This window comes from Carya illinoinensis, chromosome 11 (assembly GCF_018687715.1).
Source record: "Carya illinoinensis cultivar Pawnee chromosome 11, C.illinoinensisPawnee_v1, whole genome shotgun sequence".
Lineage (NCBI taxonomy): Eukaryota > Viridiplantae > Streptophyta > Magnoliopsida > Fagales > Juglandaceae > Carya > Carya illinoinensis.
In genome coordinates this window covers 37666037-37735353 of record NC_056762.1, presented here as the reverse complement: position 1 = coordinate 37735353, position 69317 = coordinate 37666037, and the positions used below count along the sequence as shown (strand labels likewise).

The following is a 69317-nucleotide window of genomic DNA, read 5'->3' as shown; positions in this document are numbered from 1 at the left end:
AAATAAACCGATGCATGAAAAAAGAAAACGGATCCTAATTTCTTGCTCATTTTAATCACATTTATTGTTTTATAAGTAATTAATTACATCTCTAAAACAGAACTTTAGAGATGAAAGACTCTCGGGACATGGAATATTAATAGAGGATGCATGAAATCAAAAGTTAGAGCACTACTCCGTAATTTGGAAGATCGAGACAGGCAAACATACAGATGCAATGGACAAAACTGTAGGCAGTGGTACTCTCCGACTGATCCGGAAAAAGAAAAAGGAAAATTAGTACAAAGAGATCAGATATTTTTTAAGTATAGAGCATCATGTGTTTATATAGTACTAAACCTCATGGTATAATAGACGTATATGTGGGTACGTACGAACAGGTATTTATTTGTATTATTCCTGTCATAATTGTACTTTTATCCATCCGATCTATTTATTACTAAAATTGAACATAAAAACAGAAGACTTTTCAAACAGCCTTGTTAGTTTTGAAGAACGGTTTGAGAGGATTCAATCGCTCGAGATGAACATGATCCAGATCCATGGATTTATATGCTTAATGTTGAAGATGAACAGAAATAAGCTATGGTTTTTCTTGCAAGCAAGAATCAAAATTAAACATACCTAGCGCTAGAAAATTCATAGAGCTTTCCTCGAGGAGAGAAAACGATCAGTGCAACTTCAGCATCACATAAAACTGATAGCTCAAAGGCCTTCTTAAGCAGCCCATTTCTTCGCTTTGAGAAGGTTACTTGTCTGCTCGCTGCATTTTCTATACGCTTCATCTGGGTTTTCCCCCTCACCATTTTCTGCACCCCCAGACAGAAAGGCCAATTCCCAGGAGGAAAAAAAAAAACAAAAACAAAAACCCAGAAATTATATGGTAGGATGTTATGGAAATCTGAACTGGGACTGAATCGACAGAGGATCTAAAATCAAAGATTACAAGCTGCTATGCAAAACCCGGATACGGTTTCCAAAAATAGATAGAGGTTGAGGAAATCTAGGCCAAAAAAGAACAAAAAAGACTATAAATCAATGGAAGATCTCAAGGAGCCAAGAAAGAGCGAGAAAATCTCAGAACCCTAGGAAAATTTTCAGAGGAAAACAAACCATGAGATCGATTGATTGATTTGATGATCAGCATGGTTCATACTTGCCTTTTATTCAGAACTACACAAGAACCTGCAACAACCCTAGAATATATAAATAGAAGATATAGAAAGACTCGTAAGTCAAGAACCTAATCTATTTCTTTTTTGGGTAAAACCCAAGTAAAGAAAATATAGATACCACCCAAAAAAAGGAAACAGGAATATATGCGAAAACATGTGAACCCCCTCCTCATCCAAAGAAGGAACTTCTTTTGGGGCATGGAAATCTTGCTGCCATCCCATGCCTGGACGCAACGTGGACAGACTTGAACGACGACTTCTCGTTCCGGTGACCGATCCAGAGGTAAAACGTTGTGGAAAGGGAACGACAGCGAACATTCCTGTCGGTTGCCAGTTAAACCGGACAGGTTGGAACTAAAAGTTGCAGGTAAATTTGGAGCACTTGACTTTGGTGGGGGATCGTGAATCGGTTCTGTTGGAGTAAAGAAAGGGTATGTGGTTTGTCCGTACGAAGTGTGGGGAAATTTTCCGTACAATGGGACAGGAATTGAACCAATAATGAGCTGCCAACTCATCCGTGTGGATAAATGGCGTGATGCTATTAAACTTTGTCACGTGGCTAGGTCCTGCAATACTGGTCGAGCACCGCCACTACACAACCTCCACACACCCACCTGGTTTTTGTTTTTTATCTTTTTGTTTTTAATTTTGTTTTTAATTTTTGTTTTTTTACTTTCTTTTCCATTTTCAAATACCTTTTCCGAAAAAACCTCTCATTAGAGCACTCGCATCCGGCTCCCCATCCCTTCTACATCCTCATATTTTGGAGAAAAATTTAGGATTTGAGGTAAAATCTTCCTCCATCCGGTTCCCCAAAATGGAGATAAACTTTCCGGTCGCTACAGTAGGTCCCCATATATGGGGACTCACTGTACATCCCCAAATGTGATTTCGATTCCCTCTCTCCTTCGACATCCCGCGTCTTCTACCTTGCGACGGTTGGCTGCCCTTCATGTCTCTGACTTTCCTGAATCTCGCATCACGCCGGTATGCCCATTCCAGATTTTTTTGACTTTGAATGATATTTGATTCGACAATCCCCATCTGTTGGCCGAAAATGAAGTTGTGAAATTTTGGTTTCATTTTCATAAATCTCAAGACTCTGTTTTCAGCAGTGGTAGGTTCTTTTTTGAGGCTGTTTTTGGATAAATTAGGACAAAATTTCAAAGGGTTTTGGGTTGGAAAAAAAACTCTAGATATGCAGGGGACCTCCGGTTTCGAATTTGGGGATTTTTTAGGAACTGATTTTGTTGAGTTTATTTGGGGCATTTTGATATCTTTAACTGCGATTTTATCCATTACCTGGGATTGTGATTATGCTTGGCTATCTTCGGGTGGGGTTGTGATTATGCTTGGTTATCTTGTTGGTTAGTTGTGAGCCACATTTGGTATTTTTCTTCTCTATGATTATATCGGCATGGCTCTATTTGATAGTTGGAATCACTGTTTGTTTGTGGTTCTGTGATGTTCTGTGATTATGCTCAATGGAAGGGGGACGTGAAGTTTGGTGCTTTCTGTTGGCTTTTTTCCAGTAATCTCTTCACTTTGTAAATGCTTGGATGTGTGCCATACCTTTCTTGAATCTGTGATGATCGAACATATTATGCATCTGTTGGCCAATTGTCAGCAGTTGATTGTGTAAACTAAACCTCGGCTGAACCTCTTATTTTTTTACTATTCTGGACCTTTGGTTGAAGATTGGTTTAATTACACCAAATTTGATTGCTTTTCATTGTAGATCTTGTTTCTGTTTTTTTTTTTGGTAACATTGGTTTCTTTTGTAGGTCTTGGTTTCATGGAATTGTTCTTGGTTTCATTAAATTGTTCTTAGTTTCAGAAACAATTGTTCTTGGTTTCTTTGTAGTTCTTGGTTTCATGAATTTGATGGAGGAATCTTTTATAGTTCTTGGTTTCTTGGTTAGTTCTTGGTTTCATGAAATATTTTAGATTATTATTTGTAAATCTTGGTTTCATTTGTACTTCTTGGGTTGAGTTAATTTGATGATAGTGTTTCATTACTAGTTCTTGGTTTCTTTTGTACAAATGGTTACCAAGTTAGTTCTTGGTAATATGAAATTTTCCAGAATTGGTTTTGTAGTTCTTGGTTTCATTTGTACTTCTTGGGTTCATGAATTTGATTTGGTTTCATTACTAGTTCTTGGTTTCTTTTGGTCTTATTGGTTTCATGCATCAGATTTGGTTTCAAATCTAGTTCTTGGTTTCTTTTGTACTTCTTGGTTGCATGAAAATTTGCCAAAACATATTGTAGTTCACTTGGGTTTCTTTTGTTTTATATATATAATCTGCAGAGGGAAATCATGTATATCCAATTCGGTTATTCTTCTGTTTGCTGCTTCATCTTTTGGAGTCTATGATATTCAATTCCATATTCAAATGCATTATTGATTATTCAATAGAGATTGTGAGCTATAATAAAAAATACATGTAATTTTCTGGGGAAAAAACATGCATACTTTGTTTGAATATCTATCTAATTTGATGATAGTGTTTGGTCATTTGCAGTGTTTCGTGTCATTCGGGGGAGGGGGGAATATAATTAGGCTGTGATGATGGGGTTATTTTTATATGTAATTGGGGCCCCATCGATATGGCGGGGTAATTGTTACTCGAATACACCAAGTTGCAGTTTGTGGTACTCTCCATAAACTACAATCGAGGTTCGGGTGAGGTTTTGCAGCCATTCGATGTTGGACTCCTTGATTACGCATGTTGTCAATATTTACACCATTCTGAGCCACATCTATTGTCTTATTCAATATGGGGAACCGGATGTGAATGCTCTTATTTTGTGTTTTGTGATTTGCATGCTGTTTGTTGTTGTTTGTATTCTGTTGCATAGATGTGTAATGTGTAAATTAAACCCCCTCGGCTGTGATGATGACAACCGCATGTTAAGATTAGGGAGATTTATGGCCATCTGCTCAAAGGGTAAGTAACCCGGACAGCCAACAAGTCCTGGCAACCGGTTGTTGCAGCCATGAGTGGGTGGCAATCTTATCTTTTGTATCCTCATTCGGTTCCTGAGCCCTAATCAAAAACCATACATTAAATGTATATCTTTTCTAATCTCTAAATGTTTTTTTAGAGATGGATTCACAAGACTTAACTAGTATGTACTTCACCAACCTCTTTAGTCAAGATCCTCAACTCGACCCCACTTACGGTGGGCAAAGTGGAACTTCTCCATTGACCCTTGATGACTCTCCAACCCTACCCCCTAATGAGCCCATCGGCGTTAGGAAATCAGTTAGGGGTGCAAATTTCACCCTCGAAGAAGACAAGTTACTTGTCTCCGCTTGGCTAAATTGTAGCCTTGATGCTGTTCAGGGAACAGATCAAAAACACTCCCAACTTTGGGAAAAAATTTTTGAGTACTTCCAGCAATTTAAAGAAACCACAAATGAGCGGACAATAAAATCTTTAATTCATCGGTGGTCGGTTATCCAAAAGGCCACAAACAAATTTTGTGTGAAACTAGCCCAAGTTGAAGGATTAAATCAAAGTGGCATGACCGACCAAGATAAGGTAAAAATTCTCCTTGTCTTCTTGTTTGAAAATTTAAATTTCTTATCTTCTACATTGGTTTAACATTGGTTTTTTTTTTTTTCCATGCAAGTTCGACAAGGCCAAGGTTATGTACCAAGCGCTAGAAAAATGCTCCTTCCAATTTGAGAATTGTTGGCACCTGTTGAAGGACCAACCTAAGTGAATTTGGCGCGCCACAAAGGAGGATCCAAAACGAAGGAAGACGATGTCCCCATCCCCGACCCCAACTCGATGTTCTGGCGCTACAATTGATTCAGCTTTTGATATGGAGGCGGATGAAGTCATGGAGAATGAAGTTATCGAGTTGGACTGACCAATTGGAAGGAAAGCTGAGAAAGGAAAACGAAAGGCCCAAGGCAAGCAAGCAGAAGAAAATTTCCAACTCAGGAAGATGAAGTATACTCTTTTGAAGGAGTCACGCGCTCAGGAGAAAGAGTTTTATCGAATAAAGGCCGAGAAGATGGAGTATGACAAGGAAAAAGAGGAAAAAAAATACGCATTGAGAATGAACGACTGAGGTTGGAGGCCGAGAACATGGTAATTGAGAGGGAAAAGGAGCTCGCTAAAATTCGTCAAGAGGACGAAAGGTTGAGGTTGGAGGAGCAGAAAGTGGAGCTCGCCACGAAAGATCAAGATCAGCGCATTATAATGATGGACGTGAGTGGCATGCCGGAAATGCAGCGGTTATATTTCCAGCAACTCCAGAGGGAAATCATGGCGAGACGCAATACTTCCCAAGATTGAACTTCTTGTTTTTTAATATTACCATTTTCAGTTGTATATTATATTTTTTGTTGTGAACAATGATAAATGTATAAAATGCATGTGATATCTTTTGTTTTTAGCATTTGTTGTATTGTCCCTCAATATGCTTGTACAAGTAATATGTTATTATAAATTTAATTTTTATTAAAAATTAAATTTTCATCATCATATAGATTGCAAAGCTTATACTCAAGAAAAGGCATGTGTAAAAGGGTTTTACCATTAACATAATCACTAATGACACGAAGGAAATACAAATGCAAAGAAAATCAATTCAAATATAAAAGTAAATAACACGAAGGAAATACAAACTCAAAGCAAATTAAGTTAAACATAAATGGCTAAATAACTTAAAGGAAATACAAATGCATGACATATCAACTCAAACATAAAAGTAAATAACACGAAGGAAAAGAGGTCATAGTTTGAATGCGACAGGGCTAATGTTGGGAATATAATAACCATTGATGTTCAATTAGATCTTCTTGGAGCTAATGATGTGCCGAGCTATCTCTAATATGATGATGACGCTGGATGAAGTCCGTAAGCTCAATTGTATGATTGCGCACAATTCTGGGAGATCATCATCAAGTTGATCATACTCAATGTTCAGACTCTCACTATCATCACGTTCGTCTTCAATGATCATATTATGCAAAATAACACATGCTTTCATAATATTTGTTAGGTCCTTCACTTTGAACATTCGGGAAGGTCCACGAATGATAGCAAATCGTTGTTGAAGTACCCCGAATGCACGCTCGACATCTTTTCTTGCGGATTCTTGTGCTTTCACAAAATGCTTCTTCTTGTTCCCTCGTGGTGATGGAATCGTCTTCACAAAAGTTCGACACTTCGGATAAATACCGTTCGCAAGGTAATACCCCATAGTGTAGTCGTTGCCATTGATAGTGTAATTGACTGCAGGAACACGCCCTTGAGCAAGTTCCGTAAAAATAAAAGATCTTTCTAGCACATTACTGTCGTTATGCGAACCGGGCATACCGAAAAATGCATGCCATATCCAAAGATCATATGAAGCAACTGCTTCTAAAATAATAGTCGGTTCATGGATGTGGCCAGAGTACATACCTTTTCAGGCTGCGGGATAATTTTTCCACTTCCAATGCATGCAATCAATGCTTCCGAGCATTCCTGGGAATCCTCGTTGTTCACCAACTAACAGCAATCGGGCTATATCATTAGCATTTGGAGACCGCAAATATTCATCTGAAAAAACACTTACTATTGTCTCAGAGAATCTTTTTAGGCTCTCCATTGCGGTGCTTTCACCAATACGTATGTATTCATCCATAAAATCTCCAATAACCCCATACGCCAGTATTCTAAGTGCTGCTGTTATTTTTTGCATAGAAGATAAACCCAGTCTTCCGGCATTATCTCTTCTCTGGACGAAATACGGCTCTTAAGACTCTACCTCATTTAGAATACGAAGAAATAGGGGACGGCTCATCCGAAATCTCCTTCGAAATAGATTCGAGGGATATACTGGATTCTCTGCGAAATAATCACGAAATAGGCGCTCGTGCCCCTGGGCATGATCACGCCGAATAAACTTACGCGGGTGCCTATTGTCACGCTGCCTCGATGACTGTCCATCGACCTCTTCAGTATGAACATCGCTATCATTTTCAGAGGATACGTATGTCAATAATTTGCGAAAGAAGATACGAGCCATTTGATGAAGGGAGTGAGAGATTAAAGGATAGAATAGAATCTCTGTTCTATAAATGAAATGAGACTTGAGTTTGTGAGAATGTGAATGTTAGCAATATGCTAATTTATAGAGAAAAAAGTTACCGTTACACTACAAACAAAAAATGTTACCGTTTGAGAGAAGACGAAAAAAGTTACCGTTGGAGAAAAGACAAAAAAATTACCGTTGGAAAAAAAGACAAAAAATATTACCGTTGTAAAAAGGATAAAAAATATGACCGTTGGAGAAAGGACAGGTAATATTACCGTTACAACCAATTTAAAAAATTATATCATCAATACGTGACTACGGATCCTAATTAATCTTTAATTGGTAAAGAGTACTCTTCTAAATAAATTTTTCATCACGTTAGAAAATACATTAATTTATTAATAAAATTTACTATTTTTATAATACGATTTAAGATTTGAAAAAATACTGTATTGGGTAGTCTTCATCATATAAATATTTAGTAGAAAGTGATATTTGAAAAAAAGATAATAAGACAAAAGAGTTAGTAGTTAGGATTGTAAATGGAAGAGAGAGAATAAAATAATAAAAAAAGAATAGAGAAATATTATTTAATAGAATAGAGATAGGGATGGGGAATGGGATGTAGGAAGTTTTTAGAAGATGAATAAAATTTAGGGATAAATTTGAGGAAATGTGATTTTGAGTTAAATTATAGGGATGGAGATGAGAAACCGGATGAGGATGCTCTTACATCACGTCGTCCTGCATCTTTCAAACCTCCCCACCCCCCAACACACTGTCTCGCGTTCCCCCCTCCCAAAAACACTGTCCTGCATCCTTCTCAGCCGGCGTATGTTGTTCTCCTTCTCCCACCACTCAACTCATTGTCGCAGGCTAGCAATATTGTTTTGCTCTTACACGGGAGTTAAAAATTAAAGAAAGCATTTTTATTTTTCTCTTTTAGTTTTGTCTATCCATTTCTATCATTTTGTATGTTTTTGTGTTTAATGAATATGTGAGTTTGTATTTTTTTTACCTGTATTTTTGTAGAGTTTTGTGGGGAATTGTGTTCTATTTTGGGGGCTTTGTAGGGAGTTTTTTGTGGGGCTCTTTGTTCTGTTTTGTGGGAAGTTTTTGTTCATCATGGTATTGAGAGTGGTCCCATGACTCCCATTACTGCCACTCATGTAGTAGTGAAAGTGTAGGAAGAGAATAAAATCATAGAGGCCGTGTAATGAAAAGATTCCTCTATTTTGGCTTAGATTTTTTGTTCAATACAAAACGTATAGCAAATAATTGCTGGTGAAAAATTTTAGTTAGGCTTCTATGTTGATAGTGCAAATTCTTTCCTTTTTTCACAGAAAAATAAATAAGGCTAGCTAGCTAGCTGATGTTTTTAATTGGTGAAAGCTTGGGAAGTCATGCAAATCTAAAAAAGTTATCTTAAAAGCCATCGTGTTGGGAACAAAAAAAGAGTTTATTTTTTATATGTCACTGCAAGAAACAAGTATTATGTTTTGTTCAAGTACTTATGTAAATATTGGATTGCATGCATGTTACTTTCTAACACAAATTTTTGGTCTTTAGACGTGTAGGAAAATCTTTGATGACAAAGCACAATATAATGACCTTCCCAAATCACAAATTGGTGGTAGTCTTGACCAGAATGTTATCCCAACCCAATGTAGCAATCTAACACGACCAACGCCACCAGAAATGCTATGCTATACCCCATGGGAGGTAGTGGAAAAAACTGGTCGAGTTTTTTGAGCAACAATTGGTTTAGATGAGTTACTAAAAAGGATATTTGTAAATAGTTGATGGGGTAAGGAAAATATTTAGGTGTGGTTTCCATACTAGAGAGGGTGTGAAAATGATTGTAATATGATTGAATGGGGTATGTAAATTATTTTTGGTGTGACTTATTAGAGCCATTATGGAAATAATTGTAAACAAAATGGTTGTAAATTTTGTTGCGAATCGGTATGGGAGACATTGTAAATATGTTTTAGTTGATCATTTATACACGTTGATTAAACGTACAAGTTTTGGTTATGAAGGAGCAGTGAATGGTGTAAGAACTTTTTTCCCACTAAAATTATGGTTTTTGTTGTAGTTAATTGATGCTTTGTTTTAGTTGAGGAATTGATGCTTGTTATGATGGTAGTGATTTACAAATGGTTCATATATTTTTATATGCACTAAAAACCCATTCCATTAAAAATCACAAAAATGACAAAAAAGAAAAAATAGACAGATGCCAACCTCGACAACTTTTGCACCACAAGCTGCAGCAAATATTGAAGCCCATGTGGAAATGTTCACTTTATTTGCTCCATCACCACCTGTTCCACCAATATTGACTGCATCAACCAACCCTTCTACCTTCACACTATGCTTGAGCATGGCCCTTGCCAATCCCACAACATGTTTAATCATTAAGAACCACGAATTACTTGCTTTTACTAAGTCTCCACCAGTCTCAACATTAAGGATACGCGTTGTAACTTTCAGAGAAAAATTTCAGAGATGTAAGTTCTTAATAAAGCATTTAGGCGATTCAACATTAGAAAACCTGGGTGGACTCGGAATGTATCAAGTATAATACATCAGAAGAATGTGTCAAGTATTATATATCAAAAGAACTTTTACTTCTTCATGTCTCTTCTTTCGCTCTCAGCAGCACAAGAAAAGCACTGATCAATGCCTCATTGGCATCATTTAATAAAAAATCCAGCGAAGCTTCGGCTTCAGACTCCGATAAGTCCACCCGATTTATCAAGGATTCAATCATTTGCATAACCAACAACAACAAAAATTCAATAAACAAACACAACCCAAAAAACAAAATTTACAAACAAGTAAAACCGTCCAAAATCCATACCTTATGGAAAAACGTTATTGGTGAGGTTGACCTCTTAGAAACAGCAAGAGATAGGGCACTGACCTGAGTGCTAGCAGTCAAGTTTTACTGCAACTTTGCCTTAAAAATTAGGGGCGTGAAAGTGCAATCTCAAAAATCAAGTTTGGGATGGAAAGTCGAAGTAGAGAAAGAGATGAACGATATGCACGATGGGATAGCCATTTACAGTTTCCAGAGCCGAAGAGTAAACAAACTACAAAACTGAACATCGTCTCCAATGTTTTCTTCTTAAGCTCTCACGAAAGCCATGCATTGAAAAGGTTGAGGAGGGATATGCAGGAGTGCTAGAGTGAGGATCGAGTGAGATAAGAAGACTATAGAGAAGAGAGGCCTGGGCGAGGGAGAGGATCGAGTTAGAGAAGAAGAAAGGGAGAAGAGAGGCCTGGGTGAGTATGAGAAGAAGAAGAGTTGAGGGAGAAAGGGGTCTAGGCGAGTGGAATTACCAGTGAAAGGTTACAAACCAGGTTTAGGTGTGTGGTGTGTGCTAGTGAACCGAGGATTGAGTAGAATTTTTCTAATGGTATTAGTGATATTTGTGGCATATTCGTGGTATTATACTATTAGTTTTTGGAAAACATTAGTTTGCTCATGTTGTTATTCCGCAGCATTTTAATTTTTTTAAATGATTAAAAAAGTAATTATTAATATATTTATATATATTTTAAAATATTTAAAAGTATTTAAAAAAATATATAAAAGAGAAAGAAAAAAAAAACAAATGTACTAGAGACACGGCAAGCTGCAACATAGTTTTTATTTTTTATTTTTATGGTTTCAAACCGTGTTTTAATTTCATCATTTCCAAGAATTTAAATATAATGAAAACTTTGAGTTATCAAATACTAAATAATCATTTATTTACCTTAACCATTGAAATAGGTAAAAATAGATGAAAAAATTTAATCCTAAATAATAATTAGATCTTACTAGACAGTAGTGTTGTGGATTAGTAATTTTTCTTTTTATTTTTTTTGGAATTGTGTGCACTAGTAATTAAGAAATGGAAACTGTCACTTTTTTAATTTTTAGTTGAAAATAATCTATTCATTTTTCCAATATTAGTTTTCTTTAAAAAAAAAAAGAATGATATCTCGATTTTATTAAATGTTTAATATAAAAATAAAACATTAAATATAAAAAAATATTTTAGTCGTAAAGGTAAAAAAATCTCATAAAAATAAATATACAAACTGATGTAACTTAATTTGGTATGTGAGATTATAAAGTTCTTTTTATTATAAAGTAGATATAATATATCATATGAAACATATCAGTTTATAGATTTATTTTTGTAAAATCTCTTTATTGAGTTGCATGTGTAGCTTGGTTTGTAAGCAGAAAAAGCACAGACAGGGAATTCGCTCAACCTTGGCTCAAGTGAAACTCAACCTATGACTTTGCTCGATGTGCGCTCGACAATGAGCTTGAGCCAAGGTCAGACAGATTGTTCATTCAAGATTCACACGACTAGTGAGCTAGAGCAAAGCACTAACCCTAGTGTTTGCTGGAGCCAATGATCTATTGGTTATTCGCTCAAGACGTGCTCGACACCCGCTCGAGCGAAAAACTCAGTCTTGCGTTTAGGGCTTCCATCACCATTTTCAATATATATATGTCATGTTTGTTCTTTGGTGAGTATGTTCAGCAAATTAGAGTGAACAAAAAAAAAATGGCAAAAGCGTGAAAGCATATTGAGAGAGTGAGAAAGCCCTAGAGAGTGAGAGTTGAGATCATATAAGTATAGTGATATTGTTGTGATTCACGGTGTGTGATTGTAATCTCATCTGGAATAAAAACCCATGTAGCTCTGTTGTAGGCACGTTGCCGAACCACATTAATTTTGTGTCTTGTAATTGTTTGCTTTAAATTTTTTTATCATCTTGTTCCACAACAACTGGTATCAAGAGTCAATGTTTTGGTCTGATGGAGAACATTGGCTAGAGACGAAGTGAGAGCACCTGATATTGAAAAGCTTGATGACACTGACTTTGGGTATTGGAGGATGTAGATAGAAGACTACCTCTATGGGAAGAGACTCGTTCTTTATTGGGGAAGAATATGGAGAATATAGACGATATTGATTGGAACATGTCAGATCGACAGGTTCTGGGGGTTATTCGGTTGACACTATCAAGATTGGTTTCACACAACGTTATTAAGGAGAGGGCCATAACGAATCTCATGATGGCTGTGTCTAGTATGTATGAAAGTCGTCGGCAAATAATAATGTGCATCTAATGAAGAAGTTGTTCATTCTAAAGATGTCAGAATGTATGTTTGTGACATAATACTTGAATGATTTTAATACGATCACAAATCAGTTGTCTTATGTAGATATTGAGTTTGATAATGAGATTAGAGCGTTGATTTTGTTGAATCATTACCAAAATAGTTGGGAAGTTATAAGGATGGTAGTGAGTAATTCAGCCAGCAAGATGAAACTGAATTATGATGACATATGTGACATGATTCTTACCGAGAATGTAGGCAAAAGAGATTCTTGTGAGTTCTCAGGTTTGAGATTGGCCTTGAATGTTGACTATCTGAGTAGAAGACATGATAAGTCAAGCTCCAAGAACAGGGGCAGGAGCAAGACAAGATTTAGACAGCAAATCACTTGCTGGAGTTGTGGCAAGCCGGGTCACATCAAGAGAGACTATCCAAATCAGGAAAGTATTAATGATGACGATGTGAACGTGATGGTAGAAGAAATACAGGACACTCTAATTCTTGTTGTGCACAATTCGGTTGATAATCGGGTGTTGAAGTCAGGGGCTTCATTCCATAGCACCTTATATCGAGAGATCATGCAAAACTATGCTGCTGGTGATTTTGGAAAGATATACACATCTAATAGAAAGGCAATGGATGTAGTGGGAGTGGGCGATGTGCACATCACACTTCCAACAAGAGCCTATGGATTTTGCAGCAAGTCAGACACATTCTAGATATGAATAAAAGCCTGATCTCTGTGGGACAACTTGATAACAATTGCACGTAGTATTGTTTTCTAGAAGAGCTTGGAAGGTTACTAAGGGTGCACTGGTCTTGGTGTGTGGTAAGAGATCTAACATTTTGTATTTGACATTAAGGTCCAGTAATGTGCAAGAAAATACAGAAGTGCAAAAGAGTAGGCTTGCTCACTCGAATCGAATGGTAAGCAAAAGGTAGTCGGTTTCGATGTTCCTCATGTAAACTTGGAGAAGTTGGCTAAGGTTGTCAAGATTGGTTCAAGACCAGATACTCACAGTGCAGTAAGAGTTGTGAGTCGCCCAATGGATGTACTGAGGGCGATGCATGTGAGAGACTGAAGTCGGGCTTGACTTTAGTACATATTCTAGCTTGAAGACAGGTGATAGGATTTATGCTGGAAATAGTGGTTGGCAAGTGGAAAATTAGTCTCTGAGTGAGAGATTGTTAGGTTGCATGTGGAGCTTAGTTTGTGAGCAGAAAATAGGCAAATAAAGAGTTTACTCGACTGTCGTTCAACCTTGGCTCGAGCGAACTCATAGGGGCCCAACTCGTGGGTTCGCTCAAAGTGCGTTTGATAGTTGGCTTGAGCAGAGGCCAAGCAGATTGTTCGCTCAAGGTTCGTGAGATAGTGAGCTCAAGCGAAGAATTAACCCTAGTGTTCGCTCGGCCGCGCTCAACACCCACTCGAGTGAAGAACCCAATTTTGCCATTTAGGGTTTTTAGTGTCGTTTTCACCACACACACACACACACACACATATATATATATAATGATTGTTCTTTTGTGAGTATGTTCAGCAAATCAAAGTGAAAAAAAGGCAAATGAGTGAGTATATTGAGAGAGTGAAAAAAAATTAAAAAGTGGGAGTTCAGATCATGTGAGTAGAGCGGTACTCTTGTAATTCATGGCATGTGATTGTAATATCCTCTATAATAAAAATCTTGCAATTCTGTAAATATAAGCACGTTGCTGAATCACATTAATTTGTATCATGTTATTGTTTATTTTTAATTTATTTATCGTCGTACTTCACAACACTCTTTATAGTTATAGCACTTCTAAAATATAAAAATAAAAGAAACCTCATATTAAAAAAAAAAAAAAAAAAAAACTAGCTAAAGAGTAAACAACTAGCATGAGACTCATCCCGAGAAAACAATTTTCTTTTTTTCATTCAATTTTTTATATTTTTAAATATTTTTTTAAAATTCACAATATCAATTAAATTTAAAAAAACAATCAATCGGAATCCATTTATTTGTGAGTATAGCTTTTCTCTTATCCTACTCAAGGAAAGAAAAAAAGTTAAGATAAAAAGTAACTATGATATTTTAGAAAAATGCTATTCATCAACTCATACTATATATTTTATATATTTTAAAATTATTTTTTATTATATTTTATTATTATTAAATTAATTGAGTTATTCTAATTACGATGAGTAAATATACTGCATAGCGTAGGAGGATAAAAAGTAAGATTATTCTTGTTTATGTACGAGCTCTAAAAATCCATGCTCCGATCACCACAAGCTTTGTAGACGACGATGATATTTCATGAAAAGAGTTTTAGATAAGAAGTAGCCTGCAGTACGTACCTCTTTTTGTACGGCTTTCACATGCTTACGTTGAGATCACATATATCAAATAATTTTACCGAAAAGTTTTACCGATCACTACAAATCATTTTATTTTTATTTTTTCTTTCACTATTTTTAAAATTATTTAGATATTTTTTTAAAAAATTACATATTCATTTAAAAATATTTACTTAATTACTAAATAAAAATAAAAAATAAAAAAAATATTTTCGATAAAAATCATCTGTGAACTTAATATTTTTCGATCACATATATTCTAAATCATTAAAATAAAAGATCAAGATGTCCCATGAAAACAGTAAAGGAAAGCCTGAAGCAATACAAGATTATTAGCAGCCTTAATGCAGTGAAAAAAATATAAAAAGTCACAAGAAATTACACTGAAAAGAAAAAAAAATATTTATAATCATATGCAGACGTTTCTTATTTATTTTTTTAAAGAATAAAAAAATATATGACTTACATATAAAATTAATTTTTTAATAATAAATTTTATTATTTTTTTAAAAAATTACACAACATTTAGGTAACTAAAAAGAATTCTGTTATATACAAGCACAGTCACGTACTAATCTGTATATCAATATTGATTCATTCATACTTAAAATTTAAATTAACATTGTTTTTAATAAAATCTACTTTTTGACCAATCACATCATATTAATGCACAGATTAATATACAATTATACCTGTAACTATATTTTTCTAACTAAAAAATAAAAAAATAAAAAACTACAAAGATATTGGTGCTTGCATCATGTGTATTTGATTAGCGTGCAGTACCGATCTATTGGTTCGAGGCGTTTTTTCGACGATCAACACTCGTTAAATCAAACTCAAAGGGGTTAATGTTCAGCTTGTGCAGAGGCGGGTCCATAGAGAATTAGAGATGAGCACGGTTAAAAAAACTACAAATAGACACGATTGCTTGCTTTGCGTAAAGTTTGTGTCCAAAAGCTTTTGCGCTTATCTATTCTTTTGGGTTTGAATGTAAATCAGTATCTAGATTTATTTTATTTTATTTTAAAAATATCCTTCTGTTTTTTCTTTTAAAACGAAAATAGAAATTGCTTTCCAGTTCCATATTATTTCCTGATTGTTTTGAATTTGTTCCGTTCTTCAACGATACGACATTTACCGTTGAGCTAATTGCAAGTGTCAGTTATCTACAGACATGAAGGTCTGGTTCTTGCAAACAATGATGGCTGCCCTGCTCTTGAAACAGTGGACCACTTTGGATTATTGAACATCATTTGACAACACCCAAATTGCCCAATGTCGAAGATCAGGAACATACTTGTTTGGATAAATAAACACGACGTTTTATCCTTTCAAAGACTCTTTATTGGGAAATAAACATTAAAAACAAAAGCAAAAAATTGAAGATCTTATGAAGATTTGCTCTCGTTTGATGGAGAAGGACCACCGGCAAGCAATATGGCCAACACTTTCCGTACTGATTGTCAGTCCTTACCAAATTTCAGTCACCCAAAATAGTGGTCCCTCGTACCTTTTTCTTGTCCAGATCTAACCCAAAATGCTACTAGACTTCCTCCTTCCTCACCTGTGCTCTGGACTCGCCAAACCAAAAAGGCGAAAAGTATATAAAAGTAACACTCGAGATGGGTTAAGCTGAGCAAAGGGTAGGTGACCAGATATTGCGAAAGTTGGGGCTTGATTTAAAAGGCCTTTTAAGCTATGAATCGAACGCCTGCCCTACTTCTGTGCAAAAAGCTGAAAATTCCCAAAACCCCCTGAAGTTAATTTTTATGGCTTCAACTTCAAACTACTTTCTAGTTTCTACCCTAAGCCCAGCCCATGGTACAAAGTGCCACATTCAACATACATGGTACCGTGTCATCTAAGGAAGAAAACATGTTAGAACTTTCATGAGCCTGAATTAGTACGAGAGAATCGCACGATTTTCCAATGTGAAGGGTTTTCCAACTCCAAGTCTCGTGAAGAGGATGGAGGATAATTATTGAGGAGGACAACTATTAGCAAGTGGAGTAAAGAGATGGAAGAGATGAACTTTGACGCTCTCAATGGTGTATGGAATTTGAAGTGAGACGGAAGGGAGGGGGTCTAATGTTTTGAATATCGCACCGAATATGATATCGGTCAAGGTACCGGAACGAAATATTTTGGTATCGGTACCGTTTTATGCATAAATACATATATATAAATTATAAATAACTGGTCTGAATTTGTGATAAAAAAATAAACTTATAGTTTGAAGAAATGAAAAAAAGAAAAAGAAAAGTGAAGGCCAAAATATTGGACGATACGGGCTGGTACATAGTCCGGTATAGGCTAATATTTCGGTTGATATTTAGACCAATATAAAACATGTACAATTTTTTTACAAAACCAGTGGCCGGTACGGCATATTTCGACCAATACTATATGAAATTAAAAACACTAAATAAGAGGGCTATTTCTCTCATAAAAATGCCAGACCTCTCCAAAGTGGCTTTGCGATGAAAGTAGTAAATGGTTACTTGCATATCTGCTTTTGGGGTAATGCTAATTATTAATTAAACAAAGATTTCCATAGGCTTGGAGCAAGCACCATAGTTTGTATCATAATTTATAAAAGTGGAACCTTCCAAAACGTAGAGCCAATAGGGTAACGCTTCCAAATCAAACACGAGATAGATACAAAAGGCCACTGCCTATGAGTTTATTAAATACTAAAAAGAAGGAGAATATTACCAAGTGATAATCCAAAAAGCTTGAAGATTCATTCAACCCTTTGAGCTCTTTTTGGAGCCCACTTCGCATATAAACGACAGAAGGTTAAAAAGGAGAAGATTTTGAGTAAATAAAACAACCCAATGAAATTTAGTTGGAGTTATCGGTTGGGTTTGGTTTGGTAATGACTATATTATGTAACGCTATAAATACTGATGGAGATGTGCCATTAAAGTTCTTAATTCTAGGGTTTCTTTTTTCTTTTTTGGATGAACATGCAGTCATTGGAAACCTATCCATTATATGCAAAACAAATAATTTAAATTATTTTTTATTTTACCATTGGGTTTTACGTCAGAAATATTTGATCTACACATAAATCTTAGCGTATTATGTTAACCTATTATATTAAGTTACATCGGCGCGTAAACTTGTTACGTCAAATTTATGTATAGACCTAATCGTTACTGTACTATATTTGATTTTATAAGCATAAAAGAAATCGAGTTTTGTTATATACAAGCACAGGCGCGTACTAATTTATATATCAATATTGATTAATTTATACTTAAAATTTAAATTAACACTATTTTTAATAAAATTTACTTTTTGACCAATCACATCACATTAGTACACAATTATGCTTGCAACTATATTTTTTCAAAGAAATCTTACCGACGTTAAAGAACAAAGAAATTACATTAATATAAATATTTTATGGTATATTCGACATTGCTATATTCATATTCGATAACTCATAGTTATGTATTTACACTCTTATTTATTATGAGCAATGCTATATAACTTTTTAACTTCCACACACTATTTTTGTCTTTTCAAATTTTTAATTTTTTTAACATTTTTTGAGTTTATTCTTTTTAAATTGATTTAATTCTACTATTCATTATTTATATATTAAATATTTAATAAAAGAAAAAAATAATAAAAATTAAAAAAAATATGATGCGTAGAGGTTGTGTTAATAGTAAAAAATTATGTAGATTTTTTCATCCATTATTGATATTATTATTCTGAGGAAAAAAAGAATTAAAAAACGCTTGGGGGTGTTGTCGTCAGACAAATTCGTTGTCCTGGTACATAGCAGGAACCGAGAGCGTGAACTGGAAGTTCTTGAACGACTCTGTAGCTAAAAAAACACTCGCGGAAATGGCGTCGGCTTCTCCATCATCCGAAGAACAGCAGCGGCTGGAACAGCAAGTGAAGGACTGCGTTCACAAGACAAAGCTCATTCAATTCTTGGGACGCACCACCCCTATCGTTCTTCAAAACGACAATGGCCCCTGCCCGCTTCTTGCCATCTGTAATTCATCTCTCTCTCTCTCTCTCTAGACATATACATGTATAATATGTTTTCTTTTCTTTTCTTTTCTTTTCTGACTTCTCTAGGGTTCTTTCTTTTCGTCTTTTCTCGTTTTATTTCTTCGGTTGGTTTGGTTCCCGTGAAACGGGAGGAGGAGTTTCAGATTATATTTTTTGTTTCGGTTTCGAGTAAGCGGAGAATTTCGTGACAATCAATGGGAAATGGCCTGCTTCCGGTAGTTAGGCGGTGTCGGAAATGGAATTTTTGGATTTGGATTTTCCTTCTGTTTTCCTGCGATTTCAGAGCGATCAAACGTGAAAGGCAATGAATAATTGGATATTCAAATGCAATTAATTTATGATACTTTGTGGTTTCTTGCGGAATATTCTGTATTGAGAATCAAGATTTGATCAATTGAATTATCACACATTGATTTACCTTCTGATTAAAGATTGGGGTTGGGCAATTAGGCTTGCTTTTATTTTTAGGGGTTTTATTTATTTCTCACTCACGCAAACGCACATGCGCAGCCACGCTTCGGTACTTCTTTTCTTCTTTATTTTCCATTTCGTAGCCAAGAAAATTAACGTAAAGGAACCGGAGTGAAATTTCGAGTTCTATTAGATGTTCCTTTGCTTTTCGGGAAAGTGAGATGTTGGCCAAATAGTTTTACTAGAAATTGTTGGACGTGAAGTTTTTGCGCTGGGAATGGTATAGTTTGGTGTTTGTACTTCTTTTTTCCCCCACTTAACTATTGAGTTACCTTATGGAGGGCCAGGGAGGGGGTGCCTCTCCACCACACCCGCCCCGCATGGACAGGGTGCCCCCGTCTGGATGCCAGGGGGCAGATTGGCCCCCCAGTCCGGCAGCCACCCCATCTTACAAATACAAATACAAAATTCCAAAACTCAAACAAACTTACAAATCCTTACCGATCTTACAGAAATTCCAACAAAATCGCACAAAACAATGAAAACATTATAGATCTTAGAAATCCAAACAAAAACCAATAACTAAACTTACAACCAAACAAAATTAGTCTTACAGATCAGAAATAATCAAAAACTCGAACAAAAAACCTAATTGAACAAATCAAACAACAGACCCATGGGCCACGGCTGCAATCATGGGTCATACAGATCTGTGCACAGATCTTCAGAGATTTGTGGGCACATGGTCGTGGCGCCAGTCATAAAACTTGAAGACCCGCCATCGTGTCATGGACTCTTGTGTCACACACAGTTGCAGCCACCACAGAGTATGGTGGCCGTGGGCTGTGGCTAGGGGGAAGGGAGGTGGCTTGGACTGGGAGTCGAATGAGAGAAATGAGAGGAGACAGAAAATATCATATTTATATACGTAGAGGTAGGGTTTTGTAACCCTGTAATGAAACAACGCTCCAAAATGACGTTGCTTCATTATAAACAGATTTTTAATATATATATGTATATATGTATGTGTGTGTGGGTGGGATGGGGTAAACCCTGGGCGGGCGTGGCCCAGCCTGGGTGCCACCCCCACATGGTTTCACCATGTAGGCAGATGCCCTGCAGCCTGCATGGGACATGGGATGGGTGGGGACCCCAGTTCTAAAACTTCTTTCTGATTCTGTGTGTTCTGGAAATTTGGGAGTTATTAATTCTAAAATTTTCCATCATTTTTTTTTGGTTTGGTTAGAATTGGAAATAAGATTTATATTTTTGCTTTTCTCTCTATGTTTCATCAATAGTCTTTCTATAATCTGAATGTTGGATGGGAAACTTGTAAAAATAAATGAAAAAGAGTCTTCCAATGATTGTTTATTGTTATTTTGGTTTCAAAGTGAAAAATAGCTGCATATTGTTTGGGGGCTTCTTGTTAGTGTAATATTAAGTAGAAAAAAGGCTTATTACAATTTTTCTTGGCAACCAAATGATGGAATTATCATAACAAATAGTTTCATTTTAGGATTTTTTCGGGAATCTAATGCCCCATATTATAGTTAAGCCGCATCTTGGGTGGGACACTTATATTGTCAAGTCCCAAATTAGTAGAACTAGGCCCATGATGATTCTAAGGAGTTTCAATTCTAAACTTAATTAGTTCTTTTGGAGTATGAGTGCATATGCGACTTATGTTTTGCTTCTTTCATCAGCTGTCTAGCTCACTTCTCTTTTCCCAAAGAGAAAATGCTTTAGTCACAAGAGATTCCACAAAAGTAAACCCACAAACTGAAGTGACTTGATGTCGTATGTCATATTGTAAAACTTCTATGCATAACTCATTAAACTTGTATTTCCCTTTCTTTAATGGCCAGCACCCCGTAACCTCTGTGTGCAGGGTTGTGCACTGGTTCTAGTGCCTGTGGCCATAGGGAGAACCTCTTAACTTGTTATAAAATACTATGGTGGACCATCCTTAGGTCCGTGACTTGCACATCCACCTATAATTGCATTGGAACCATGCATCTCTTATGGTCATTCTTAAAGCTTCTTTCATAACTTGTCTTTTATCTTTCTTACCACGAGGCATGTAAAACACATAATAACATGACATTGAAAATCTATTTCATCATAAATTGGGACATAAAAAGGAGCTTTCACTAAAGAGCCATACACTCATAATACTTTAAAAACATCATTTACCATGCATGTGAGATTACGATCATGCTACTTACCCCTTTGCTTCTATTGATAACAAATGCATCAATAATCACCTTCTTGAAGTTGCTGAAAAAGGGTTGGACTTGATAAGGTGAGGCTAGTTTTTAAATCTCCTGGAATTGCAGCAACTTTCCTAGGATGTCTTTGCAGCAGTTATAACCAAAAACTAGGATGGACCTCAAGAAAACAAGGCTGATTGGTATTTGCAGCTTGTACTTCTAGCAGGCTGTAACTGACACCTATTGGTGCAAGAATTCTTCTGCAATAACCTAAGTGGAGATAGCCTTCATTTAGAGGGTTTCTTGGCACCTAATGCAGTTCTAACTTATCCAAAAAGGGCTGGTTTCCAATTATCACGAATTTAACAGCAAAAAATCAAATGGGCTTTGGCTAGAAAATACTTGGTCTTATCCATCCATATATAGACCTAATGGGCTGAATCCATTTTGAATCGAGGTCCATAAATTCATAACCAATCATATCTCCTCGACACTAGATCCTTATATATATATGAGCTAATGGGCCCAATAAAATAATCTTCCTTCTAGCCCTAATAAACTTGGGCCTATGGCCCAAACTTATAAAATCTAGGGGTGTACAAAAAACCGTGGAACCGGCCGTGACTGCCATAGATTGACCGCCGGAGAGTGGAATTGGCTGAAACCGGTAGGGAATCGGTTGGCGGGTGGCAGCGTTTTAACAAAATCGACTGTTGTCGATTCAGTCACAGTTTCAGGTCGGCTCAAACCGCTGAACTGGCTAATGCAATAATACATTATTATTTTTTAAAAGAATTATACCAATTTGAAATGACACCGTTCCACTTAAGTTTAAGTGGAACAACATCGTTTTACTCCTATATTTGTGTTTTAAACACAAATTAAACGACACTTTGGTTTAACCAAACGACATCATTTTATTTATAAGGTACGAAAAACAAATAAGTAGAACAGCGCCATTTGGTCGTTTGGATAATACGTTGTCTTCTACCTTCCCTTCTTCTTTGCCATTTTGCTGATCTCTCTCTCTCTCTCTCTCAAATGACCATCGCTGCTAGGGGGAACTGAGAACCGATCGTGAACCACCGGAGTCGATACAGCCGATTTTTCTCCTCCCCATCAACTGGTTATGGTTGGTTGCTCCACTGTTTTCCCTCTAGTCGGTCGGCGCCAGTTTTGCTAAAAAACTGCGCCGAATGGGTTGAGCAAAACTGGCGCCGAATGGGTCGGTTTTCACCCCTAATAAATCATGTTTGGAGCTTTAAAGATTGTGAATGCTCTATGGATGATCTTAGTTGTTTCTTCTTCCAGACCTTATTCTGGTGGGCTTCTGTTATTGTCCTCAACAGGGCTAGTTTTCATGATTTTCTTGAATTCATACCGAGCTCATAACTTCTTACTAGGGTGGTTCTCTTTGTATCTTCCTGTGTACTTGGGCTTCGCCTATTTACTTTTTTTTTACAAGAAATATTTTATTAATATAAAAATGGGATATAGCCCAAGTACACAAGTAGCATAGCTCAATGGGCTTCCCTTATTTACTTGATTTAATAAAATTTTATTGTCTATAAAAAAAACTACCATTTTTTTTTTTTCTTTAACTTGGGGGTAGGGGTTGCGTTGCCCTAGCTTTTATGCCAGTAAAGGTTCAATGGTTCGTGGGTCTTGTCAGTATTTACTGGGAAATGGATGGTTTACCTTTGGGGTTGCTGCAGGTAATGTTCTTCTGCTTAGGAATAACTTGAATTTGAGTCCGGATACAGTTGAAGTCTCACAGGAGAAATTGCTTGCACTGGTTGCTGATAGACTAATTGATTCCAACAGTAATTTCAATGTAAGTTCTTTATTTGTTTGTCACTTATAAGCCTGCTATTTACTGGGTAAATTCAATTAACTGTTTTTTCTTATTGTGTTGCAGAATAAGGATGCAGGCTATGTTGAAAATCAACAACAGAACATTTCTGATGCAATTGATCTGCTTCCTCAACTTGCAACTGGCATTGATGTAAATATAAAATTCAGGAGGTTCGAAATTTTTTATTCTTCTAGGGATCATTATTCTTCTAGGGATCATTTATTGGTGTTTTCTTTACATTGTTCTGATCAAAAGTTTCGTGATACCTGCAGGATAGATGATTTTGAGTTTACTCCAGAGTGTGCCATTTTTGATCTACTGGACATTCCATTATATCATGGTTGGATAGTTGATCCACAGGTTTGCACTTCTCTGGCATCAGACATACTATTTAGTATAATTTACTTGGAGACATTTCAAGTTTTTTCTTTAAATGGCATAATATTGTTGGTTTCTCGTGTTCAATGAGATATGATCTGGGATTTCTACAATCTTGTTCATGCCATACATTTGCAGTTTGTCCTTATCCATTATATTCAACTTTAAGCCTCTCATGCGTTGTTTTTGAACTTCCATATCGCCAATGACTTGTCTACGGCATATTTTTTCCTTCAGTAGATTCTCTCTCGAGCTCTTAAAATTTAGCAAGGAATTTACATATATATATATATATAAATTAGCCAGGAATTCTTGGGGGTTAAATAGGTAATTTCTCGTGCTTCCCTCTTTTCTGTTTTATTGCTTTTGTTCTCTGGCTGTCATAAAAACTACAGTTTTGGGCCAATGGTCTTTGGACCAAATGGCATCCCCACCCATGTAAACAAAGAGTAGAGGATATAGGGTTGCTGGATGTCTTAATTTGCATTCAACTATTAAAAAAGTTATTACTGCTGTTGGGCACCTTGCAATTGGTAGACTTGGTATAATAATTTATTGTTTTTGGAAGTTGGAATATGTAGTTATTAAAGGCTACATATTTGCTATCAGTTGGCTACAATAAGCAACTAATCTGCTCAGGTGTTGAATGGTCTGATAGTGTTGGATCAAGCCTTTTGGTTTGATAATAGAACTTGTGTTTTCCAGGACACTGGTACCGCTATTGCCATTGGGTCAAAGTCGTACAATGCTTTAATGGGAGAGCTTGTGGCCCTTGAAGAAGATTGTGTTGATTTTGTTGCTGCAACGACTGCAACCCTAGGAGTTCCTTCTCCATGCCTTTCGAAAACTACATCATTTGATGATTCTCCACACTCACTCCCTGATCACCAGAAAGCAAGAAAAGGAGACCTTGAAGAAGAAGCAGAGCTTTTGAGAGCCCTGGAGCTGTCTCAGGCTGCAAGGCCAACTTCAGTGGGTGATACTCTTGTAGACAATATTAATGGGGGAACTCACTCTGTTAGTTCATATGGAAGTGGGGACGTTATGCCTGTAGATTCTGTAGATAGATTAGAGAGGCACATTGGTGTTGAAGACAACAATTTGCCTAAACTGGAACCATCTATTTTAGATGATTGCAATGCCACAAGCAATGGCAGTGATCTTATATCTGCAAAAAATAATACAGGGAAAGAAGCAGCTACTTCTTTCTTGAAGACTAATGTGGGTAATTACCTTGATCAGTCAACTTATGTGGAGTCTGAAGAACGTAGCCTTCACATTGATGTGGCTGAGATTAGTGGTGTTGACACGTTACTCCAGAGTGGAAGTGCCCCTTCCCTTTCTCCTGGAAGAGAAACTGCATCTTTGGAAAAGAGCGATATTTGTATCTCTAGAGGGGGCAAAGAAGTTAAGCAATCCACTTTCACAACCCATGTTCATGAACCTGCAGATAAGCTAGGTGATTGTAGCACAAAAGAATTATCATACTTATCTTCACCAAATGCCAATTCAGATTTATCTAGTGGCAGGATTCAGCACATCGATGCTGCCCAATCTTTGACTTCCAGTGTTGATGGCAGTGAGCCCATATATGAAGGAGAGGAATGTATATTGGATTCAAGAAACACAGTTCTTGAGGAACGGGAGCCTATGTATGAGGGTGAGGTGGTTCTTGAGAAACAAGCTGACGAAAGCACTGTAGATACCCATAGTGCAAGATCTAAAGATGAAATTACTCCACAAGAAGGTTAGTGGTACATCAAAGAAGTTGATATGTGCTGTGTGTGACATGTTTGTTTCTATTAATTAACCAATTAATATGAGCTCAAATTTATATAAAAGAACGTCTTCTTTTGCTTTCTGATTGGCTATAGGGGAGCTTATCCAGAATTTTTTGAAAAACAATGCTAGCCAGTTGACCATTAATGGGTATGTTATTTATTGTTCATCTCATAGCTCCTAATCCTATTTTAATCCACATGTTTTGCCACGGTGGAAGCTGTGAAGTTCACAATATGATTGCCTTTCAATACTTTTGCAGCCTTTTCTGCTTACGAGATGGTCTTAAAGAACGTGAACTTTGTGTATTTTTCCGTAATAATCACTTCAGCACCATGTTTAAGGTCAGTAAGAGCTGGTATGTTCTTTTATGAGGGTTAATTACTGATTTTTCTGCTTATGAACTTCTGACTACATATTTTAATGGTGAACATTTGAGGAAAACGTATACAATTTTGTAAGCTTCAAGTTCCACTGTCCCTGAAAACATCAATTCCCAGATAATACCCAAATCTTCTATCATTGCAGTTTGATGGTGAACTTTATCTTCTAGCTACTGACCAAGGTTACATAAATCAGCCTGATTTGGTGTGGGAAAAATTAAATGAGGTAAATTGCTTACTCTGTTATCTTGTTTACTGGGTCACATTATCAATTATTATCAATTTTTCAACATTTAGTCGCTGCTTTAATCCTAGCAGAAATCTGATTGAAGTGTTTATTCTTGACGCTTACCTTTTGTGTGAAGTCAAAGGTGTTAAATTCTTTAGCGAAAATGCCAAAACTAAGTTTGTTTGTCTGTTTTGTTTTCTACTTCTGCTTATTTTCTCCGAAATGGTTTTAATGCATAGGCTATGGTCCTTTGTAGGGTTGAAAAAGTATTGGACGTATGTATGTTTGTATGCAAATCTTTTTTTGTATAAATGCATGACAATGGCTACCATTATCATGGATATTGTGCCTGTATTGGTAGAATAGAAGCAATCAATGTGATATTTTTCATAGTGGTATCCTAGAATGAATCCAAATGTGGGTTTGTTTTTCCCTTTTCCAATTTTTTCTTTGTTTTTAAATGTGATGTTTCCAACTGATAATCAACTGGTGTCTTTTAAGTCTTTTAAGTCTAATCATTCTAATATCAGTATCTAGTTGGGTGTTACATTGAAGTTTGGTATCCTAATTATAATTCCTCCCATGCTTTTCATTTCAGGTCAATGGGGATACTCTGTTCATGACGGGTAACTTTAAGGAATTCAGAGCAGAAAGTCGTGCAAATGACACATGGGATGAACATAATGCTATGGCCAGCACTGCTGTGTGTATTTTTGTGTTGTTTAGACCTAAGCTCATCAGCTGTTGCTTCCATGATACTAATTTGAATTTATGTACCTTAGGACTATCTTGCCAGCATCAATAGCTCAGCACAAGTGGGTTTGGATGGAAAGTAATTATCTCAACTTTGTTACTGGTGCATACTTGATTTCTTAATTTCTTGTTTGAGAACAGATACCATGCATGGTCTCTAGATCCAGTCAATTCTGTATCACAATCTGCTTTTATCTGTTTTGTGTAATAAATGTCCTTTTTTATTCTTTCAGAATGGGATATTTAATTGTTGTTGTTAAATTACTTTTCGGAAAAAATGCTGATGCTAAAGTCAATATAATCAGAAAAGTGTGAACTTTGAAGGCCAATGTTTAAAAATCAGCCTTGTTTTCCTTTTTATGCATTAGAATGATTGTTTTTAAGAATTTGTCCAGGTCTTTTTCATTCTTCCTTTTCCTAATTCTTGAGTATAGCATGCTTGTGGGCTTCCAATTTGTAATAAAATGTTTGTAATTTGTTGTGGCAGTTCTGATCTACAATTGGCGATTGCTCTGCAACAACAGGAGTTTGAACAACAACCTCAGCGTTCTAATTCACAGCAGTCATCCATCAGTGGAAGTTCGAGGATGATCATTGGTCCCCAGGTAGAATTTCTTGTTTCATTGTGTAAATTACATCTGGATTTATTTAAATTAGTTTTTTTTATCAGTACATAAATTCTTTATTAAAATAGACGAAGCCAAGTACATGGAACATATACAAGAACAACACCTATGCATGGCTTAAATTAGTTTTTTTTTTTTTTTTTTTTTTTATAAGTAAAAATTTATTAATACCAATAGGCATAGCCAAGTACGTTGGATGTATACAAGAGAAACACCTAGTTGAGGTGCAAAAAAAGATACGAGGAAAAAAAGAACATAAAGCCCATCTAGAAAAAAGATCCTAACAAAGCCCAAGCCCAAAGATGCGCCTACCCCGAGCTCTCACCAAACCACCACTATTGCACCAATGCCTATCCCACCAAACCAGGTTTTGCCCATACACCAAGTCACTGTAAAATCCCCAACACACTCCTCAATACTTGTAAACTCTGAAGGAGCCTACTAGAAATATACAATTGGTTATGTCTTCCCTTTGATCCTCCCTTGACTTGGACTACCTCCCTTAGTGTCATAGTTGATTGCCCAAGTAAGACGTTTTAACTTTCTGCTCTTCTTAGATCTTGATTTTGTTCCAAGTATGTGACCCGCCTCTATTGCAATGAGTAGTGCTGTGAATTAATCCTCAAATCCTCTACATGTAATCCCCACACATTGTTGTATATTGCTTACCTTTTTCAAAACCGAATCTGATGATGAATCGGGTATATTGTTAATCGGTGGAAGAGAGACCATGGGGACAACATCTTCCGTAGACTCAACTCCCAACTGTGGGTCAGGCCCTAAATATTCCTCCCGGTAAGGCACGAATGACTGCCCCGTCCTTTCCTCCACACCAGTTCCTAAATCTCGAACTATCTCCTCCACAATGCCATTGATGCTATCACCTCCTTGGCTAGAGCTATGTGTCGATCCACAAGGTGCTTGAAGAGGTACCGAGGAACTGGTTCCCTCCGTCATGGGTGGTGGAGCCATGGGCACCATTTGAAGTTTTGGGTTAGTGGAAAACCCAGAATCTTCTCCAAGACTTGACAATACCTTAGGTTTCGTCGTGGGTGCCGTCGTTTTGATGAAGAGAACATTGAGGGGGGGTGCTCCACTCGTTGGCGAACTCACCCTTGGTGGGGGCAGCCAGTTTCAGCTGTCTCTACGCCAACTCCCAACGTAGAACCCACTTTGAATATAGATGACCCACTTCTCCTTTTGACCCGCCTCACTCTCTTGGGTCTGGATATCGAAATTGGGCCAAACCCAACTTTCTTTTTTCCTTTATTTAATTTTATAGGATTCGGCCCATCTCTTAACATGCCAAGCCCGCTCTTTTGTGTAAATGAGTTGTGATTTGACTCCCCCTGATTGGACCTTACTGCCCCCTTTACCACCTCTTAACATGCTTAACTCATCCTGTTTTGCTATAACATAGCAACCACTGCCTTCAACTTCAAGCTGGTTTTGCATCTCTTTTAATGTGCAGTGCATGCCATTGGGAAGACCAAAACCATCCCTTCTTTCATAAGAAACGGTTCTTAAGCTTTTAAATTAGCTTTTAATCTGGGGAAACTGGATAACTATCTATCATCAGTTCTTTGCTAGTGGTCTGGGTTGTATCAGTTTGTCAGGCCTTAACAAGTGTAGTAATAGGCTAGTTCAAGTTGTTTTAAATTTGAATTAGGGTTTTGAGTCAAAAAAATGAGAAGAAGAGTACTGCATCTGCTAGAGAGTAAGCTTTGACCCAATTACGATGCCCATAATTTTTTTTGGAGGTTGGAAAAGTAAATTTTTAGTGGAAAGTTGCAATCCATGAATTTGATATGGGTTTCTTCTTAAATATGATTTCCAATTGATTTTTTTTCATGTGTCTGATGTCATTGGAGATGTAGGGCTGTTTCTCCTTATTTTATGCTAATTCTGGTTTAATAGAAAATCATGATATTCTTTCTATATGAATTGACTTCCTGTGATTTAGGGTTTTTTTTTTTTTATAAGTAAGACCTGTGATTTAGGGTTTTAGTGGTCAGAGTGTTCTGTTAAGATCAAATACTAGAGCAAGGTATAGTTGCAAGTGTTGGACTATGTCAGCACATGTATGTTTGTGCCTGTTGACTCATTTTGCATCTTCCTTCTCATACACGATTTTACTGGTTAGAAGTTATGGCTGCATATTGTGCTGGAGCAGTTTAGAAGGACTGGTATTATTTGACTTGTCCAGTTGAATGGTTTTGTGAGCATGATGGGTTAAACTGAGTTTGGACTTTGTTTCAATTATTGTGAGCGCAAATGGAAGGAATTCTATTGTTTTTGGCCAAGATGTATTTTTTTTAAGTTCTTTATATATTTTGTAGTATTTGTGGACAAAGGCACGAGTGTCGTGTCATGGATATGGGCCCCCCCAAAATCAAAACATTGGTTATCACTTTGTTTTGGGGGGTATGTAGCACACCCTAAGAGTAATTACATGTGAACTATGTTTCCTGACAAGATATCCTAAGTATCCTTTGTATTATGCAAAGTTAAAGGGAATGGAGGTGAATCATTCTTTAAATTTTCAGACGAGTGTCATATCCTGGTGGACATGTTGTGTCATTTCTTATGCATTTTTCATGCTAATCTTTCATCAGGGTAAAAAAATCATAGGCTATATATCTCTATGTTGATTAAAGATTACACATATACCAAAACTATTGCAGTTTCTTGTTAGTTTGCTGATTAACTATGAAATCAAATTATGCATCTAGGCTTTTTTTTCCTACAATTAAGAATATTAAACTTAGTGTGGCTAGGCGTTATCTGCAGCTTCAGTAGTCACGTTGTGTTAGCAACACAAAATATCTTGTCCTAAATCACTTTCTGATAAGCAATTCATTGTGCCTCTCTCTCTCTCTCTCTCCACCCCCCAAAAACAAAAAAAGACACAAATTGTTGTTTGAGATAGAGCAATCTAACAAACCATCTTTAGATATGAGAGATTGAGATCCATTGCTAGATATATTTTCCTATTATTTTTTTTTGGGAGGGTGGGCTAAGGGGGAATATAATTTGTACCCATTTCTGCTAAGTATAACATATTAAACTTAGCACCCCAAACTACCAAAATAACACATTGCACTCTCAAAATCAGATAGGATCCAACTGTCAAAATCGTGCCATGTCTCCCTTTTTCATCTATCTTAGCTGTCGGAATTGGATGAGGGTGTTATTGTTGGTTTTGGGTAATTGGAAAAAGTAATGTTGCAAAACGCCTGTTGTTGGAGGATTGCAAGTGTATTTATTCTTCCCCTTTTCCCTTTTGTTGCGGAGAGGGAAGGGGAAGCACCCGCTTGGGCAGGTGGTGTTTCGTTGTGGATGAGTAGGAGCACTTAACATATGACAGTAAAACTGCAATGGGAATTCCTGGGCTTCGTTTTTGGATATTCTATTGAAAATTGTGTTTTCAGTCTGGAAATCCCAGTGGGAGGAGTAATGAATGGAAATGACTTGCGTATTATGTGCTCTCAACTATCGTTTACAGGATTCTTGGCCACAATTTCCAGATTATGGGAAGTTCATGCACTCATTATTTCATGGCACAAATCCGTGATAGAACACTACTGAAGCTGTGATGACCTACATGATGTGAAATCTTTGTGTAGATTATTATAACTTTGTTGAACTTGTTCAACGGAACTTTTTCTTGCCTTGATCTCTCATACAAATACGGTGGGGCAATACCTTTTTAATTTTTTAAAAAGATGTTCAAGAACAATACATTTTGATATGAAGTCGTTGATGTTATAAAATCACGCACTTGATTATCATTAGTAGTCAAAATTCATGCATTTTCTTTCCGATTTTTATTTGTTATGAGATTATGTTTTATCCTATTCAGTTGAGTATATTTCTGCTTGTGGCTGAGATGGTGAAGTAGAGACAAAACATTTGAAATTTAGAGAATTTTTTTTGGCCATCACGTATTTGCATCTTGTTTCACGAATATCATCATTCCCTGCAATCAACCAGAGCATGATTGCTATGCTCTACATAGATTTCCCCTCATGACTGCAAGCTACAAATTATTGCCTTGACTAATGGCTTTTGGCAGGTGCCAAGAACGACTGGCAGGGACTCGGACTCGTCCTCGTCCTCCAGACCTGAAGCAAAATCAAAAGAGAATAAGTGTACCGTGATGTGAAACTTGAATGCAGGCAGTTTGGAAGTTTCTTGTAAATGGTGGGTGGGGTGTGTGTGTTGGCCCCTTTGTATTCCCATGGGTATTACTCAACTGTATTCATCCTACACGTGATTTGAGATAAAGTTTTGTACTGTAAATAATGCAAGCATATAGTAGTAGCACATGGCTAGGCCCTCCAATCTTAAAACCTTTTGCCCTTTTCTTTTTGTGCCTGCTCAAGCATTTTCTTTCTTTCTTTCTTTTGTTTTTTTCGAAATAATAAGCAGATTAAGACATCTCTCCCCTCGACTAACTCGAAAATATTCAAGATAATGCTATATTGCTATGTCCTTGTCCTTCGATAGCTCCGGTTTGTTCGAGATTTGTGTTGGGTGGGGGGGATCGCATTGGGTTAGTATATACCGTCAACGGGGGACCACTTAGGCCACATGTCCCATCCCAGAAGCTTGTCTATAAGCAAAACTCTTTATACCGTCATGTCATATTTGTATCAGTAATCCTAATAATGATCATAGGAAGCATCTATGTGATGCCCACGTGTGAAAGCTTACCATTCTGTGTATCATCAAATTAGATAGATGTTTGCGTGGCATGATGTGTAGACAAAAGCAGTTGGCTTCTTTTTTTTTAATATAATTTTGACAGGCTATTAGCCATTTGATTTATTGGCCTTTCCATCAATCCTTTCGAAAGTTCTGTATCAATCATGTCTTGCAATCTTCATGTCAACGAGGGCTAGGCCCGACCTTAAACTGCTTTTGTGTGTGTGTGTGTGTTAAATCGAGAAAATCTGATTGGGTGGTTCACTTTAAAGTATGCAAGATCACGCATCCACGACCTTTCATAGCTTGGGGCGTCCCTCTCGGATTGAACCTCGTGAGGAACAGTCGTTTTTACCTCGTGAGGAACACTCAATTTTTGAAGAAGCCGAATCACTGCGATGAAATAAGGCCACCTTATTCCTTTTTACTAGTGATGAAACGTCGCATCTGGAGCAAAGTCAGCCGGCTCTTACGTGTCAGAATCTGGTTTGTCCATGGGGGCAACAAGTCCGCGCCACGACATTGTCCTTCATGTTGTGTCGAAATTCTATGTTGGTATGTTGCGTTATGTTATGGCCGCCCTCCTAATAAAGTATTTGCAGGCCCTGATTACTGAAATACCTAATCAACCTAACGTTTGTTCCTTGTAGGACCTATAATCAAAAAACACGTCCCCCCTCACCCAAAAACCAAAGAACGGTACAGATCCTCACACGTCACATCGTACTCACCACCGACAACCAGCCCACCATTATTGTTCCATTCGTGTATATAGCAGCATTATTATCCATCTCAAATATTATAATAAAATTAGACAATTGGGGTTCTAAATATTCATTTCTATATTTAATGGTGATTAGCAAGTTGTTTTGAGTTTGGAATATATGGACTATTAACAGAGAAATCTTTTAGTTACAATAGAATTATATAAAAATAAATTTAGACTTAAATTGATATGATATGTTAAATTATGAAATTATTTTTATTATAAAATAAATATAATAAATCATATGAAATTATTCTAATTTGTGAATATGTTTTTATATAATCTATTTATGTTTATATTCAGATTGCCTGATGCGTATGTATGCATGTCAAACTATTAGACTATGCGCATTTAAAGGATTTAGAAAAAAATAAATAAATAAGAATAATTAATCATTTGATATAAAAATTAATATGGTTCGATAATATGACTACGTCTACAAAGTTGCATAAAATTTTATTATTAAGAAATGATAAAATACGCTTTTAAGATAAAATTTCATTGTTCAGAACAACTATATTATTCATTAAGTATATATTGATAATGTCAAATGATGAAATTTTAATTTTATAATTTTTAAATTATTCACTTGAATAAAATGTTGAGCATGTTTCAAGTAAACTCTTTATTTAAAATTTGCTTAAGTGACTTGTCCAGTAAATTCTCTTCCTATCAGCCAAGTATGCTCCACAAATCTAATATATTGGAGTTTTTATTTTAACATAATTCATTTCACAAAAAAAGAAAAAAAAAAAAAGAAAAAGGAAAAGATAAAAACATCATCATCAAAGAAGAGAGGAAAAAGGAAAACGAAAGGTCAGGATTGTGGGCCACATGAGAGGGACAAGGCGGGGATGATCTCTAAGTTTCTCGTAGTGGGGAGAGTGGGACCACTACTGCTCACTTGTTTTTATTTATATTTTATTGATATTTGTGTTTTGTTTTTGTTTTAGTTTAATCAGCGGGGACCATCCTACAATGCGAAGGTCGCAATCAGAGGGCCGATAATAGGACAAGGCTACAGCTGTGACGGTGACCCCACTGCGACTTCCCGGCCATCAACGACGTTGGAATGTCACTTTTCTCTGCAGATTCACGCCGTTGGCTTTTTCAGCACGCCATCGTCCGGCTCGCCTCCCCCCACACTACCTTCACGACCTAATAAAACAGTACACTAATTACATTCTAGGGAACCACTACACATGTTTTCATTTCTTTTCCTTTATTTATTTAATTATTTTTTTTAGCTAGGGACCAAACTACCAACAACAAAAAAAATACATCAATCAATGTTAATGTTAGCATAGGATTAGTAAAAATCTACAAACCGAAATACTTATTTCATGTTTCTAATATCTCGTTTGGTTATGCATCTTTGATGAGATGAGATGTTTAATTTATTAAAAATCGAATAAAATATTGTTATAATATAATTTTTTAATATTAGTTTTGTTTTAAGATTTGAAAAAATTAAATTATTTATTATATTTTATATGAGAATTTAAAAAAATTATAATGATTATATAATATGAAATAAGATAGTTTGATTTTATATAACCAGTCCTAAATCGTTCGTACTCAAATCGATCTTCAAAGTTTGATGGATAGTAACTCTAAAAGATGTTAATCCTTTCGAGCTATATATGAAAACAAAAACGTGCATGGTTTCTAATAATTCAAAGAAAACACAATCTTAATTAATATGATATATTAGTTATAACTATCCTTGTAAAGTTTTGTCAATTTCACTGGGGCTTGATCCGCGTGAAACTTGCCTCCTCCTCGAGGCTTTTTAATTAAACGACAGTTCTTGATCAATTTTTAATGACATATTATAGGGTGTGCAATACCGATCGCTATTAAATGTTTCCCAAACGACAAAATGTGGATGCATGCATGCGCGCACTACATGTTGAGCTCTGTATAGCCGAGACAAAACAGCCTTACATTTATAACTGATCGGCAGAAGGGTAAGAAAAAAGCTTTGACATTACTAACGGGCGGGTATGGATCTTGTCCCTCTCCTTTGGCTTTACTTAAAAGATCATGATCATGTCGTTTTACGTACCAAGAATGTTTTCTTTTTTACTCTACAAAACAAACGAAAAAGGAGCTCAGAATTAATGTACTATATATATATATATATATATATATATGAAACCTAAGAAGATGCATATAATATGATTACTCATGGGAAAAGCTCAAATTTCTAGCTAGCTAGCTTGATCTATATGTTAGGAGATCGAATTGGTCTGATATTCATTGTCCATGATGTAGGGAATCATAAAAAGAAAGCGGTCCCTTACTTTGTGACTTCTCTATTTCCTTTTGCTTTAGATCGATGCATGTCATTCTCTGCCCATCATGATCCATTTTGGTGTTAATTTCAGTCCTTATTGGGAGTGAACGTAAACTAGTTTTCTCATGACATGAAGAATAATGATATCATTCTTTATTTTTGATCATCATTTAAAATATGTCATATATCATATGTAATTGGAGATGGAAAAAAGATTAAAATCATCAGTAATTACTCATGTTAAACACGAGTTCATATAATTACGACCTAATGACATATATATATATATTAAATATAATTACTGTTAGCCTATTAATGAAGAAAGAAAAAGGAAAGAGAGATTAAGAGATTAAAGCAGATAACCTACTACCCAAATTTCTTTATGATTAATCACTTCATGATCATATGCATGAACGATCATATAATAATTACAAAAATTTACCAGAAACTGGACATTGCTTCGAAGCTCGTCCAATTAAGGACAATATTCAAGTTTAAACAATAAATAGATTATATAATGTTTCCTTGCTCCCAACGCAACGTTGATGAATTAATCCACGTTGACTCCAAAAACCCAAAAAAAAAAAAAAATCATTAAAAAAATAGGAAAAAGAAAGAAATAAATTAAAGGTAAGACTAGCTAGTTATGTACACACACACACACACACACATATATATATATATATATAAATTAATAATTTCCAATATTTCATGTTTTTTTGCTCATGATCTCAGCTGCTTCGAGTATATATGATGTTCTTTGTAAATATGTAGTACTTTCTTATAAACTTATGATCATGTTAATTCCATAATTAATTACTTAATCAAACTTGAATACTAAAAAAACAAATGATATTGGATGAACATGATGACATATATACATACCTGATACAGACGTACATCATGATGTACGTACATGTACACGATCAGTACGTACATGCATGTATGTAATCTTAAGAAACATATATAGAAGAACAATTGCTGATCAGACAGCTAGGGGTATCCCCAGCTGATCAGAAGGGAATGGTTCATGAATTTCTGGCTGGTAGTTGGCTAGCTAGCTAGAGATGAGCCCACAAGCAATGCCTGCCTACCACGTAATTAAACTCATCTGATCAATGATAGTTGTTGGGTTGTCATTTGTATTTTAACAAACTACTTCATGCGTAATATACACACAAATATTTATATTTTATTTATATATTTCTTGTTTTCAATAAAACCCAAGTGATCAGCATGAATAATGAAAGGCATAATACACCAGTCGAGGAGGTCGAACAGTGACACCTCAACTTCAGCCGACTTTCTTTATCGAAAAAAAAAAATAATAATAATAATGAAAAAAATTTAGGGTTTTGCTCATTATCTCTGATTAGTTGAGCAGCCCGGCCATTTGGTTGGAAATATAAACTAAGTTGAATTCTTTTCTGCCACTCTTGCAAAGAAAGATGACCTCTGAGGAAGAAAAAAGAGTCATATGCCTCATCTTCAGTCATTCTTTTTTGAGTTATAGAGTGATTATTTGGTTCCCTTGGGCTCTGATCTGCCATAGATAATGAACTTCTTACTCAATAATTTGTATAGGTGCACTCATAAAAGAAGTGATAATAGAAGTAAAAACATCTATAAAACCAAGTTATTTTGTATTGGAATGAAAAAGAGACCGATCACTCAATCTTTGTAGACATGTAATTATAATCTAAAATATGGTTATTAATTGGTGTATATAGTAATTGGTGTATATAACAATTTAATAGCCAATGGTTTGCAAAAAGTCAGCAAACTTCAAACAGTGACTGCTAGTGAAGGCTACCTATAGATAAGCTCTAATCATTGAGAGAGGTGCTCCAGTACATATGAGACTGTGGAGTGCCCACATCACATCCTTTAGAACCTTATTTATTTATGAGTGAACCATGGAGGAGCAAAAGAAAGAACATATTTTTCTGATGTTTGGCTTCCTTGTCTACCCAATCCAGTTGTTTGCTTGTAATACAAACCTAACAACCACTTGCCAGCCCAAGCTTATGTTAAATTAAAGCCAAAGAAAAATCCGACAAATTTAGAGGAAAAAAAAAAAAGAACAAAAAGCAATGAAATTGTCAGACCACAGGAGCAGCTTTATCTTGTTTATTTTTCTGACCTCGCTTCCAACCCGGCCTTCCATAGTAATGATTCTGTAGGCATCACCTCTCCTCTTTCTCTCCCTTTCAAAACCCTTTTCTCAAGGTCTTTAAAACGAAAACCCTCTCTCTCTCTCTCTCTACTGCTTCATGTCCTCGCTTCTCTCTCTTTCTCTGTGTATGTAAAATCTTTGTTTCTCTCAGACGCGGTGCAGAAAGTTTTGTGGTCTCGGATCCCGATATACGGCTTCTCTCTCGATCTCTCTTACACCATTAACGATAAAACTGTCTGCTTCTTGTTCTCTCTCCGAAACACAAACAATTACTAACACCGCAACAGTATCTTTCAAACACAAGGGTCTCTATTGTGGTCCTCAACCCTCGAGCACGGGACCTTTCCTCTATATAATCCTTTGCTCTCCCCTTTAATTTGTTTCTATCAAACATTTCGAACTTATTTTGCTCCATATTCATCCATCATTAACTCTCCCTTACCTTCGACTATCATACACGCACCTCGTTTAGTCTTATGGATATAGAACTCCAAGAACCGAGCCTGGGAATGATGGGTGGCGGCGGTGCCGGGGGTAGTAGCGGTGGTTTAAATGGTGAAGTTGGGGTTTCTGGCGAGCATCAACGCCAACTTAAGGCGGAGATAGCCACTCACCCACTTTACGAGCAGCTTCTGGCGGCCCATGTGTCGTGCCTTCGGGTTGCCACGCCAATTGATCAGTTGCCGTTGATCGACGCGCAGCTAGCGCAGTCTCACCATCTTTTGCGGTCTTATGCCTCGCAACGAAGCCATTCCCTCTCTCCCCATGAGCGTCAAGAGCTCGACAACTTCTTGGTAATATATATGGTTTCTCACTTATCGGTTTCTTTCTTTTCTCCCTTCTTTGTTTCTTGAATATCTGTATTATTTTGTTGATTCTTTTGAGGTTGAAGTTGAGGTTTCTCTCCTGGGTTTTGTTACAGGCACAATATTTGCTAGTTTTGTGCAGCTTCAAAGAACAGCTTCAACAACATGTCCGAGTCCACGCCGTTGAGGCTGTCGTGGCCTGCCGGGAAATCGAAAATACCTTACAGGCGCTCACCGGTATGCCCTCCTCTTATATATATCTAATATCCCAACACAATAATTTCTTATTTCTATTATTAAGTATTTTCTCAAATTTCGTATCCTATATAAAAAATTTCATGAGTTTTAGAGGACACAATCCTCTATCAAAGAAAATCACTTCTATTAGCTTGTCTATCTTTGGGTAAATATGACATGTTTGCTTAGAAAAATAAGAGACGGTATTTGGGGTTCTTGAAATTTTGGATGTCCAAGCAGGAGGTGGTGGGTGCTGTAGGACCTACCCAGAAAATATCTATGAACATACAGTTGGAAAAGGGTCAGTTAGTTCGGTGAGGGAAGGTACTACTTCCCGTCCCACCACCACCAACCGATAAGGTTCATTAGATAACATTTTGGGTTTCTAGAAACATTAATCCTTTCAGCTTTCTAAATATGATGCACGAGTTTTGTTGTTTTGATTCATGAGTTATACTTCGATGAGAGTGTCCATGGATAGTATGGAATACATAAGTACAATATTCGAGAGGATATTACCGTGACTGCAAAAGACCTATTGACCTAAGATTTTGAGCATCATTCGTACGTTTTCAGAGGTCGGACAGGCATAGGGACGCGCACAACTTAATATTGCCTTCGAATATGGGCTACGGAAAGAGAGTTAATTTGATCGTATAAATTTTCATGACCATCAGTGCACAATATATACTACGCATAAATTCGGTTTAGATCATATATATATATTTATATATATCCTTGATGACATCGTGAAAGTTAATATACAGAAAAAGTTGGAAAATTATATGCATTTTTAAGTTAAATATTATCATTATTTTCACACCTACTTATAAATTATATAGTTTTCGATTAAACTCTTGACACATTGATTTTAGTGTAAATCATTAACAAAGTCATTTCAAAATTTTGTTTGCTTTAGCCAAGTTGTGGTATGCTGTTTTGTTGACGACTTTGCATGCATCTAGAATGGTGACTGCCTGCAAAAGTTTAGATCTTGATCTTGGGACGACTTTTACTTGCTCTGCTTCCATTATATGTTAATGCACCTCAAGTACTTAAATCACATTAATTGGTCTTGGCTCACAATTCAAATTGGCTGTGGCAAATAAGCTAGCCTATTACTGATCAACCTTTTAAATTGATCAAAAACAAATGTTACCTCTCAGAACTGCGCGCAAGCATATTGTTCACAGCGAATAAACTGGTTAAGAAAACTCTAAAGGTCACCAACTAAAACTTGGTGTGAGAAACTGCTGTGATTTAAGACCATCAAAAGTAGGTGATCTCAACGACTTGATTAATATATATACAATCTTTTAAAAAAAATTAGAACTTTTTTTTTTTTGAAAAGTGAGAGATCATGGTTATCTAGTTTACCGAAACCTAAACCTTAAAAAGAAATCATGCATATCTTTCATAAATTTTAACAGGTAAAGTCTAGGTTCTCTTTCTAGTTTAGTTTCTTTCAAAATTTAGCATGCACATGAGCTGCTTGTCTCAAAGATGATCAATATTCTCTAGGGAAACTTATATAACCAGTTCTTCTAGTTGTTATCATAGCATGTATTGAAACTTTTTGTGTATATCAACCAAATATATAGAACTTGGGATATAAAAAAAGGCATTAATTGCATGATTCCAGGCCAGTTTAAAAATCACATTGACGGCTTAATTAGCGGTGTGTAATATAATTCCCAGGAATGAACCTGGGTGAAGGTACGGGTGCAACAATGTCAGATGATGAGGATGATCTGCAGATGGATTTTTCTTTAGATCAATCTGGTGGTGATGGGCATGACATGATGGGATTTGGTCCACTGCTTCCAACAGAATCAGAAAGGTCCCTGATGGAGAGAGTTCGGCAGGAATTGAAGGTTGAACTGAAGCAGGTGATATTCGATCTTGCAACTTTGCTGGAAAGGTCTTTTAACTGATATTCTTTTTTCGTTTAAAGACACAACATGACAAAGATAACCACTTAAGTTGATCGCCTCTGGTAGTCTTAATTCCCACGCGAAGGTAAATTTTTAACACCTGTATATGTTACTGTTGTCTTGCAGGGTTTTAAGTCAAGAATTGAAGACGTAAGAGAGGAGATATTAAGAAAAAGAAGGGCAGGGAAATTACCAGGTGACACAACTAGTGTGTTGAAAAATTGGTGGCAGCAACACTCGAAGTGGCCTTACCCAACTGTAAGCAATCAATTATCTCATCATTCCTTAATGATGTCTCACAATCTTAATGCTCATATTCTTTCTGTTTAGTTTCTAGTCAAGCGTTTCATAATGTTTGTTAAATGTTAATGTCTCGGATTTGTTCAATAACTAGCAAAAATATTTGAGAACGGGCAAGATCGATCATAGATATCTGGTCAATTAAGTGCAAAGTGTAGAGGACATAAATCATGTTAATGTTCCATAGATTTTTTACTACTTCTCATAAGAGTGCTATTTCATTTATGATACATGAATAGAAAATGTTATTACCATCAGCCATACTCACTGTATCAGATACGAGATAATCAAATACTGCGCGTCTCTGCCATGCACCATGATTCCTTAACTCTCTCTCTCTCTCTCAAAATCTTGCAACTTCCAAACTAACGGGTCTAGAAAAACTTAAGATGTTGATCTCTTTCCAGCTTCTTGGCAGTTACTACAATCTCTCATCACCATGGAAGTTCAGGACTGAAACTGCATGGCAGAAATTAGGCTTATATAATTTAAATTTGGCCATTGTGGACTGCGATTTCAGAATCACTTTCAGTTCTAGGATCGATCCTCAAAACTCAACACCATCCTGGGGCTGGAACTGGGAAATTCCACCGAGATTCTATTGCATTCAATTACATATTAGCTCTAGAATTCTATGAAACTACTAAAAAAGAATAGGAGTTTAACACAGACCGGCCTTTTTCCAAGTTCATATGCTTTCGAACAGTTCATAATATTTTCTATTACCATAAGGTCTTTATCCTCGATGAATGCCAAATATTATATATGTTACCAAATGGCGACCTTTGAATCTTAGAGAATGATACAAAATAGATATCAACATTATAACTTGATTTCTATCATGATCAATAACCTGCATGTTGCTATCTAATATCTTTCAGGAAGATGACAAAGCAAAACTTGTAGAGGAAACAGGCTTGCAGCTGAAGCAAATCAACAACTGGTTCATCAACCAAAGAAAGCGAAACTGGCACAGCAACTCTCAGTCGGTGACTTCTTTGAAGTCCAAGCGCAAAAGGTAGACAAATATGATCATCAATCTGACGCATTGATCCAAATCAGGAATCAATCAAGAAGGACCGATCGACCAACTTACTTTATGTCAATATATAGTTGTTTCTTGACTAGGACATGGTAAATAGTCAAGCTGACTGATCTGTACGTACGTGGAATTAATCGATGAAGGAAACTTGGGAAGTTAGTTTAAGTACTTCAAAATCAGGCACAGAGAAATGATCCATACAGTAGATGGTACTGTTTAAATAGCTTGCTAATATATCATGATCAGGTTGTAACTAATTCATGGGTTTTGACAGGGTAAAGATCCCTTTTGCTTGTATCTTCCACAAGTGTGCTGCTTCTTTTTCACTAGCTACATGTAGATCATTTACGTGTGCATGGGTAAAGATACTACTAATTAAAATGGCAATTATATTTCTTGAGAGTTCTGGGAACCCTTTTCTATTTCTTTTGGTTGATTAGCAAGTGAATCACACAGCTAGTACTAACCCTGAGGGGTAGCTCAATTGGTCAGGCCTTGGGTTTACTCCCCAATGGTCACTAGTTTGAGTACCCTCAGGGCCACTGGAGATTTACTTGACCGTTAACTTTAAAGCTCCGTGAGATTAGTCGAGGTGCGCGTAAGCTGACCCGAACATCCAAAGATATCAAAAAAAAAAAAAAATCACACAGCTAGTACTGCATGCTACGTGAGTCCCATCCACGACATGCCCAACTCTCATTATATATCATTACAAGAAAAATGACTATTCGTGACAGATTATATACAATAAGAATGATTATTTATGATCAAAACAAACCCATTTTAATAGAAAATAATCATTTTTATAAGAAATAATTGGCCACAACTGAACAATTAATTTCTTATAGTATATATTTTAATTGCCCAAAGTCAAATATTTAGATATTTAAACTTTATAAACTCATGGCAGGCCGCGCTAGCTTCGCTTCGATATATAAGAGAAGTTGCATTAAGATCAAGGAAATAGAATTGTAATTTTTCAGCATAGATTTTTTCATATTCTATCTGTTACATTCGTTGATCTTGAGCTAGCATTCTAAATGGCTATCCGTTGAAGTTGTTAAAATATGAACTTGTTTAAAAGTGCATTACATGATCAATAAATATGATTGAGAATCTTAAAATTTAAGGTATATAAAAGTTAAAATTGCTAATTATAATGACAAGATTTCCATGAGTTTTGGTTTGCGACGTTAGAGGTCCGAATATAAGTTTATAATGCAAGCCTAAGTGGGAGACTGCTAATGGTTCATATATATTGACATTACGTGGAGACCAACAATTATTTATTTTTTAAGAAAAAAATAATATTTATAATCGTGGAGTACTGTGTAAAAGTTGCATAATTTATTTAAAAAGTGAGTAAATACGTGATTATATAAAAAAAAATTAATTAATTTTTATAAAAAATTCTACTCTTTTCTTAAATGAATACCCGACGTTTACGCAATTCATGACTATAAGTAATATTAATATTTTTATAGTTATTTTAATTATATGATAATTGGCCTGGCTAATCAATGAGTGACAACGTATCTCTTAAGCCGATCAGTCCGGAGGGCCGGATCCAGGGGATGACGACCCACCGTCATTTTTTATTTTAATTTGTTTTTTTTATTCGTGTCCAGCGTATGAATTTTACATGTGGCCAGGAGACCCTCCCATTGAAAACTTCGTTGGAAGAAGGTCCTACTTGGAAAGAGGCCAAAACTAATTAGACGACCCTCAATTATCAACATAAAAAAATCAAGTCCTACTTTTGCAAACGGTAAAAGAGATCAGGGGGTGGTGACAATTTCTGTACTAGAATATCATAAATTAGATTGTATATAACAATTAATTTAGAAGTATGATCAGATACATATTGATCATGCATTTTAAAATTTCGGGATTTACTTTATTAAAATCAAAGTTAAACTCTATATATATAGTTTAATTAATATCATGCAGTGGTCCAAACTTCCCAACCATTTATCTCATTAATATGTGAAAGTAACATGTTAATTGTACGTTGTGGGTTGCCCACTAATGGGCGGCGGTCCACTACGCCCAAGGAGTACTCGCACTGAACTGATCCCAAAAATAATCCCTTCTTGCATTGGGCCCAGAATTAGGTAAAAATAAAAAATTAAAAAAAAATAAAAATTAAAAACCCTAATTAATTGGTAAAATAACGTAGATATTTTAAAAATAATGTTTAAATTATAATTAAGCTACGAATATTTGGTTGCTTAATTATTAATTAATCATATTAACTTTAATTAATTTTTAATTATATATGATCGATCTTATCATGATATATCATAGTTAACAGATTATCTTGCAAAAACAGATCAGGAAGATATGTAGACATATTATAATATAGTTTCTAATTAATGCTCCAGTACCAGTTGTACGTACGTACATACATGCGTATTATATATATATATATAATGAGTTTATAATTAATTCATGTGATATACAAGTAGGAAGACATACGTACGTACAACGTCGTGTGATATATATGCATTTGGTTGCGTTAGCTAGCTAGGTAGGCTGCTCGATCACTTATGAGAAACCCACAAAGTGGAACCAAAAATAAATATATTCGATCGGCATGCAGCCAGGGATCGAGGTGGAAGCTGGCCGGGTTTACTAGCTAGAAGGCATTAATGGATTAATGGACCGTACGTTGATCAAGAGCTAGTGGGATCAGAAAACGATACATAAGAGCTTAAAAAACTAAAACACACTATCTTATGGCTTATTAACGTATCTCAAAATTATATAAGACATATATACTACAAATTAAAAATCAAAAAACAAGGACTTTTTACGTAACTTAAATTTATCACAAAAAATACAAAATGTGTCGTGATTATTTATTAGCAACGCGTTTTATATTTTTTTATGACAAATTTAAGTATTATAAAAGGTTATTTTTCTTGGAGTATATATATATAATTTAATCAATTATTTTTGTAAATTTATAAATTGACTTAATTTAATATATTATATTAAATAGTAAAATTATTTTTATTCTAAAATAAACTGAATATATCATGTGAAGTGATCATGTCGTCGGTTTGTATAGAATTTTACTTTTATATATAAGATCTCTTTGTAACCATATCCCTTATTTATTAGATAGGGGCTTGCTCATTTCTTTCAACGCCACATGAGGACCACCACTGATCCTGTTGATCTTTAAGCTTCGACACGTCGTTTCAGACGTCATTTTTTTATTTATTATTATTTAAATAACTACGATTTATTAGTAAGGAACAAGTGTTATTTTGGACTGCCTGCCTTGTTAATGGGTGGTCCATTACAAATTAATTTGAGGACAGGAAAGGTACAAATAATAATATTACTCATATATAAAGGTAATTAATTAATTATCTGCATGCTTATGAACACTTTTGGATGCCTAGTTTTTAATAATGTGATCGATTATTATAAGTTCATATATATAGTTATTTAATTGGGTAATATATACCACTTTGATTTTAATTTATTACTAGGCATGCATGCAACCATGCAAATTAATCTCCCACTATAAGGGCGGGGCTGATGATCATCTCTTTCCACTGATCCTCTATATATCCCTCCCTTGAATATCTCCTGACCAACAACTTGTACCAACACATCTTTTTATTTTTCTTTTGTTTTACATTGGTACGTTCTACTTTTTTCGTTTTCCTAAGAATAAAAGACAACCAATTGTAGTGAATTGGCATGGTCATGCGCTTGCACACTAATTTATAAGCACATGTTTATATTTTAGTTTATATTTTATTTTAGTTTGAACTGTTTGGATAGTAAAAATATTTTATTTTATCTTATTTTATCATTATAATTTTTTTTAAATTTTTATATAAAATATAATAAATAATTTGATTTTTCAAAATTTTAAAATAATAATAATATTTTATTTAATTTTTAATTTTTATCTCATTTTAACTCAATGTCACAATGACACCTAACAATATCTTAATATAATTTTGTGCAAGAAACATGCATATAAAAACTAATTAGGAAAAGCCAGCTAGCTCGACGAGAGTACTTTACACAAAAGAAAAAAATGAACAGAAAAATACTTCTTTTAAATAATTAAGTTGTGAAAAGCAATAGTACGGATCGAGCAAATTCTTTCTTAAACAATCTCTAAACCCAGATCTTTTCTGATCAGCGCCCACTCCCCCCTCCCTCCATGATCTATTTCCCTCCACCCCCTCTGTTATATGTTTGCATCTCTTTATTTTTTACTTTTAAATTTTAGTGGGTTTCTTGCCGCTAATTGATCCGATGTTATTATGGGCAAGATCCCTTGACTTCCTATTAGGGGTGGTAATTCGTTTTTGTGGGTCATGTTCGTGACATGTTGTTAAGTCATGAGATCATATCTTAAAATCCAAACCTTACTTATTCAGTTAACAGGTGATACAATATAATCCGTTTAACTTGTTTAATAATTTAATTTTTTTGGATTAACTTAATTGGATATGACCCATTTTATAACCTGTCTCATTGAGTTGACATGTATATTTGATGCAGCAGATTTAGCATGAGTTATCGGGATTGAAGAGGAAAGTGCCGTAAACAGAGGAGCTCTTCAGCAGCTCTCCAAATTATTGCAGATTTCATTTCCAATTTTAATGTTTCCATTTTTAATAAGCTTTCCGTAGTTGATAGTGTGCTAGCGATATCTTTCCTTTTAAAATAAGTTCCTTAGTTGGTTTTCTGGGTATAAGGGGACCGAATACAGGGGAGGGAGGCAGTTTTTCATCTTTGAATAATTCTAAGTTTTACTGAGTTTCATCAATAAGACTGGTGGCTCGTGGTTCGGAAGACACAGCTCTTCTTGAGTTTTATTTTTCTTATACGATTCCGCTACGTCAATTGGCATCGGAGCAAGGTTTCGTCTGGCTCAATGGCAAGAAATGAAGGCAACCAACACGGGAATGAGGACCTTAATACGCAAACCCTTTGGAACTCTATCCAAACCCAGAACCAACAAAACCAGCAACGCGTTGAGGGGATTGAACGCATGTTACGAGACATTCAAAGGTCCATTACAAATGTCCATGTGGAGGGTAATGGGGACCAAAACGGAAGGCAAGGAGATGGGGCTCATCTGGGTGGAAGACGACCACCACTAAACCGTGGCGGAGACAACTCTTCCAGTGATGAAGAATTTGAAGACTTGGCGGGAAGGGGAAATCAAAGGGGTCATGACGGCAATACCAACTTCAAGATCAGAATTGATTTGCCATGTTTTAATGGTCATCTTCATGTTGAGAGTTTTCTTGATTGGCTGTCGGAAGTGGAAAACTTCTTCGACTACATGCAAATACAAGAGAATCAACAAGTGAAGTTAGTAGCCTACAAGCTAAGGGGTGGAGCATCGGCTTGGTGGGAGCAAACTCAAAACAACCGAAGGTGCCAAGGCAAACGACCCGTTCGTGCGTGGCCTAAAATGAAAAGATTGATGAGGGAACGGTTCCTTCCGCCAGACTACGAACAGCTCCTTTATCAGCAATACCAGAATTGCAAGCAGGGCACCAGGACTATCAACGAATATACCGAAGAATTTTATCGACTGAATTCTCGGAACAATCTTTCGGAGACTGAGGGGCAACAAGTGGCGAGGTACGTTGGAGGACTACGTGTTGCTATCCAGGACAAGGTCACCTTGCACACTGTATGGACCCTATCAGAAGCAGTCAACTTGGTTATGAAAATTGAATTACAACTGTCCCGTCCCCCTTCCAAGTCACCAAACTTCGCACCAGCAAATAGAGGGGCCGAACCACCAACTCAGTCCAATCCTTCACAATCTCCTTCCTCTAGTCGTGACCAGAGAGTGCAAAACTCTCATTTGAATCCTAAGTCCAACAACACCCCAACTGGGGGCCGAGGGAGCACAAACCAGAATCCTTATAGCAAACCGATGGTCGGGAAATGCTTTCGCTGCAACCAACCTGGGCATCGCTCTAATGAATGTCCTACTCGAAAATCCATTAACATGGTGGACGGCAGCGAAGAGTTGACTAGAGAGAATGAGGAAGAATCAGAGGAAGAAAGTGAGTTCGTTGAGGGTGACGAGGGTGATTTGGTGAACTGTGTCATACAACGGCTCCTTCTAACACCGAAACATGACGATCATACACAGAGGCATGTTATTTTCAAGACTCGCTGCACCATTAATCAGAAGGTTTGCAACTTGATTATTGATAGCGGGAGTTGTGAAAACATTGTATCGAAGGCGCTGGTTTCTACCTTGAAGTTGAACACAGAGTTGCATCCCAAGCCTTACAAAATCAGTTGGATCAAGAAGGGTGCCGAAACTAAGGTAACTGCCACTTGCCGAGTCCCGTTTTCAATTGGTAAATTTTACAATGATGTAGTGGACTGTGACGTGGTGGAAATGGACGCCTGTCATGTGCTGCTCGGGAGACCGTGGCAATTTGATGTGGACGCCACATACAAGGGGCGCGACAATACTTATTCATTTTGGTGGCATGAAAAGAAGGTGGTGTTGTTGCCTGTGGGAGAGAGCCCCCGTGAAGTACCTGTGCCTGAGAAGAGGAATAATTTTCTTACAGTAGCCGAGGGTCAGTTTCTGATGGATGCGAAAGAGAGTGGTGAAATTGTGACACTTGTTGTGAAGGGGAGAACCGAAGAAGCTGCTCTAGAATTACCTCCCCATGTTCAGCGACTGCTTGAAGAATTTTCAGACATTGCTCCTCAAGAATTGCCGGCTGGTCTACCTCCTATGCGAGACATACAACACTGTATTGACTTGGTCCCAGGTGCTAGCCTCCCCAACTTGCCACATTACCGAATGAGTCCCAATGAGCACAAAATCCTTCAAGATCAGGTTGAGGATCTCATTTGCAAGGGACTAATCCGTGAAAGCATGAGTCCTTATGCCGTTCCAGCTTTACTCACCCCAAAGAAAGACGGTAGTTGGAGGATGTGCGTGGACAGTCGCGCTATCAACAAAATCACGGTAAAATATAGATTTCCTATTCCGCGATTAAGTGACATGCTAGACATGCTTTCGGGTTCAAAAATTTTTTCGAAACTTGATTTAAGGAGTGGCTATCATCAAATTCGAATTAGACCGGGTGATGAATGGAAAACGGCTTTCAAAACGAAGGAGGGGCTTTACGAGTGGCTGGTCATGCCATTCGGCTTGTCGAATGCACCTAGCACTTTTATGAGGGTCATGCACCAAACCCTCAAGCCCTTTATTGGCAAGTTCGTTGTTGTGTACTTTGACGACATCCTTATATATAGCCCCGATGAGCAACAACACATGGTCCATTTGCGTGAGGTGCTCTCAGTCCTAAAGGATAACAAGCTATACACTAATCAAAAGAAGTGCAATTTTATTACCAACAGATTACTTTTTCTGGGTTTTGTTGTTGGTGCAGATGGGATTCATGTGGATGAAGAAAAGGTGCAGGCCATCCGAGAGTGGCCATGCCCATCATCCCTCACGCAAGTCCGAAGCTTCCATGGACTAGCCACTTTCTACCGAAGGTTCATTCGGAATTTTAGCACTCTAGCAGCACCAATTACCGAATGCATGAAGAAGGGTCGATTTCAATGGGGTGATGACCAAGATATAAGCTTTGCTATAATCAAGGAAAAGCTGTCCACAGCCCCAGTACTTGCACTGCCCAGCTTTGAGAAATTATTTGAAGTAGAGTGTGATGCCTCCATTGTTGGCATTGGGGCTGTTCTCTCACAAGAAGGCCGACCTGTTGAATTATTTAGTGAGAAATTGAATGAAGCAAGGCGCAAGTGGACTGTCTATGAGTTGGAGTTCTACGCGATAGTCAGAGCCTTAAAGCATTGGGAGCATTACCTGGTTCAACGCGAGTTTGTGCTTTATAGTGATCATCACGCGCTGAAGTTCATCAACACTCAATCCCACATGAACCGGATGCATGCCAGGTGGATTACCTACATTCAAAAATTCACCATGGTCCTAAAGTATAAGTCAGGTCAGCACAACAAGGTGGCAGATGCTCTCAGCCGAAGGGGGGAACTCTTGATCACTTTACGTACTGAAATCACTGGTTTTGAACAGCTCAAAGAACTCTATGAGGAAGATGATGACTTTGCTGGAACTTGGAGGAAGTGCAAGCTCAAGCAACCTGTGGCAGATTTCCATATTCAAGATGAATATTTGTTTTGCGGCAACCAGCTGTGTATACCGAGGATTTCTCTACGTGAACATTTGATCCGTGAATTGCATGGTGGAGGTTTGGGGGGTCATGTGGGGCGTGATAAGACAATTGCTCTAGTAGCTGAGCGTTACTATTGGCCACAGTTGAAGAGGGATGTTGACAGGTTTGTAAAAAAATGCCCCATCTGCCAAGTGGGGAAGGGCCAAGCTCAAAACACAAAACTTTACACCCCTTTGCCCGTGCCAGAAAACATCTGGGAGGATGTAAGTATGGACTTCGTACTCGGTCTTCCGCGAACTCAGCGTGGAGTGGATTCCGTGTTTGTTGTGGTCGACCGATTTTTCAAAATGGCTCATTTTATACCGTGCAAGAAAACAGCTGATGCATCTAACATTGCCCACCTTTTCTTCAAAGAAATTGTGCGGCTTCATGGGATTCCGAAGTCGATTACATCCGATAGAGATGTGAAGTTCCTTAGCCATTTTTGGATCACCCTTTGGAAAAAATTCAAAACCAACCTCAAATATAGTACCACCTGCCATCCGCAAACAGATGGGCAAACGGAAGTCACAAATCGCACGTTGGGCAACATGGTTTGTTGCGTCTGTGGAGACAAGCCAAAACAGTGGGATGTTTGCCTTCCGCAAGTGGAGTTTGCTTTTAACAATATGGTCAATCGGTCAATCGGGAAAACGCCATTTGAGGTTGTCTACACTCGACCACCAAAGCACACCCTTGACTTAATTCCCCTGCCAAGACTTCCTGGAATTAGTACTGCAGCAGAGAACATGGCAGAGAGAATTCAGCAAGTCCATTCAGACGTTCGTGTCAACTTGGAAAAGGCTAACTCAAGATACAAACAAGCGGCAGACAAGCATAGGCGAGTTAAAATTTTCCAAGAAGGGGACCTGGTCATGGTGCACCTACGCAAGCAGCGTTTTCCAGCTGGGACTTACAATAAGTTGCAGAAGAAGAAGTTCGGCCCATGCCGAATTGTGAAAAGGATAAATGATAATGCTTATGTCGTGGACCTCCCTGATAACATGTCAATCTCCTCTACCTTCAATGTAGCAGATATTTTTGAGTACCACCCTCCAGATGAAGCACTCTATCCTGACTATAGCTCGAGGTCGAGCTTCCTTCCGAGTGGGGAAGAATCTGATGCAGCAGATTTAGCATGAGTTATCGGGATTGAAGAGGAAAGTGCCGTAAACAGAGGAGCTCTTCAGCAGCTCTCCAAATTATTGCATATTTCATTTCCAGTTTTAATGTTTCCATTTTTAATAAGCTTTCCGTAGTTGATAGTGTGCTAGCGATATCTTTCCTTTTAAAATAAGTTCCTTAGTTGGTTTTCTGGGTATAAGGGGACCGAATACAGGGGAGGGAGGCAGTTTTTCATCTTTGAATAATTCTAAGTTTTACTGAGTTTCATCAATAAGACTGGTGGCTCGTGGTTCGGAAGACATAGTTCTTCTTGAGTTTTATTTTTCTTATACGATTCCGCTACGTCAATATTTCCTTTGTAACCTGAATAATATGATTTCATATACAATATAATGATAACTATATAAATAAATCACAATTATAGCTAGATTCATGATAAAATATATTATTATCAATATTGAAACCAATAATGTATATCAATATCAAAACTAATATTTTCATAAAATAAAATTATATGTTACCAAAAAAAGTTTACTAGTTTAAGATATATTATGTAGTCAAATACTAATATTAAGATCACATATTCTCAACACCAAAAAGAGGGCGCATATAAGGCTAAAGATTTATAAAATTTAAAAATAGAATTTATTCGTGTTATATGGATTGATTATGGTTGACTCGTTACTAATTCATGCCTTATCAGATCAACATGTTTTGACCTAAATCAATCTATATCAAACTCAAGTCCGCGAGGTGTACTTGTCGAATTCATGGATAGTGTCATATGTATGTGTATCCCTAGTTCATGTTCCATTCCTCTCATGTGCCACCCCACTTGTCTCCCTGATCGCCTATTCTTCAGGCACCACAGGAAATGCCAGCTCTCAAAGATCGGTAGATGATTTTCACATGTGGCTTGCCTACCTCGTGCGTGAGATCTATATACCATCGCACTTCTTCCTTTAACATGCATGCACAACATGATCAGGAGATTCAACAACCCTAGATCATCACTCATATATATATATATTCAACAACCCTAGATCATCACTCATATATATATATATATATATATCCTTCCGATCCACTCCATCCCCATCCCTCCCACTCTGGAGGGTGGATTAATCCAGCAAGGCTGCAAATAGGCATTATAATTAGCCACTGGAAACTTTAACGTCCATCGGCTTCAATGTTAATACTTCCTTTAAGTAGGAGTCAGGACAAAGATCTAGGAAGTAGCTAGCTAGATCTCTCTTTCAATTAGTTCATAACAAATAAATCTAATTTAGCCTAATTCAAATTAATTTCATGTTTGCCTTGGCATTACAATCTGCAAGCCGGACTATAACAAAACTGCCAAAGGTCAGTAGCTTCCCCTTTGATTTATCCAAGAATAGTACTAGAAAAGTATCGCAGGAGTCATTAATGGTCCCAGATTGAGTTCTTTAATTCCTTTTATTTGTATTGTACCAATTGAAATAAAATGCTTGTTGAAATCTTGACCCTTTAATTCTGTTTGTTTATTTATTTATGAAGGCTGCTAAAAACATAAAGAAATCCCACAAAGAGATCACATACACTGATGTGGTACACTATTAGTGTGCCATGTGTCATCTTTTTTTTTTCTTCGTACGTTTCCCCTCCCCTCTTCCATTTTCCCTCTACCTTACTCGCGTAGGCAATTCCCGACCACCCTAGCCACGGGCTGTCGACCACGCATACCGCGACAGTGTTAGGGACTTCGGTCTAGTCCCTAAACAATAAGGTCCTCTAGATCCGCTTCTTCCAACTATGATTGAAAAGCCTATTCCTCTTGCTTGCCCTTACTTGAGTCCTTGAACTTGAGTACTGAGATTTAGTGAATATGGATGGTTTGTGTTGTGGTTATGAATTAGAGTATTGATGGAATGAATTTGGTGTAAGGAATTAAGATGGCCAAATGGTGGGATCTCACTTTAGGGTTGGTGCCACTTAAGGATGATTAGGGTTAAGGTTTATGGTTGGCGCCCCCAAGGGTAGTATTGTAAATATAGAAGTGAGGTTAGGGTTTCCTAAAATGTAGGAAATCCTTATGGATCTAGGGGTTTTGGGTAGAAATTATGGAGGCACTAGATCTAAGTTAGATCTAGGGTTTTATGGTGATGAGAATTAGATCTAGGATGAATTATGGATGAATGAAGGCTACAATAGTGTTTGGGCGATAGGAAAGTGAATGGAAAGCTTATGGAAAGGCCAACAAAGCTAGATCTTCGTGGAAAAGTAGATATAGTGTGTTGGATTGATGGATGAATCAATGGAATTGATGGAGGCGTGATGAACAATAGAATTTGCAAATGATGATTATGCAAACAAAAGTAAATAACAAGATCGTAACTCAATAATGGAAAAGAGAAACAAAATTACTCATAAGATTGATAAACGAATCAACACTCGTCCACAAACATCAAGGTATTGATCCTCTATTTGGGATTCACACAGGTTGCACCCAAATAGCCCAAGTACTAATCACCGATAAGAGATCTTAAGAACAAATAATCCGTCCACAAAGAAATTTGCCAAAAGATGTAAAAATAAAAGTTAAGGGTCCTATTTATAAGCTTACAAGGTAGAAACCCTAAATAGGTCCTATAAATAATAAAATACTTAAAATAAAAAAATTAATAAAATCTGGTCGTGGGACCCATGAGGGCCCACAACTTGTCATGGTGCTGGCTAGGTGCTGGTTTGGCATGGCTTGCACGCAGGCCAAGTTGATGGCATGCATGTTGGCCAATCAAGTGGCCTACGCGTTGGCCAAGCAAGTGGCTTGAGCATGTGCTAGGCCTGGCATGGCCTACACACGCATGCGTGCTAGGCTGGCCTGTGTTCTACGCTACACGCTGGCTGGGCAGGCTTGCTAGGCCTGCCTACTAACCTTGCTAGCGTGCTAGTGCATGCTGTGCGGCACGCGGTTTGGACCAACAGCCTCGCTGGCTGCTGTGTGCTAAATGGGTACAACATGGGCTTGCCATGGCCTGGTCCATGGCATGCTTATGGGCACGACATGATGCCGTGCGTTGGCTTGGTTATGGACATAGCATGTTGCCGTGCATTGGCTTGCATGGCCTAGGCAAGTGGCCTACGTGGCCCAGGTAGGTGGCTTGAGCATTGGTGCAGCAAGGCACGGGCTGGAGCAGTATGCTAGATGGCATACTTGATGGGATATGCCACTACCCTCGCTACTACTACAGTGCGTGGTGAGCATGTCTTGCCATGGCCTTGGCATGCTGATGGCCAAGCCATGTGTTGTCATGGGCAAGTCATGTCTAATGCTTGCTGAGTGCTGCCGAGTGAGTGCCATGGCATGTCTATGGGGCTGTTATACATGTGCCATGGCTTGCTGGTGGTGCTGCCATGTTGATGGCCCGTGGGGCTGTCAAGGCATGACCTGTGAGGCTATCATGGCATGTCAACATCAGTGTTAATGGGTTGTTAGGGCATGCCAACAGTAGTGTCAATGGGTTGTCAGGGCTAAGCCATGGCCTAGTTAAATGGAGAGACGTGAGCCATTTTTGAATTGACATGTGCCATTCCCGCAATCTTCCTAGGGTCTGCACTACATCCCTAGAGAAGTTCTCCAAAGCTAGGTTTGATCCCATAAGTGGCCTGATCTTAGTTGTTCACGTATGTCTAGGACCTTGTCCTAGTGCAATTTTTGTTGGGGTCCTGACAGATCGCCTAGCCACACCGCGATCACCATGTGCCTCTCCACTCTGCAACCCGTGCTGCGACCACCCCAACCACGCCCTACCACCTTGGCCATCGGATGTCGGTCATGCAAGTTGTGACCACTTTTGCCATGCAACCACGACCACATTGCAACCAGCTATGTATAGTGCACAAAATGTGCACGGCAAGCCGCGACCCTACCTCTACTGTGAGCTCCCATGTCCTAGTCGAAGGTGTCGCTTGGACCGCTAGTGACTTTTGTATACCCTGGGATGGTCCTTGACCACCATGGTTGGTGCGGGGAGGGGGGAGAGAGAGGCACATAGGAGGATGGGAGTGGAAAGGTACAGGGAGAGAAGGGGGAGAAAGGAAAAAAAAAAAAAAGGAATACGTGGCACATTATCAGTGTGTGATCCCTCTATAAGATCCCTTTGTGTCTATAGTGTTTACTTTAGGAAACAATTCTTCAAACTGACTTGCAACATAGTACGTAGAACTCTTTGTTAGATTCTTTTGGGGCTTTAGTGTTTTCCTTTATTTATAATTTAAAGTATTGCATTTAATCATCGTCATTTTATTAATTTAATTAGGTGCAATTTCTGCTCGGTGGGAAAAAGAAGCTCGCGAGAAAGCGATCAACCTGCAATATCTCACTCGGTCGAAGGATACACCTCCCAATATTGAAGAGTCAACCATGCGCGCATGCGTGCTAACTTCACCTTTTATTATACATTTTGAGGTTAATTAAGTACACCTTTTTCTTATGCTAGTTTGCCAATGCTGGGAGATCAAGCCCGGCCAGATAGGCGTGCAGTACTACTCTGCTTTGGAAACAGCTCGGCTGGTCGACTCGGTGGCAGCTTAGGGACCGGTTTCTGTGTATTCAACAACTGCACCACCTCTTCCATACACGGCCTCCCGTTGTTCTTGCTCAATGTACAACTCAGACCGATTTCCAGAACGCGAACCGCCTGTTCTGAGTTAGCACAAAGTCCCAATACCCTCTCGTCCACCACCTTTGCCTTCTCTCCGCTCTCATGCATGCTCCATGCAAATCCTAAAACACTCATCTCTCCTACGCCTCCTCCCAACGCCACCGTCTTTTTTCCTGCTATGGTTTCCAACACGAGCATCCCGAACCAGAACACGTCCTCGTTCATGCTAGCCACCGATTCAGCTGGCCCAGCCTTATCTCCTTGAAAGAAGATGAAATCATAATCACCCAATACAGCTTGATTATTAAGGTCGAGAAAGACACTGCTGGCTTTGAAGTTTCCATGAGCGAGTCCTTTAGAGTGGAGGAAACACAATGCCTCTGCAATCTCTTTGATGAGTTTGAATCGCAGACTCCAAGGGAGAACATCCAGTCCATACAACCAACGATCTAGGCTTCCATTTGGAAAGTAGTTAAACACAATGATCGTCTCGTATTTCTCGCAACACCATCCACGAATAGGAGTCAAACCCGGATGATTAATCTGGGATAATTCATCAATTCTCTGTAAAACTCGCCTCGTAGCCAAGCGCGATGATTTCAGGTATTGACTCGAGAACCGCTTCATCGCCACATGACGCCCATTAGGGAGTGTTCCTCTGTACAGAACACCTCTAAAATCACTTCCCAATATTTCTGATTTTCCAAAACGCCGCGTGGCTTTGAAAACTTCAACAACCGTGTACCGGCGAGGCTTTTTCGGTGACGTGGGCTTCTGCTTCTTGTCAGCCAGAAGAATAAATGACTCTGTGCTCTCCCTGCGCATACTGTTGCAATAGTAAGAGCTCAAAGCCAACGTACAAAGTCCAAGCACCGCAACAAAGATCAAGAAGCTGCTCGGCGGGGCTCTGTAACCACTATCGGTATATTTGGAGACTTGGCGAGCCAAATTTCTATGGCAAATTCTTGCGGAAGGCTTCCGCAACAAAGTTTGAGTCGTAGATGAAAAGTTCCAAGACAAAACGCTATGAATTTTTGTTGACTTTCCTGCGGAGGCCGAGAACCCGACGAACATGTATTCTTGAAGGAAAGGTGAGAGATCTAGCGGAAAAGATAAAATTGGTTCCGATGGCTTAGAGTATCCATCCGATCCGAGATGGACGTCGATCCTTCTACGCTGACCGTCGTAGGTTATCCAAGCTCGATGAACTATGTTACTGTGTAAAGAAACGTTTGCTTTTGATGGATTTGCGGTCTTGAAAGAAACGACGCTGCCGAGATTGACACCTACGTGGTCATCATTGGGATCCCCAAATTCTGGGTCGAGAGTCGCATCGAACTCCACGTAGAAGACTTTGTAGTGGTTGCATACATCATTAAGGACGCCGAGCCAGGGTCCCGGCCTACCGACCGTAAACTCGTCTGGTACGATAATAAAAGCAAGGCCTCCTTCGCCACCGTGACCCTCGCCGGAAACTGACCAGTCATTGGTGGCGGCGGTCAATTTGAAAGAGAAGGTAGTTTGAAAAGAAGCTGGGGTACGGGTTAATGGGTCAAAAAGCCGGACAGGGGAGGCATAGATGGCTCTGCCTGCTCTGTATGTAGGATGATGATCAACTGTGAATGCTGATGCATCAGGGATTTGAATAAAACCTTGTGAGATTTTGGAGCTTCCTAAAAGCGTAATCATGTCTTGAATCTTGTAAGGATTTAGGTTTGGGTTAAAGTTTGGGAAGTAAAAGTTCTTGGATACGTTTGTTAGAGTAGTTCCTGCAGTGCGGAGCGCATGCACTGCTATGGCAAACTGCTGGTTTTGCATCAGAAAAAGTAAGAATGTGGGCCAAAAGAGCAGCAGCCACCACAAAGATGGACGAGAATCCATAAATTCTATTTGTAAGTAGGGAATCATATATGTGATATTCCCACTAATTTATAGCGTGCATGTATAGATGGTGCACGTACGACTACTACTGCTGCTATTATTGCAGACTTCGGCTAGGGATGGTTAATTAGTTAATCAACTAAGCGGGAAGATAACTGGTCACTGGCGAGATAATGCTGATCAACGTGATCAAAATTAGACCACAAAAACGTCGGACGTAATTCTAAGACGTTTACTATTATTTTTATAAATTTTTAAAATAACATTAATAAATATTTTAAATAGAACCTAAATGAAGGGTCCGAAATTGCCAAGTCAACAATCCACTGTCAGGTCCTAAAAAAAAAAAAATCCACTGTCAGGCTATTCAAAGGGTACGTAGGTGATCAATTAACATATTAATAAACATATAAAATTATTAATATTGACAACATTTAATTTAAAAACAAAATAAATTAGGTGTATCTAGGGGTGTGCAAAAAAGGCCTTGGGCCGGTCCGTCCGATGAAACCGAGTTGAGCCCACCCGACAAATGCCGGGTTCTTCGGATCCAAGTCACCTACGGGTTGAGAGAAATCCATATCGGTCGAAACCGATAGATCCGCTGTAACACTTTCACTGCACAAGCTCTTCCTCTTAGTTTTAGAAACCCTAGCCACTGCCATTCGACTTCGCCGTTCGATTTCGCCGTTCGACTTCGCCGTTCGTCTTCGCTGTCCAAGCCGGTAAGTCCCTCTATTAAACACATTTTCCCCTGAATTGAGCGATTATTTTGTGCCCCGGATCCTTCCTCTCTCTGTTTGCAATAAAAAGATGATCCCCTCTCTGTTTTTAGAGCTTCGTTTCTAACTGCATTGATATGGATATCTGCATTTGGTTATGTCATTTTTATTAGTGTTTACTGAAGTTGGTTTTAATTCTTTTTCCTGAAGAGTTACTGTTGCTGGTCAAAAAGAGCTTCACAAACCTGAGTCTGATCGCTCCTGCATACATCTCGAGTTTGATATTTCAGGGACTGGCATTACGTAAGTTCATGAATTTTTTTGGGCATTTTTCTGAAGTTCATTGTTCTGCACTATTTCTTTGACGGGTTATATTGTGTCTCCGATTGGTTTGGCTGCTTTTTGCTCTTTTGGCAAAGATGACATGGATAAGAATTCTGTCATTCTGAATATAGACAATGCACTTCAGGATTAGTTTGGTTTTGAGGCATTCCTCATCAAAATGGTTGATTAATAGAAGTGACCACATTTAGATGCTTGAGCTGGAATCCTGGACTCAATAGATTTTCCTTGTTCCGTCTGTATCATGTTTGCAAAATTGACCAAAAGATAAGATGATAACTGCATTTCTTCGTGTGAAAGTAGTGGATGTCTTAAAATAGCCATTGTAAGGATTTCTTTGAATGATTGGGAAATTGTATTGGGTTTACTCAGGGCTTGTGGAAACAATAATGAACAACAACATGGTAGTGTATACGTGCAAATTAACCTCATCATTAGTTTTAGTCTTCTACGTATGCGCCTGATGATGACACATATGCACTTCAAGTCAAAAAATACACATACAAAGCACTTTCTTACCATATACAAAGCACTGGGAAATGAACTTGCACTTTGCATATACATTCTCAATTTTTTCTGGAGCTATGTACTCTCCCTGTGCCAGCTTGAAAATGTTTTTCTTCCTAATTTAATTGGAAAAACTCTGTAAGTACTTGTGGTCACAACCAAAATAAATTGATCTTACTTCGTTAATGGGCTCAGTAGAATGTATTGTCTGTACAATTCTGACCAGATATAAGAGGTAGGGAGCAAAAAGTAGATACAACCATCTTGTCTAGTAAAAACCTTCTAAACATAGCCTATTTACGTGTACTTGGGCTTCGGCAAAGCCAGTGCTTGCTTTGAAGAAATAGCATAAAATACTCAAACTATAGCATGTGCATTGTTGCTCAATGAGCAAACTTTCTCCGTTAAGGTGAACAGCCAATGTATAACTGTAGCCCCTGGATTTATAAATGATTTTTTCTTTAAAATAGAACTAACTAGTTGCACACCAGTGCAATGCGCTGGAAAGAGTCCCTGAATTCATTATAAGAAAATAAAAAATAAAAACCCCTGATTTAGAGCTGCTTTGTACAGGGTTTTTTTTTTTTTTTTTTTTAAATGACTGCTGATATTTACCTTAATACTTGCTCTTCATGACAGAATGAAAAATGTTGGTGGCCTTGAAATCATTTATTATTCTTAAATTAATGCCATAAAACCCTGCAATAAATAAATAATCAATTCATATATGGATTGCTTCTTGTACCAGTTTTATATTTGTGTGTGTGAGGCTGGATGCATTACTAATATCTTGATTTTTGTGTGTAATATTATATGTCAGTTCATATATGGATTGCTTCGAAAGTGACACTCATACCAATTTAAGAGATAATGAGACGGCTACTCCTTTGGATAACCGATCACAAAAGGCATCAAATATTAATTTGTCTAGTGACACAAGTCTCCCTCCTCGTAAAAGGAGGGCAAATAAGGACCCCTCAGTAGTGTGGGATCATTTCACTAAAATAGATGGATGCCCTTTAAATGACCCAAAAGCGGAGTGTAATTATTGTCACAAGCTTTACTCTTGTCATCCCAAAAGACATGGTACATCAAGTATGCTGCAACATCTTGGTATTTGTAAACAACATCCTCATAGAATCAGATTTACGGATCAACAGAATATGAGTCGTGATGGGCCTCTTGAGGGAGTTGGAGATAGTGATGTTAGTAACTCAGCAAATGCACATAAGTTTGATTTGGAAACTGTACGAATGGCAATTGCTGAAATGATCATTTGTGATGAGCTTCCATTTAGGATAGTAGAAGCCCAGGGATTTAGGAAGGTATGTAGATCTCTTGAACCAAGGTTTCAAGTGCCATCTCGAACCACTGCAGCAAGAGACTGTATTAAACTGTTTAAAATGGAGAAGGAGAAGTTAAGGAAAATTTTTAAGACGGTTGGGCGGGTTAGTTTAACCACCGACACATGGACGTCAATTCAAAACTTAAATTATATGTGTCTTACTGCACACTTTGTTGACTCTAACTGGAAACTACACAAAAGAATTCTAAACTTTTGTATGATCCCTAATCACAAAGGAGAAACTATTGGAAAGTGTGTAGATTCATGTCTACAAGATTGGGGCATTGACAAAATCTTTACTGTTACAGTTGACAATGCTTCCTCAAATGATGTTGCCATTGATTATTTGAGAAAATTTGTAGGAGGTCATTTGTTTGAAGGGAAGTATATTCACATCAGGTGTTGTGCCCATATAATGAATCTCATTGTGAATGATGGGCTAAGAGATTGTAATGATTCAATCATAAGGGTGCGCAATGCAGTTAGGTATGTTAGATCATCTCCCGCAAGAATGGAGAAATGCAAAAAGTGTATAGAGAAGGAGAAAATTGATTGTACAAAATTGGTATGTCTTGATGTTTCTACGAGATGGAATTCGACTTATCTAATGCTAGAAGTTGCAGAAACATATAAAAAGCCTTTTTTGCGATTGGAGAAAGATGATGATTCTTTTGTTCGTTATTGTCGTAGTGTGAACTTGGGCCCCCCTAACTCTAATGATTGGGAGAGAGTTAGAGTATTAATAAAGTTTTTGAAGATTTTTTATGATGCTACTGTGAGACTTTCTGGCTCTTTATATGTCACATCTAATTCATATTTCCAAGAGCTTTGTGGCATACAATCACATTTGTCAAAAATGAGTCAAAGTAATGATGCAGTGTTGAAATGTATGGCGGAAAATATGAAGATTAAGTATGACAAATATTGGGGATCAATTGAAAAGACAAACTTGTTGATATTTATTGCTGTTGTTCTTGATCCAAGATGTAAATTTAGTCTTTTGTATTTTTGGTTCAAAAAGATATATGGTGGTAATTTAGTCGAAGAAATGATTGCAATAGTGAAACACTTGATGATGGACATTTACTGGGAGTATAGTATTGTGTATGGGAGTTCAAGTGGAGTTTCCTATTCTGAGCCTCATTCCTCAGTTGATCCTACTATGATTGATTCTGATTCTCAACAGAGTTTTTGGATTGAGTATGAGCAAGAAATTATTGAGTCTAATTTGATGAACAAATCAGAGATTGATCAGTACTTAGAACATGGATGTGAGGCACGAGTTCCAAATTTTAATATTTTGGATTGGTGGAAGATCAATGAAGTAAAATATCCTATTTTGGCAAAAGTTGCACAGGATGTAATGGCCATTCCCGTTTCTACAGTTTCTTCTGAGTCAGCCTTCAGTGCAGGGGGTCGTGTGCTTGACCCATTTCGTAGTTCACTATCTCCAAGAACAGTTGAGGCACTTGTTTGTACACAAAATTGGTTGAAGGATCCAATACCCATTGATCTTCGTGCCTCTTTGGATAATATTGAAAGCTTTGAGGCGGAATTAGGTAATGAATTTATTTCTTATTTACATATTTATTAAATTTTTTCATAATATTTATTTTTATATCATTTTAATAATCATCATGTTTTTGTTTAGAGTTTGGTCCAAAATCAAGCTTTGCTTATTATGATGAGATTGAGGAGTAACTCAAGGCTTATGCTCTATATGAATGGTATGATTTTTATTTTCACTCATTTGTATATGATTTGCATGAATTAAAAATTCTAATTTGATTTTCCCCAATGTTAGTTTCTAAACCTTTGATATTGGATTTGTAGATTCACTTGCAAAATGGTGGATTAAAATGGAATGTAGGTAGTAGCTTTGGAAGCCCAAGGATGAGCGGAGGTTTTTGAATTATAAGGGATGCAGGGGAATTTTGTTGCTGCCTTCTCAAACTATGGAATTGGTTTTAATAGGTTTTAATGGCTTTAACAGTAATTGTATAGAAAAAGATGTTTATTTTGCAATTTTTTTATTGATAGTTTTGTACTATTATTTTGCTCACTCCTTAGTAATGAATTGATGTTGATTCGTATGGGAAAAACAGATAATCAACTCACCTGTAGGAACCTTCAGATTTAAAAAAAAAAAAAAAAAAAAAAAAAAAAAAAAAAAAAAAACCGATCCGTCCGTACAGAACCGCATGTACGGACGGGTTGGGTCGGGTTGGCGCGATTTGCCAGTTGGGTCGGATCGGATCAGGCACAGATCTGACTATTTTTAATCGGGTTGCAGGCCTAGGTGTATCTCTTCATTTGAGAATTGTAATATTAGTGTTAGGGAATTTTTTTCCCTAGCCCAAAAGGCCCCGAGGTTGAGCCTAATATCTAGGGGCATGTGCCGACCAAGCCACCAAGCTATCGATCAACTTGATAAAGAGCTCTCGATCTGAATAATCGAATTCGGATCTTCGGAGCAGAGGTCAGTGCACTATCTAGGAAGTGTGAGAAATTTGCCTCGACGAAAAGGGATAAGAAACGTGCTATTTCGACGGGACTAAATCTTAGGACGAAACAAAGGATTATGCCACATTAAATATGTCATTTAGAGGATTATGCCCTATTAAATATATTTCCAGAGAGTCACGTTGCATTAAATGGGTATATGGTGGAAAGAACTTTGAAAGGACATCTGTGATGCCCCCAAATTTCGTTTGGGATCGGACGGACATTTGAAGCGTCGAGACATGCAACACAAGGTTACCTGCCCCCGTTCATGACATATAAGATGCAATGTTCCTAACATGCATCTAACATTATGCAATATTCGCAGCGGATAATTTTTTTTTTCTTTAGCAATACTATGCACCAAATTGAAAATATCCCAAATGCTTAAAACATACTTCATACATAAAGACCCATTGAGTAGATCACAACACTAGTCCAAAATGGTTATGATCTAAAAAATATTAAAGATGCAACTCCATTGTACAAGTAGTAATTTACGTTAACTACTATATTAACATTGACGTCGCACCATCGCTTAGTCAACTGTGTCTAGTTGATCAGCTCCTGATTCTCCTTCAGGTCCTGTAACAAGATCTACCATTCGGGGGGAATGGTAGTTGAGACTACCAAAGTGAGATTTGATTACAAATCTCAGTAAGTTAACAAAAAACTTCCACACAAGCTAATGATGCATGCATGACAGTAAAAGCATAAATGCATAATCAAATTCATAAGTAATTAAAGCATAACTTGGCGTACAACATAGCATAATTGACATAACTTAAATTGAAACATGAACTGAACTTGACTTGACATGAACTTGATCTGAAACTTGACTTAACATGAAAAATACATACTCCACAGTTGTTGTGGCCCCATATATTTTACGTGTAAATACATATTCTACAGTTGTTGTGGCCCCATGTATTCTACACAAACTTGACTTAACATGAAAAATACATACTCCACAGTTGTTGTGGCCCCATGTATTCTACGTATAAATACATACTCCACAGTTGTTGTGGCCCCATGTATTCTACACAAACTTGACTTAACATGAAAAATACATACTCCACAGTTGTTGTGGCCCCATGTATTCTACGTGTAAATACATACTCCACAGTTGTTGTGGCCCCATGTATTCTACACAAACTGAATGTATTCAAGATGAAACGTGACTGGAAAACGAAAGGACTGAAGCCCTGACGTAACATAACATGATTTGAACATAACTTGAAATACATGACCAACTTGAGATAGAAACATTTCGTAACATGGCATAACATATAATAGACAACATATTTAACATGACATACTTGTAATCTACAGTAATACATGACAGAATATATTATGTAACAGATAAAAATTGATGACAGAATAAATTCTGTATAATAGACAATTACGTGATAACTTGGAATGACATGACATATATGATAACATACATACATACATACATACATTGTAGTTCCTTTACTTAGCACACATACACAGTAGACTGCTAGTAAGTTAAAAGCTAACTTACCTCGATCTCCGCGTTTCTTATAAAACTTCAAGTGTGATCACGAGGAACTGTAATTAGTGATTCTAAAAGTTAGAACTAAATCACTAAAAATTTGAAATATGAAAAATACTAACTTAAAGAGTAAAATTTTCATTTTACTCTCTACATGTGGGAAAATGACCGTTTTACCCATAACTTAACGATTTTGCATACTAACTTCAAAAGTTTCCAAAATTTACATTTCTCATGTAAATTTTGTCCTAAATTTAAATATCAACTCAGAAAAATTTAAAACAAAACACAACTATGAAGAACACACTATGGCCGAAACATCCATAGGCCATTTCCCTTTATTTTTGTTGCAATTCCTTCCAACTTCAAAACTCATGCTTAAACCAAAATTTTACAACAAACATATTCCAATTCTAAGTTCAAAACCATATTTAAAACATCCATGTAGAAAAAGCTAATAATTAACACCAAACTTTTTTATAAAAAGATCCAAGCACTTGAATCACAAGTTTTGACCTTAAATCAAAACATCTCCAAGAATTTCAAAAATCAAATCTTACTTCTAACATATTCATAATATCATCCTAACATCAACCATGCTTTAAATCATCAAACTAAAGTAGCCAAAATCACAAAATAACATTTGGAGTTTTTGGTTTTACACTTAGTCCAAAAACAGAAACTTTTTCCTCAACTAGTTTTGATAAATCTCTTGATCTATGACTTATAAATATATGATCTTCAAACCAAACCATTACATGGTTTAAAAAGATGTCCTAAAACATATATAAGCTTCTAATTCAAGATCACATAGTTAGAAATTAACCAAAACATAAATTTAGCCAAGAATATCCACACTTTGGCTTATTTGAATATCTCTTTGCATAAAATTTCATATCTTTGAAACTAACATCAATTATATTCAAAATAATAATATAACATGTATATAAGATGTTTAGGATCCTCCAATAAAATTATCAAAGTCATTAGAATAGGTTTAGACCACCAAAGAGTTAAACTTTCTCAAAACAGAAACTGTTTTTCCTCTTCCAGTTTCTAAGTTTCTAAATCTAAGAAAATCTTTCATCAAAACCTTTAATCATGCAAAAATCCTCAACCAATAGTCATATATACATGTTAAAAATACTCCATAAAAATTTCGGACCAATATCTATCCATTAGCTTGGTCAAAAACTCCAAACTATAACATATTCTCCAGTTTATCTCCCAGAATGACCTTTCTATAGTTTACACAATATTTGACTGACCAAATGATTTTCAAATAGGGCAAATAAGATATCCATGTAAACTAGACTAAAAAAGGAATAACTTATATGAAGGAGACTTTATGATAAAACACTTACAAAAGCTTCGAAATGGGTGTACAAAAGACCTCCTAAAAGCTGTCTGAGAGAGAGTGTTTGATATTCTTTCAATGGAAAGTGTAAATGAAAATAATTTCGTGGGGAGAGGTGGCTGAAGATACTTATGGATGAGATATGGAAGAGATGAGGCTGGAGTTGAGAGTTGAGTGTAGTTTTCTCCTACCCAAAAAAATCTATAAATGATTATCTTATAATATTCTATCCAATAATATCTAAAAAAAAATCAACTTAAGATATTTTTATCTAATAATATCTATCAACTCAAAATATTTTTACCCAATAATATTCACAAAAATTACCTCAAGATATTTCTTTTTATCTAATAATATCTAAAGTTTTGAACAGACGTTTTGTCCAAAAATATGAAAAAATGTTATTGCGCCATAAGACTTTAAATAGCCCTCCGAGTCTAATGGCACAAACCATAATACATTTTGACACTTCTAACTATCTCCAATAATCAAAAACACATTTCTGATACCATAGTAAATAATAACACTAACTATGTAGTTAGACAAAAACCTATACGATTAATGGATTCGTATAGGTTTTCACGAGGTTCCTAAAGTTAATAGAAATTTCACAATTGAATTTCTAGCGGGCTATTACAACATCTCCCTAGCCAGAGGGTATAGTTGCCTAATCCTCGAAACCAGGTATAAAAGAGAACACTCATGTATTAGAAAGGAGTTACATTTCAAACTCTCTGAATTCTCTCTATTCTCATTACTCTTTTGCATATTTTCTTTAAGTATTACTAGCTTTGACATTGGAGGCTCCAATGGCCGCTACTACGACCATCACTTCTTTGTCTTTTTTTTTTTTTTTTTTTTGTGTTCATAGATCTAAGACTCAAGACTTGATGCTGAATGCCCGGCTTATAGGCATATAAAATACAACGTTAACAATTAGTAATTAGTGCACTATGAGGCACTAGTGCTCTAATATTATAGGTAAAAAGAGAAAGGGCAGTGTCACTCTACCGCTCAAAATGCACCGCTCATTTTGACCACACTTCACTATTTGACTTTTTTTAATTTTTCTTTTCACATTTTTTAATATATTTAAATATGTTTAATAAATAAAAAAATACATCAATGTACTTAAAATTACTTCCTTAATTACTAAATAAAAATAAATAAAATTGTGACCAGCGGTTACTTTGAGGGGACAAAGGGAGATGGCATAGTAGTGTTTTCCAAAAAGAAACTAGAAAAGACGAATATATATCATGACAAACGCATGTGATCTCTTCATCATTTGAGATCATAATTCATGTATATTAAAGAGAGCTTTTAAAAGTCTTAATTAAACAGTACTGCTTGAACAAATTTTATTAATAAAATAGAGAAATAAACATTCAAACATTTTAATATGATTAAAAAATGACGTTCAAAACAAGATAATACGGATTTTTAGAAATTTAGAAATATGAAATGATATTAGCTAGAAAATGTTATAAAAAAAGATATTTAAAACAAGAAATTACTGATTTAATTAAAAACTACATTAGAAATTTAGAATAATCAATATATTTTCCATGCTGCATGCACGTAGGTACTTGCAATTAATTAAACTCCGTGGTGTGAGTCCAAAACATGACCATAAAAATGCATGATCATGATAAGTTTGAAAGCTAGATAGGCCCATATAGCTAGCTAATTCAGTCACTCTCCTGCAGATCATGACAACCCCACACACTTTTACTCGGGCCTAACCCTATAACCCAAGGTAAGAATGAGAGGCCTTCTTTTGAGCCCACATTACAGAAAAATTGTGATGATGATCGATGTGTACAGGCGGCAAATAAAATCTCAAATATTCTTACAAAATGTCCTTGTGAATGTGCGTTCGTCTGATCTGTGTGTCACTTTCCTCCACGAACAAATTGTCCAGATTTTCTTGCTTAGTTATCGTAGGTAGCCGGCCGGGCAGGCAAGCGTTGACGGTTGATCTAGCCCACTTGAATGCGAAGGAATTTTTTTACTCTTAAGAATATCAGAGCTTTCGATATCATCAATCGGTAAGATCAGCCATCAATTTGTCATTGCAAAATCACACCACAAGCATCATTCTCATGAAAAATTATAAATGTACGTCACTTTTTAAAACAATTTACATAATTATATTTTAAAATGAGAGATAGTTTTATAAATTTCTTTATAAAAATAAAAATATTTTATAATTTTAAAACAATTGCATTATATTTATAGAGTTTACATCGTAAGTAACAATACTCTAATAATTAATACAAGTTGTGAAAGAAAACAATTGTTAATATTATTGTCAAGAAGCTTGTCAGAATAAGAATAAAAATAAAAATAAAAATAAAAAATACTTATTTAGTTATTTTAGCTAAATTATAGGACGGCTGTGGCTGGGATGAGGTTAATAAGTATCGAAGGATATGATTTTCCGTTGGCTTAAAATACGAAGGAAAATGTGAGAAAATAATATATAACTTTTGTTTGTAGACGAGTGTCGAAGGATATGACTTTTCGCCGAGAGTGTTATCGCTGGAATTTATTATTTTTATTATTATTATTATTTATTTAATAATTAAGTAAATATTTTTTAATAATATTAGAAAATTCTTTTTAAATATTTAAAAAACTTGAAAAATATATATGTAAAGAAAAAAAAAAAAAAAAAAAAAAACAAACACAAAAACAACTGGCGGGAGTCCAGCCGGTGGTTGCTGTACTTGTCCATTCTTTTCCGCTACTATCAAAGGCTTTCAACACTCTCTCTCTCTCTCTCCCCTCTTTTCCATTTCATAATTCGGTGTTGAATACCGATTGAGAGTTACTAGTTCCCACTTGTTAATATTATATTATATAATCAATAATGGATGAAGTTGATTCTTGTTATTATTCTTAATTTTCTTTGTACTTTTTGGACAATCCGTTTATTTTTCTGCAACATGTTCACATCGTCCATTGTCATATTTTCAAGCCTTCCAATCTCCTTATTTGCCTTTCACTTCGATTCAAAGTTTGCCATTATCATAAAAACCTCCAAACCCCATAATCATATCTGAGTCTTATCCTTTTGTTACCTATAATCTATACATTTTTGCATTACCATTATCAATTCTCAAGTTAATTATCCCCTTCCCAAAAGCTATCCCAGATTCCTCTTTAGTACCGGTTCTTTCTTTGGAGTTGACCAACACATATTAGTGCCCCATTCTTTCTTTTGTGTGGAACAAACAAGAAAATTCAGTGCCTATATGGATTGGGTGTTTTCGAAATTGTGATCATGAATTCTGATTTCAGGTTTAGACTACTTTCTAGTCGGGCTACTCATATTTTGACCTCTATTCAATAGTCTCAAGTTGAAGTTTTTGATTGCGTATTTTCAAACACAAGAGCGTTACATACAGTTCAAGCTTGTCAACTGGTGAGGGGTTTGGATTTTACATGGCTCATCCTGCTTATGCCGAAACATTTTCGTTTGGAGGCTCAAACCATCCTCATGGACAACAAGCCGTGCCAGTTCAGACCAA

The 69317-nt window shown here is 36.8% G+C and overlaps 5 protein-coding genes and 1 pseudogene across 10 annotated transcripts in view; 4 read left to right on the top strand and 2 right to left on the bottom strand.

Moving 5' to 3' along the window:
• LOC122281797 (agamous-like MADS-box protein AGL19) overlaps positions 1-1568 on the bottom strand; it is an 8719-nt gene extending 7151 nt beyond the window's left edge. The window contains exons 1-3 of one of the 3 annotated variants that reach the window (XM_043093586.1): positions 1294-1568; positions 1114-1185; positions 625-809 (exon numbers count right to left, since the gene is read on the bottom strand). In XM_043093586.1, coding sequence (XP_042949520.1) covers positions 625-809; positions 1114-1116 — 188 coding nt within the window. In that variant the 5' untranslated portion in view covers positions 1117-1185; positions 1294-1568. Of the gene's footprint in view, positions 1-624 lie in introns of all 3 variants that reach the window. The other 2 variants (XM_043093588.1, XM_043093587.1) reach the window with 2 other exon arrangements.
• A 16889-nt stretch (positions 1569-18457) lies between these two features.
• Positions 18458-31723, top strand: LOC122281428 (ubiquitin carboxyl-terminal hydrolase MINDY-2). Of its 4 annotated transcripts, none has more exons than XR_006230219.1 (12): positions 18458-18708; positions 23065-23183; positions 23268-23374; positions 23477-23564; positions 24288-25329; positions 25457-25511; positions 25624-25705; positions 25890-25970; positions 26572-26676; positions 26756-26829; positions 27214-27331; positions 31428-31488. XR_006230219.1 is itself a non-coding variant. In XM_043092895.1 (12 exons), the coding sequence occupies exons 1-12, from the start codon at positions 18555-18557 to the stop codon at positions 30924-30926; spliced, it is 2070 nt and encodes a 689-aa protein (XP_042948829.1). In that variant the 5' UTR covers positions 18458-18554; the 3' UTR covers positions 30927-31488. The 4 variants fall into 4 exon arrangements, 2 of the variants coding, with proteins under 2 accessions (XP_042948829.1, XP_042948828.1); XM_043092895.1 differs by having other exon boundaries at positions 26756-26805; positions 30858-31488; XM_043092894.1 differs by having other exon boundaries at positions 18459-18708; positions 26756-26805; positions 31428-31723.
• A 5353-nt stretch (positions 31724-37076) lies between these two features.
• On the top strand, positions 37077-42021 carry LOC122281467 (homeobox protein HD1-like). Its single transcript, XM_043092952.1, has 5 exons — positions 37077-38094; positions 38223-38343; positions 40042-40232; positions 40404-40535; positions 41459-42021. Exons 1-5 carry the CDS (start codon positions 37777-37779, stop codon positions 41597-41599), a joined length of 903 nt encoding a protein of 300 aa, XP_042948886.1. The 5' UTR covers positions 37077-37776; the 3' UTR covers positions 41600-42021.
• Positions 42022-55462: 13441 nt separating this feature from the next.
• On the bottom strand, positions 55463-57490 carry LOC122282462 (L-type lectin-domain containing receptor kinase VIII.2-like). Its single transcript, XM_043094411.1, has one exon. The coding sequence runs from the start codon at positions 57488-57490 to the stop codon at positions 55463-55465; it is 2028 nt and encodes a 675-aa protein (XP_042950345.1).
• Positions 57491-59781: 2291 nt separating this feature from the next.
• LOC122282021 (zinc finger BED domain-containing protein RICESLEEPER 2-like) lies at positions 59782-62456 on the top strand. Its single transcript, XM_043093927.1, has 3 exons — positions 59782-61965; positions 62058-62133; positions 62240-62456. The coding sequence occupies exons 1-2, from the start codon at positions 59889-59891 to the stop codon at positions 62105-62107; spliced, it is 2127 nt and encodes a 708-aa protein (XP_042949861.1). The 5' UTR covers positions 59782-59888; the 3' UTR covers positions 62108-62133; positions 62240-62456.
• A 6106-nt stretch (positions 62457-68562) lies between these two features.
• The window catches only part of LOC122282934, a 10763-nt pseudogene continuing 10008 nt past the window's right edge, over positions 68563-69317 (top strand).

Bases quoted from the DNA above. Each gene is read 5' to 3' on its own strand.
- LOC122281428 (XM_043092894.1), top strand. From the start codon at position 18,555: ATGGCGTCGGCTTCTCCATCATCCGAAGAACAGCAGCGGCTGGAACAG. The intron at 25,971-26,571 runs GTAAATTGCTTA...TTTTCATTTCAG, and splicing joins TGTGGGAAAAATTAAATGAG to GTCAATGGGGATACTCTGTT. The intron at 26,677-26,755 runs GTGTGTATTTTT...TATGTACCTTAG, and splicing joins ATGCTATGGCCAGCACTGCT to GACTATCTTGCCAGCATCAA.
- LOC122281467 (XM_043092952.1), top strand. From the start codon at position 37,777: ATGGATATAGAACTCCAAGAACCGAGCCTGGGAATGATGGGTGGCGGC. The intron at 38,095-38,222 runs GTAATATATATG...GTTTTGTTACAG, and splicing joins AAGAGCTCGACAACTTCTTG to GCACAATATTTGCTAGTTTT. The intron at 40,536-41,458 runs GTAAGCAATCAA...AATATCTTTCAG, and splicing joins CGAAGTGGCCTTACCCAACT to GAAGATGACAAAGCAAAACT.
- LOC122282462 (XM_043094411.1), bottom strand. From the start codon at position 57,490: ATGGATTCTCGTCCATCTTTGTGGTGGCTGCTGCTCTTTTGGCCCACA.
- LOC122282021 (XM_043093927.1), top strand. From the start codon at position 59,889: ATGGATTGCTTCGAAAGTGACACTCATACCAATTTAAGAGATAATGAG. The intron at 61,966-62,057 runs GTAATGAATTTA...GTTTTTGTTTAG, and splicing joins AAGCTTTGAGGCGGAATTAG to AGTTTGGTCCAAAATCAAGC.